At 43.3% G+C, this 72089-nt stretch overlaps 1 protein-coding gene across 1 annotated transcript; it reads right to left on the bottom strand.

Moving 5' to 3' along the window:
* Nucleotides 1-21796: 21796 nt before the first annotated feature.
* Nucleotides 21797-59024, bottom strand: col18a1a (collagen type XVIII alpha 1 chain a). Its single transcript, XM_068572747.1, has 41 exons — nt 58685-59024; nt 49068-49609; nt 46854-46937; nt 45374-45442; nt 41518-41590; nt 39261-39385; nt 38064-38090; nt 37507-37704; nt 37369-37395; nt 36347-36409; nt 35344-35421; nt 35191-35241; nt 34941-35072; nt 34763-34825; nt 34193-34237; nt 33476-33607; nt 33159-33230; nt 32901-32927; nt 31830-31928; nt 31338-31373; nt 30991-31080; nt 30865-30897; nt 30399-30434; nt 29448-29507; nt 29264-29341; nt 29068-29103; nt 28875-28928; nt 28644-28709; nt 27977-28042; nt 27682-27712; nt 27270-27323; nt 27118-27152; nt 26894-27025; nt 26633-26792; nt 26464-26528; nt 26106-26234; nt 25621-25653; nt 25217-25534; nt 24391-24588; nt 24033-24145; nt 21797-23282 (listed from the first exon to the last, which is right to left on the bottom strand). Exons 1-41 carry the CDS (start codon nt 59022-59024, stop codon nt 23069-23071), a joined length of 4284 nt encoding a protein of 1427 aa, XP_068428848.1. The 3' UTR covers nt 21797-23068.
* Nucleotides 59025-72089: the final 13065 nt, after the last annotated feature.

The following is a 72089-nucleotide window of genomic DNA, read 5'->3' as shown; positions in this document are numbered from 1 at the left end:
ACATAATCGGGAAGTCAGCGTCTGGTTGTGGGCGACTGATGCCCTTTGCACGCAGGCCGTGTGCGCTGCCTGTTGCTGTGCATGACTCAGCTCCTACGAGCAAATCAGCCAAATCATTAAGGAATTGATCAGGATGTGTCGGGAGCGTAGATGAAGTGGAACGTCCCCTTTGCGTGCCACAGATCAACGGACAGCACCACGCCACCGGTCTCCGGCCTGCCCAACCGTGACCCGGCCTTTTTGATTTATTTAAAAGGTCAGGACATCGCCCTCAACTGTGATTGATTCTTCTCTTCGAGTTGTTGCGGAGAAGATGTGCCGCGCCGTGACCTTGGTCCTGGCGAAGGGTTGGAAGAACTGAAGGTTCCTGTTGCCCCCGTGAAACGCAGCTTCAGAAACGCGTCCTCTGAGAGTAATTGACGGAAAAAAAGCTTATCAAAGAGGTACAATTGTATGTAATTGGGCCTGAAATGGGCGTTGTCGCGTCAAATAACACAGCAGGCAGCAGCAAAGCGCGGCTTGGCAAACTTCTTTTTATACATTTCTTGGGTCGGGAGAAGTGTTCATGTGTTTTAGGAAGGAGTACTAAGTCAAATATATTAAAGTGTCATGAGATAACAGCAGTCTGGTTGGCTCCAAGTTGCTGTTTATTTGGCTGCAGCTCGCTGAGTTCAGAGCAGCTTTGCGTCGTCAATGTATGCCCCGCCCCCCAAGCGCCCCGCCATAATAAAACAATGTCATGTCCTGCACCTCCGTCAGAAAAAACTATGAGGTGACGTCTTGTTCGTTGATAGCGAGATGCAGCTATGGCCTTTTCTAAAATACGTGAAAGGGGGCCTGCTGAAAAGATGGCGTATGCTGAAACTGTTGAACAGTTAGTCTTTTGTACTATAATAAGATATATATTTGCAGATGCTTCTAGCTGAGAGATGTGCAGATGAGACTTGAGTCCAAGTCAAACCATAAAGAGGAAGGAGATAAATACGAGAGCAAACTGAGGCCCGTCAGGACAATTTTATGGGCCATTACGTTGCGGTTTCTGATAAATTACATTTCACACTGGTTATTCAAATCAGTTCATCCTTTGTGACGTCCGTGTGCGCGTGAGCGTTGCGACACAGAGCTCTGAATACAAATGGCGCATTCCTCAAAAAACGATTGTTTGATTTGTGTTCTTCTCTTTTGACGCCGATCTCATCCGTTTCATCCACTCAGGTCAGAGAACATCACCCCCATGTTCCTGCAATATAATTATTTTTTTTAAATTTGCATACAGACTGACGAGGTCAGGTGATCCTTTCATCTTGGAATAATAATAATAATAATAATAATGTTTTAAAAGTGTCCAAACTGCTCACAGCTAACTGGGCGTCGCAAGCTAAACACACAAGTTTTGACAAGTTCAATAAATACAATTTTATTCCACCATTGCCATCAATCACGGACTCCAAAGTCAATTTCATGAACATTTCTTGTTTCTACACCATTGTCTACATTTAAGTTTACGTTTAAGTATGTTTTATACGCATTTTTATTCCATCTGTATATTTAATATTCTTCTCATTGTTAATTTAAATATTGTTTTATTACCGTTCTACTGTTTATTTATATTGAGTTTTCTATCTTGATTTACTTGTGAGCAATGCTGCTGTAATCCTGAAATTTCCCCACTGAGGGACTAATAAAGGATTATTATACTTTATCTCTTATCTTGCTAAAAGATGTTGCTCTTCTAACTGTTGGACATCACATATGTCAGAGTTTATTTCGAGCCTTCAATTAAGACCGAGGCACAAATTAGTGGACATTTTTGAAAAGACATCATCAACGTTTTTGCTGATTGTATCACTATAATTATTGTTAATCTGATTGTTAAGCATTGCCAGATGATAGCATTAATGTAATGGAGACATATTGATCCGGCCGACATCTCCTGACGGAAAAAGGCAATTTGCTCTCCCAATTATTCAAATCTCAGTTTCATATATTTCTGAATGTGGAGTGTAAATATCCAGTATAATGTGCCTTGTCCAACACATCCCAATTCTTTATCCACAGTCAGCCAAATGAGTTCCATGCATCACGAGACATAACCCCCTTATGTGCATGGCTATATCGCACAGCTGTTTTTTCCCCTTACTAGGACATTTTTTTCCCGCGGAGAAAAAGTGCCAGCTTTAATAAATCTGATAAATTACCATTTGCAAACTGTTGACCAGTCATTTTTATTCTGACAGACTGTATTACCTGATTTTCTCCTTTTTTTATCGAGACGTTCCACAAATGGAGCTTGATTGCTCCCCCAGGTGGCGAGTTACCAATTTAATGATGTTGAACTAACTCCGCTTTATTCTTTTATTAAGTGAATTTTCCCACATGAAGGCAGCCGGCTGCTCCGTTCACTGTCTTTCCCTCTCAATCCGACTGTCACGAGCATGTAAAGAGGTGCGCGCGAAGGGAGCTATTCAATTTGAACGGTCCCATTCATTCCACTGCAGATTCAAAACAGCTGACATGTTAACACACTGAACAGTCATTTGTTCACCTGTGTGGCTCATAAGCCTCTCAAAACAAACCTTATCGTGATACTTCATTCCATCCAATGCCACAGACACAATGAACACATCCCCCTCCAAAGGAACGTTCAGGGCCAATCACAGGCGTTGGAAAGTAGAAAAGCTTAGATAACAATCTTGGTCTTAGTACCGAACATAAACAATGATTTGGGGATTGTGACCAAGATATGTGTTGAACATTTTATAATATGATCCATAGATTTATTACTAGAAGCTACATGATGCCGTCAGACCGCAGTGGAGCCACTAGTAAAATAAAACATTACTCCACAGCACTACTAGTGTACTTCACTGCGCAGATACCAGATGTATGTATATATATATATATATATATATATATATATATATATATATATATATATATATATATATATATATATTATCACCGCAAAAAATGTGAAGTCCTCTTGGTAACCCACAAATAAAGGCATGAACTCCCAGCAGTGGCGGGTCATGGATTTTAGACTTAGGCCTTCAATGAGTGCCGTATAGTCCACATCACTGGGGGGAAAAGTGTCCCTGGAGTTACTGCCACTGACTGACACACTCAATACAAATAACTAAAATGTGTACTGTATTTGTGAAAAACAATTCCACTATAAAATAGCTATAACTGTGTGGTTCTGTTTAGGTCACCAGAGAAGGCTGAGGAGGCCCTGACGGCCCGCCAACGCCGCCTCCCAGATAGTCTGGCATCCCCCCCTGTGGCGTCCCCATCCTGCAGTTGAGAACCCCCTTTGCTAAATGGTAGATAGAAGATAATAAAAGACTGTTTGATCCAACCATGTTAATGAGGTCAGCGGCTAAGAAGACCTTTGAACAGCGCTGGTGCTCTGATGTACATGCAAATGAACAGAGCTACACATCAAAGGTACAAAAAAAAAATTCCAATCCCCAAAACCTTCATGCTGTTCACCAATGAACCGATATTAAGAGGTTAATGTGCAGATTTACAAATAGTGTCGTTCCCGAGGGTTTCTGGAGACGTCGGCGCGTGAATGTCCATGTGATCGCGTGCACGGGAACGCTGGTGTAAGTCAGTGTTGGGAAATGAACGTGTGTCATGTGTGATACAGGCTTATTAATGTGTGTGTTTGTTTCCTCTGTGTCTATGCATGTGTGTGTCCCAGGGGAAGCCTAATATCCTGTATCGCTAAGCAGCATTTGACATCCTCACACCTTCATCATCGAGACTTTTCTTAACATGGAGACGACGCTGAAACTCTTTGATGTTTCAGAGTCTTTAACCACTTAATCCCTAAGAGAGAGAGGGGGGGATTTAGAACCTCCTACGTTTGAATGTAGTGTTTGTGTAGCTTTTTAGTCTCTGAACATTGTACACACACACATAAATGTGTCTAAACTTGTACATGAGTGCTTTTGGAGCTTGCCATCTATGCATGTGGGACTTCTCCCGTGGATATTTTAAAGGATTCTCTGAGAATTCAACCAAAGAGCAGAGATACATCCAACCCTTTCAGTAAAAGCAGTGAAATCCACCCGAAACAATTGTCGTTCCAAGGTTTGCACATGACAACAGCAATGTGCTCGAGGGATTGCGGTTGGGGTGCATGTAGCAGAATGTACACTATCATTAAAAGGGGTGGAGGCGGGTAATCATGATGTCATACTGCTCTCTCCCGCTTGCAGAGCGCCGAAAGCAAATTAGCCGATGGATCCAGTTCCATCTAATCCGGTGCGTGGAGATCACACCACGCTGGTTGAATAATCTGCCTCCTCTTCGGATTCTCCTGCAGGGACAACCAACGATGGCTCCAAAAAAAAAATGAAGAGGATGTTCTTGAAGTTACTGCGATCCACTTGATGTCGATAGCAATCCGTCTGCCCTCCAAACGCACCGACGTGTGCGGCTTTGCCAGTTGCTCCTGGTGTAAAGCAGAACTAGTGGTGATTTCGATGGAGGTTGGCGGAAACGGAAACTGTTTTTACGGAGATAAGCCACACCCACTTTCTAGTAACATTCACGACGCTTTGGTGTGAACGCAGCTTTATTATGCTAGGCCCGTCTGTCAAACTTTAATACTCATTGTGGACCCTGAGACAAAAAGTTTGCCCACCCCTGTAGATGAATGGATGGATGGATGGATTTATAGATAGATGGATAGATGAATGAACTACTTTAATTATCCCCCAAGGGGAAATTGGTTCGTCACAACAGCGAGACACAAAAATAACAGGAATAAAATATGCTCAATATATAAAACAGCAGACTGTATTTATTTGGGAAATTCAAGCCTCCAAACGGAGGGCAACGCTCGGTTTCAGCTGTCTGAATTCTTTTTGCCATTGTTTAGCGCTCATCTGAAACAGATGGCGTCTGAATTAAGCCTCCCAAATGTCATGTCACTAATGCCACCAGGTGATAATACACAACAGAGCGGAGATAAGAGGACGAGGTGGCGTCACGCAAGCAAAAAAAAAGACGACAAAAAAAAAAGAGCAAAGACTACAAGGCGGGAGAGCCAACGCTGCACACCGAGTCTGGAACAATATCTGAGCAGTTGCACTGACACAGATTCAGCATTCCATTAAATAAATAATAGAGGAAGAAGGGAGGGTTAAGAGCATTCCCTCCTTCCTATTATGGAAAGAAAAGAGAGACAGAAAGGGAGAAAGGAGCACACGACCGGGCGCTGCTGAAAGGAGACGTCCTCTTGACACTTACTTTAATAGGAGTCAACGCACACTTTCAGCATTATTTTTGGTGCATCCGGTCCAAATGTTACTTCTAATAGAACATGATGGAATTGTTAAATATGTCCCCTCGGGGGGTCTTGGAAATTTCTAGTGATTAATGAATTAGGTTGTACATATGGTAGGTGGAAAAGCACAGCAAGGGCTAATGGGATTTTAAGCTCTTCTTTTTTTTTCTTCTTCTTAAAACCTGCCCCCATTTCATTATGGCAGACACACACACACACACACACACACACACGCGTCAAACCCACTACCTAAGATGCTGAGCGCACGCCAGCGGCAGCAACCCGGGGAAGTGTTTTCTCAAGCTCGCCTCCTTTTTTTTTCTTCTTCTACATCTGCTTAAGCACACTCGGCTGAGTTCTCGCTGACTTAGCATCCTCCTCGGCGCATGCTGTAAAGTATAAAAGTATAAAAAGAAGGGGGAAAAAGAAAGAAAGCGTTCAGGAAAAGTGTGTCAGGGAAACAGAACTGCTATGCCGTAGTTTCTCCTCCGAGATGGGAGGATGGAATTAGAAAAAGAGAGACAGATGAAGGGGATCGAACATGGAGAAATATAAAAAAAACACAAGCTTTGCGGTTTACAGCAGGAGAGAGAGAGAGAGAGAGGGAGGGAGAGGGAGGGAGAGGGAGGGAGAGAGAGAGAGAGAGAGAGAGAGAGAGAGAGAGAGAGAGAGAGAGAGAGAGAGAGAGAGAGAGAGAGAGAGAGAGAGGTTTGGCTCTATTTACTTTTGCTTTTTTTCATTTTTTTTTGTGGATGTGTAATATTTATTATGGTGGCCATCTTGTATAATATACATTGTTTGTATTGCTGGTATATTGGTGAAACATGTCACCAGAACAGCTGAGAGATCTGGCCAAAATCTCAATATAACTCAATATACAACTCATATTTTCTCACTCTATACAAGTATTGGACATGTAGTGTGATAGCATCCAAAAAAATACACCAATAAAGTGATTATTATCCGTGTTACCTGGAGGTGTGCACAGCTTCTCCATAGATTATTATCTGCATGAACTCACTGTTGCTTGTCGTGGAACAGAAATAGTATTCCTCCAAAACATTGTGTTTTCTGTGTATATCAAGTGACGCCAAGCGACAGAAGTGAGCTCTTTTGTTTTGGGACCGAGCGCTTCCTGTTTTGACCGTTAGCTCCCGCTTCGCGTTCGCATGCGAGGATCCGAGCAGGGCGCGCGTCCGCGAGGCTGTTGAAGTGGCATTTCATGCTCTGCTCCCTTTGTGCGTGTCCACTTCAAGAGCTGAATCGCAGGATGAGCGTCTGCTGTGTCTGTTGATGCCCCGGCCCCCAGCCGGGGGGCCAATCTGTCGGCCAGGTGCTGCTCGGTTGTAGTAGCCGCGGCCTTGCCAGCGACTTGAGAGCACAAGCGCAAAAAGGTGTGTGTGTGTGTGTGGGGGGCAGCTTTACACGGGCAGGAACGACCAGAAAAGGGACAGCGATGCGGAAACTGTAACGCCAATAAAGTGTCCGACACTTTAAGCGTTAGCTCGCCATGTCAAGAAAAAGGGCACGCGATACTGCGACCTCTCCGCGAGGACATCGCAGTGTAGCGGATAGCCGCTAATGCATCACAGCCCACCGGAGGGACTTCCCCTGTGGTCTATGTTGCAGGACATGACGCGGCCTGGCTACCGCTAGCCAGCTCCATGCAAGACGTATCGAGAGCGAGGACCCTACGCCGGGTGGATTAAGTCTAAATAAAGCCTCGGCGGTGTATGAATCACTGTGTCACTGATCCCCTCCGCTTCCCAGACAACAGGTTTGCTTTTCTGCAAGCTGTCACTGGCTTTCCACTCTTTTCAAACGAAGAATAAAAGAGAGGGAGAAATGGAGACTGCGCGCGAGAGAGAGAGAGCGGGGAGTTGACGTTCATCACTCGAGTGCCGTGGCTTAGCCTAAGAGGCTTGAATAATCAGTATGTTAAGCTGTCAGGGTGTGCGCTCGCACCTACCACGCGCTTACAAACTCCTGGGCGCTTTTTTAATCAAGCAAAAACGCTGAGAGGCAGCGGCGAGTGCCAAGAGCCCGGGCTAAGAGATGAGCTTTAGAATATCTGTTACACTTTCTTCTGACATCACCAGACGTGCATTTTCACTGTAATCTGCAGATGCGTCTGGGTGTTCTTCTTCTTCTTCTTCTTTAAAGAGGACAGTGAATTTTCTCCAAGTTTGTCTGTGCTGTGAATCATCATATTCAGTGTAACGAGCTCATAGTATGTCCTACAAAGATTCCACAGTGATTTTCAGCACCTAAACTGCGTCTGAAGTTCCACTTTATCCAAACAGTCATTGACACGGCGCTCCCTTGGGTGCTGATTAAGTTGGTAATGAATAAATAATCAAACTGTGGATTGAAGCCTTAAGTAGGCCCTTATTAAGACGCTGGGGAGATCCTGTTTCATCGGTATGTAATTTGTATATTAAAAATCAACAGAAATCCGGGTGTGCACGAATACCATGTCGTATGTAATCCCTGCATTTTGAACATATCTTTGTTTTGCATTTGTATTCATCTTGGGTTACTGACTGTCTTCTACATTTAATAATTGTGCGAGCTGAGACTTATTCATTCATTACATAAACACACACACACACACACACACACACACACACACACACACACACACAGACATGATGCCATGTGATCATTGTGATCATTGTGATCATTTTTGGTTCATCGTGTTTAATGGTTCATTTATTTTACTCATCATTATTCTCATCCATTCATCCTTTATTCACTTCATTCATTTGGTTCCTCGTTTATTTTTTTCATTTGTCTGTTGAGCAGTTGAGTGTTTCATTGATAAATTAATAAATCTTGACATTAAATGGATAATTATCAATAGTTCAAGTGCCTGAAGCTGAGGTCCATCCCTCCCCTTTAACGTTCACACCAATGCATAAGCTTATGATTCATAACTTAAGGGTTATTCCTTATATATCTTGATATGAATCAAGATGTTTTGTTAAATATGCTTTGAGCAATAACGTCACGTCACCACACACTGAAGATCCAGTAAAACAGTGTCAGCTGGATTCCTTTAAAATCAATGAAAACTACATTGCAAAAAACGGTTTTGCCTTGAGAGAGTTTGTCCGTTCACTTTGAAAAGCAAAGCCGCAGAAACATTTCAAACTGGCGGCAGAATAATGCACGGCACGTGTTGAACATGTGACCCATATGATCCGAGGTCGAGGATAATATTCCACACCGGCCCTTCTTTCCATCGTGCGGATCCAATGTCAAACGACTGGCACGTCATTTCTTTCCTCCTCCTCTTGTTCATCTCACTTGGTTTCCTCCTCTCAGCTCAACACAGCACGCTGCTTTCACAGAACTGATGGACAACATCGCACCTTTCCCGTCGTTTTAACCAATGACAGAAAGCTCTGTGCAAAGTGCTCTCTCGTAGAAAACACAACGCAGGCCCAAAACCTGGACCAACGTCTTGACGTTCTGATCTAACGCTGCAGCGTCTTCAAACAAAACACCATCTATTTGGAAATTGATCCAATAAACAGACTCTTAATGAACGCCAGAGGCCTAAATGAGCGCGTGCGAGCCCTAACGTAATAAAGAATTAACAACACCAGGGTAATTCTGTCACAAGCGTCCTCCACGGGTCCATGCGCGGCCCTTTGATCACTGCAGCTCAAAGCCAACAATAATATGTTCTCGTCACTCCGTCGCTCGAGCTGGTTCTCCAAACCCGCTGCATTAGCGAGTATAAAAATAGCGGCGACGCAGGGGGCAGAGGGGCTGCCTATTTATGACCACACTCCACCACCCAGAGAGAGCAGCAGGGGGAAAGGCTCAAGCCCTGTCCCCCCCCCACCCTCCACCCCCCGCTCCACCTTTTTATCCCCCTTCCCAGCCTCCAAGCCGCTTCCATTTTTCCATCTCCTTCACTCTTTATCTTCTCTGATTGATCTCGCGACCCTTCACCGGCTTAAATTACATCTTTACATCAAAAAGGCCCCTTCAGGTTTCACCGGTCATAATTCTCTCTCTCTCTCTCTCTCTCGATAGCTTCCACTTCTAAAAAAAAAAGGTGCCGTGTTTAATTTCGGCCTCTGGCACTGCATCACGTCGTCGACTCCCCCACCCCCTCGAGTCCAGTTATGAATTATGACACGCGATAGATTGTTTTTTAAGTTTACGGCCAGGCTCGGTGACAGAAAACTGTGAGCCGATCACGTGAGCGAGAAGGGAAAACAAGTCGCTGGCAGCAGCGCCGTCCGTTGGATTATTTGTGTGATTAGTTTTCATTTCTGTGCATCACTGGACACACACACACAAATGCACACAAAAAAATTAAACCTTATCGAATGTTGAGATATCTGTTATGCAAATTCATTAAGACAATGCCTCATTTGCATATCCCAACATAACATTTTCAGAAAAACTCTAATACACAAATAATTGTCTCCCTGAAAAATAATCAACTGCCTAAAGTTTCATGTTGAAATCTATCTTCTTATTTTCTTTACACCTGCGGTGTCTCTATCATAACTAATAAGCTGCTGATGGTGAGTGTTGAGGACGGCCGGCCTTTTTATTGCAATATTAATTGAATAGCTGTGGTGAGTCGGGAGCGTCTGTGTAATTAATCAGACTTTTAAGAATATAGTCAAATTATTGAGCGGGACCTAAACTAAAAAAATTCTCCTTGGGGATTAATAAAGTATTTTTCATTTTCATTCAACATGCCCGCGGCGTCATAAACGTAGACGCTGAGCAATGTGTCTAAAAGATCCAGTTATCCAGACGGGTATGGACCCATTGATTCTTTTTTGATAAATGTTTAGAGCAGAGAGATTCTGGCTCTAAGTGTTTAGCTGTGTGATGTCGCTGCTCATGAATGACGTGAGGAGTAAAATGAATGCAGCGGTGCAAAGCAGCTCGTCACCTTTCACAAAATATGATTGAATTAAAGAATTCTGAAACGCATAAGAAAAGGTTCAATGGCTGATATGAGATGTTAGTATACAGAATTTAATCTAGGAAGAAATGAGTCAGTCTCTTCTGTTTCTGTGTGATGCAAATGGACGATTAATGATCTTAAAGTAATTAAAACATCAAGATAATCAACACTTGATATTTAACTGATGCAACTCTGTATATGACGTCCTTTATTTACCATGATATGAACAACAGGGTTTCATTCAGTTAGTTTTTAAACATGTTGGCCTTCAAGTTGTGGATCTTTGATGACGTCTTGGTCGCAATGGCGCTTTATTTGGACTCATTTTGCAGCATCACAATCTCTGGTCATGTGTAGCGTGTCCACGATTCAGGTGACAAAGTTGTACACTAAGTATTACAACATTTCTCTTCACCAAATTCTAAATCTAATACAGCATGACATCTCAATTAAAACCATTAAGAAGTAGGATCCAGTGCAGTTTTTCCAATATTTTGAACGACAAAACCCGCAAACGCGCTAATTCCTTTTGTCTGCGTCCGTTGGCCGCTCTGTCGCTCCGCGGCAGCGACCAAGCGACGGCGGCCAGTCGACGTCCGCGGCCTTTTTTCACACCGAGCCATTTCCCGACCCAGGAAAACTCCCGGCTACGCTCTGTGCCCTGAGCCAGGCCAGCGGGAGATCCGGAAAAAGCTCGAATGGGCCAAGGCACAAAGGGCCAGCTGCTTGCAGAGCGTCGGCCTTGCATGGAAGGAAGCCGGGCTCACTGAATATACATGGGATCCATCTTTCTCCAGTGTGGTTCTTCCAAATGGCAAATTGGCAGCGGCAGGAGGAACACACAGGAAGTAAAGATGTCCGTCGAGCATATATATATGTATTAATGTATAATTATTGAGGAGTCATTGCATGATTACAAGTCAGCCGTCCTCGGCTCCGTCCCCGTCGTTTCCTCAATGACATCATTTGAGAAACAGAAGCCTGTCGGCTCACATTTCACATGCTGCCACTTCAGCGGCTTCACGTGCTCGCTTCCTTCGCTCAGCTCCATTCCCACCGAAACCTTGACGACACCTTCGCGCCCCTGACTGACATCTGCGGCGTGACGTGACGCGCAGGTGTTAAAACCGGTCTGACGTGGCGAGCCCACACACACACACACACACACACACACACACACACACACACGCGTTGTGTTTCTGCGTCAACTTGCACGCAGCTCAGATTAAAAGCTGGAAAGCGGCGGCTTACGGAGCGCATGTGCACGAGCAGGAGTGTGCAAACACACACCACCGAGGCTCATAAATATGTCATACAAGGAGTTTTATGTATGCATTCTTAGGAGAGAGCTCACGCCCAGAGGGAGATGACGTGCAGTAAGTGTATTAAATATGGCCGCTGGGTGGAAAAGAAATACAAAACACACATTTCATATTGTCCAGAAAAAGGCATTTCCTTTTCTTTTATCTTTAGCTCTCTCACTTTTCTTGTCCTTGAATTTCTTGTTGATGTCGATTTGTTATTTTCAGAGGTTGATTAAAGTTGGTGACATTAAGCTGGCACAGGCCTAAATGATTCATCTTTTTTAAGCGTAAGTAAAAAAAAAAGAGGCTTTTTTTTTCTCTTCGCTACGACCAAGAAATAATTTCCCTCCGAGTCTAAACATCATCTGTTCATTCACCAAAATACATAATTCACAAAATACAGCCGAGGGCTTGACGATAAAGTCGATCTGTCAGGTTTGCTCTCGTCAGCGACGCACACTTTTCACCTTAAATTTGTGTTTTCGTTCATTAGGCAACACGACGTTGCATCCGACGGAGGTTCAGAGGCCTCTCATCAACGCTCTGGTTGTGATGATACATGGAAATCAGAGTCTAATACTTTGCTTTAGCATCTGGCCCAGAGCCAGCTGAGCATCTGAGGCTCAGCGCAGAAAAACACCTCGCATGTTTCTTCTTGAAGTAGAGACACCCAATTTACACGTGCTGATGAACCGAGAGCGCATGAATATGTAAAACCATCACGAGAACGCTCCTCGCTGACATAATTACGGTCAAAACCAACATGAATATGTGAAATAGAAGTGAAATCCAGAGTTAGACTTTAAATAGTCAGATTACTGTTCTTTTTAATCCCGTTGTTCCTCAGCAAACTATCACAATAAAAGCCTCCCGCTCTGCCTCGATTAGACAACTGCTTCTCCCCCAGGATGCTTTGCAGATGCTCTTTTTGTGTAGATTAGAAAGTTATCACAGAAAGAAATGTCACTCCGTCTGATAGAAGGCTGGTTTTGTTTTTAGAGTTGAAAGTCACATAATGGAAATTGTTCAACAAATTAAAATGTCTTCTCGAAGGCAGGAAACCTGAACCGGGAATGGATTTATAATAATGTGGTGCTTGTAAATTGAAGTATATGTTTGTATCCACGTTTTCCTCACATAACCACCTTCTCTCTAAACCCTCTAAAGAAAGAAAACACCGGGAGAAGCATTTCCTCCGTTGTTGACATTGTTGTAAGGTCCAATTTTAAGATATGATAGAGTGGCTTTAAAAACTCCAGGCTGACAGTATTGATGTCTCAAGCACTTTAGCAGTATCTCTGTCTCCCTCACACACACACACACACACACACACACACACACACACACACACACACACACCAACCACTTCCCCTTCCTGATAAAGTACAGGATGTGCGGATGGAGAACTAAGCAGTTTTGTGTGTGTGTGTGTGTGTGTGTGTGTGTGTGTGCGTGCGTGCGTGAGTGTGTGTGTCTCCTCTGCCGTTGCCAGGAATGCTTTATGGGCCATGTTAATATTGGAGTTCTCTTTGATTCAATCAGGCGAGTCAATGCCGTTTAAAGTCATTACACTTTGTGCAATGTCACGCGCTCTGGAGCCGCTGGACGGTCCTGTGGCCGAGCGACAGCACGTGCACGCTGGCGCGTCAGCCACCTATAAATAGCCATCACCAACTAACAAACACTTTTCTTTTTTCAAAAAATTAATTAGAGATGCATATTCCGTAACGGAAGGAAGACAAACACGCAGCGTGTTGTCCTTGTGTCGACTTGTGCTCTGGGCCGACTTCGAAATATCTTTTCTTTTTAAAAGGCTTGACTCACTTTTTCCACCGAATTTGCACACGCTCAAAGCCGGAGGGTATGAGATGGCAAAAGACAAGAGGGGAGAAGATGAAGAGATTGTGTGGTAGAGAGAGAGAGAGAGAGAGAGAGAGAGAGAGAGAGGAAGAGAGGGAGGCGGGGGAGATGCTGATATCAGGATATCAGAGGATGGAGAAAAGAATACAGTGACCTCACTGATATTATCTCCTGTGTCACTTTTCCGAGAGGGACCGAGGCGCCGCGGGGACAACTTGAAATATGCATGCAGGAGAAGATGGAGAGAACGGACTCGGCCCGCGTGCGAAGAAAACAAAAACAAGAGCAGAAGGAGAGGCGGGAAGTACTTTAAAAAAAAAAAGAAATAAAAAAAAAGAAAGCCTCGGCACCGGCTGAAAGAAGCAGAGTCTTACCTGCTCAGAGGTTTTCTGGTTGGTGGGACGGAAGAGATGAGGAGAGTCAAAAAAGGGTCCCGGGGGGGAGGGGGGGTGGTGGTCAGAGTGGTAAGGGGAAAAGAGAGGGGGGGGGAGGGAGGAAGGGGGTCTTGGTCCGGCTGAAAGCAGGGCTGTAAGGGTGGTCCAGGAAGAGGAAGGGAGGAAGGATGGAGTGACAGGGAGCAGGGAGACGGGGAGGCTAAAGGGGGGAGAAGAAAACGCTGCCTGCCTCTCCCTCCCTAACTCTCTCTCTCTCTCTCTTTATCTCTTTTCTCCCTCCACACACACACATGCACACACACACACACACACGCACGCGCGCTCGGAGGCAGACACCAAAACCCAGAGTCACTCAGATAATAGGCAGAGAAGGAGTCTTTACATTTACACGCGCTGCCACAGGGAGGGAGGATGGGGGGCGAGCTCCACGCCCACTCTCCTCCAGGCAGCCAATGGGAGGCGGCACAGCGGTGTCCAGGCAGCCAATGAGAGCGGAGGCAGCCGGTGCCTTGCCCCAGCCAATAAGTGCAATAGCTCATATCCAGTTGGAATAATTACAGTGTGGAAGGAAGGAAGGAAGGAAGGAAGGAGTCGTGGAAAGCTTCCTCTTTTCTTTTTTTTTTCTTGTGAAGGACAGACGGAGCGCTGCGGTCCAGCCAGGGGAGTGTGATTTAGGGCTGCAACAGACATTAGAGTGATTAGATTCTAGGGCCACTTAATCCTGCACAATATCACGGTCCTCTCTCTGCAGACCTGCAGAAACCTCTTCTGTTGCCACACAGAGGGGGGGAAAAAATGTGTCTTCAGTCAGCCAGAGTTTGAGAATTACCCATGCATGTTGGAAACCAGCCTCACATGCACAAAGGCAGGAAGGAGCGCTCGATGACACGCATGGCGTGTCTTCACGCGCTCCCACACCCACATAATCAATTCCCTTCTGCCACGTACAGTACATTTACACTCGGGCACTCACCAGCGGCGCCCGTCGACGACAACACCGAGCCGGGAGGAAGGAGTGTGAGGTTTCATCTGACGCTGTCGCCCGTATGTTCACCGAGGAGCATACTTCACTTCCACCAGTCTTATTTTATTCCCCCTTCCCCTCTCAAAATCGATGGCTCTGGCAAGCACCCAGCTTGATAAATGATCAATGGTGAACTGTCAGGTGGAGGAATGAAAGGCACATCACCAATCCGCTCCTCGTGCCGCGCTCGGGGAGTGAAGGAACCGGCAGCCGTACTGTTACACCGAGAGCAAAAGGAAGCAAACACATCTCGGAGACGGTAGTTTTTGTAAAGGATGGAGGGGATTGCCATTCACAGCCGAAACGTCAGCTGTGAAGGGATGTAAATAAACCTATTTACAGTATATATATATATATATATATATATATATATATATATATATATAGTTTGGTCCTTTTGGACATGAGGTCAGCAGTCTACAACACACAGAGACGAACAGGTTGAAGCCTGTGGGCACTGAGAGGCGTTTGGGTTTCCCCTAGCGTCCATATGTTTGAGATGTTTTGAGAGGAAACCCCGAGCAAGACACACACATAAATACAAATGTGTGGCAGCAGTCAGACAGCAGGGTTTCCAGGAAACACTCGTAGTTATTACCAGAGTAGGTAAAAAAGAAATGTCTGCCACCAACCTCTCCGTCAGCGTAAGATCCCTTGTCAACTCTAATCTGGATCGGCTCGACTGTGTCTGCCAACGCTGATGTCTAAACCCCTTTTTCTCAGTTTCAGACATGGAAATATGTCTCCATCAATTCAAGTTGGTCCCAGCTCTGTTGAGACGTGACAGCAGCAGAAATAACCACGATACACACAATATAAATGTGACCTGGCGGAGGGAGAGAGGCAACAACGGAGCAGCAGCAGAACTCCTGTTTGGTCATTAGCTGTACATGGGAAGCATTTTGCTGGGTCTTGTTCTCGGTAATAATTTATTTGATTACGGTACTCTTGAAGCAGAGCAAGACGTCTTCCTCCTGCCTCATTTCCACTGAGTGGTACCAGCGCGACTCAACCCGACTCATCTGGCTTGGAGCCGGTCTTTTTTTTTTCATGCTTTTTGGCTGATGTCTCCAAAAGTTGTGGATGAAACCTGGTATACCTTCTCGGCTCGATACAAAAAAAAAGGAGACATGACGCGGCAAACCACCGATTGGTCAGAGCTAATCGTCACCAGCTCGTAATACACGACATCTTGCACAAACCCGGCAGTTTTAAAAAGCCAAGCTACCGGCAATCACTCCACTCCATTGCCGCCATCTTGAAAAAATATTGGATGACGGTCCCCTAGACTGTCTGTCTGTCTCCTTCAGGTAACAGGAGGGAGGAGATCACCCTAATGAGAAGCACCTGCAGGAGGGGGAAGGTCATCCTAATGGGAAGCACCTGGGTTTGCGGGGGTTAAAGCTCGCGCTCACTACCGCTGAGCATGGACTGGGGGAGGCTGGTCTATGTCTGTCGATGGTTTTTTTGGGCTGTTTTGGGTCTTCTCTAGTCACCTTAATTGTTGAATAAATCCTCTTTTGTTTGCAACGCTGCATCTCCCGTTCATTTTGTCACGGGTGCACGAGTCATCGTGACGAAGTGAAGAAGTGAGACGGAGAAAACAAAAATACAAAATGAGCTCTTATAAGTGTTATTCTCCCTCGAGGTAAAACAGGTGTGTGTGTGTGTGTGTGTGTGTGTGTGTGTGTGTGGGTTGCATATTATCACATTACTCCCCTTTGAAAGATCTTTGATTTTTTTTTTAAGGCCCCTTGCAAATCTATGAGGCTGTCAATACCTGAGTGCATTAGGACATTATGACATTATGACATAGTCAGAGTTGCACAGCAGAAGTGTGTTTAGAGGAGAGTAAAATCCAGAAGTTCTGTAAAATTGATATGAGCAGACATGGATGCATGAGAAAAAAACATCCCATTACTGGACTTTAATCCCATCTAAGATTAAACACGCATACATGTCATGGATATTTGTATTTTGTGGGATTTTCCCCCTCTCCTGCGTTGGGATCACAACAATGCAATGCTTGTAAATTACCAGGCGGATGCGCGCAGCACTTTGCATGAGGGGATGTCTCCGGACAGAGCAATCAGCGAGAGCTACCTACAGCGGGGTCGATCTATATCGTAGCGGGACGAAAAAAAAGGGTCACGGATTCCAAAAGGCAACGCTGCCATTTACAGCCGCATACTTTCCACAGAGCGGGGCTGACGCGAGCCCCCCCGTCTGCGCGCGGGTGGGAGAGGAAGAGACATAAAAAATTCATTAGAAGATGGAAGGAGATGTCACATCGAATATGTAACCAGCTGCACTGACGACCGCGGGCAGCGAGCCGTGTGTGTGTGTGTGTGTGTGTGTGTGTGTGTGTGTGTGTGTGTGTGTGTGTGTGTGTGTGTACGTGTGTACGGAGCTGTGAACCGCCGCTGTACCGGAGACCAGACCAGGGGGGATTCTGGGTTACTACACCCTCATGGAGGTCTCTTTGAGAAGAGGTAGCAAAAAAAAAAAGAACAAAGCATGATGAATATAACATAATTGTGGTTATTTGGTAGTTCAGATACAGATATGTTCAAGGAGTCTTTGTTTTGGTTCAGATTTTCGACAAAGGACATTCATTTTTCCACATATCTGCTTAGTGCTAATTTCCAACCCAGATTAATACATCAAATATGGATGAAAACAAATCCAATAATTGATTTGCATCAGTTACAGGAAAACAATCAGTGATAAAAACATCTGATCTTTTCACCTCTGAGTGAGTCAGTCGCCTTCACATGACTTTGAAAATACACCTTTTTTTTTCAATTGAGAAGTTCTTGGAGCAACCTGGGCCGTACAGAGGAGGAGGGGTTCAGGTGTGACGAAGTGGTCAATGGCAATGCCAGGAATATCCACTCCGATAGCATACGCCTCATCAATTATTTAAGGACAGGAGGGGGAAAAAATAGACTTAAATGCCATGAGATTCACAGGGGGATTTAAAGACTGTGAGATTGTTACTCATTATCTATCTAAATGTCAGTGAAATGTGAAAGCCTTGCGGTGGGCCTCGAGTACTTCAGACGCTACACAAATGTTGCTTCAGGCCTCCTTATTACCCTTTTAATTTGACGGAGGACATGTTGGTCTAGTTGGAGGCAGAATGCATTAAAATGGTAATATGGGAAGACATTTACTCATCATTTACGGCAAGTAGTCTTTTTTTTCATCCCCCTGTCTATATGCTTGCTGTGAGTTCACTACCATGAGCTCTCCCTCCCCTCAGATACAACACGGCATAAGGTCACGAAACAAAGTGGCTCTGCAGCCCCGGCGTTGAGATATTGTTAGATCTGGGTTAATGTGACAGCGAGTCACCCGCGACGAATAAACACAGACCAGAGATCTGGCAACTGGGGCTTTTCGCTTCCGCCCCGAGTGTAATTAAGTGCCCCCCCCAATATCTGGTTGTCGCCTTGTTGTATCATTACCGTCGCTGGATCATTTCACTGTGCTTAGTTATTACTTGGCACCCACTAAATATAGCTTTCCTCAGGCAGACAGTGTGATAGCACCTCGCGGGAAAAAGCCAGCTGCGGGTTATTACATCCCAACCACCCCCCACCCACTCTCGCCCCGCTCTGTCAAGAAGACTTAAATGGATAATACGCCTCTCAGTCAGTTGTGTGTTTTTTTTTATTTTTCATCCCCCCCTCAAGATTTACTCAACCACGGAGATTGACGAATCGGACAGGAGTTATGATGCCCCCCCCAAAGTCAATTAATATAAGTCTTGCAGCTCTCGCTCAGGAGGCAGATTTGATGAAATTGAGTGGGAAGTGACCGTGTTTACTGATTATCTTTTTTGAGGAACGCTCGCTTTTTATTTCTGGGTGGGCTCGTGGATGAAGTCGGCCATGCCGCATTCGCAAATGACCTGCCACTAAAGATGATGCCTTCAGGCTCCCATCTTATAACAACTTGGAAAAAAACAAAATCCGGCGAGAGTTTATTGAAATGGGAAAGTTTAATGAAACTGACCCGAGGAAGTTTTGACAATGTTTAGTGATCTTTGTGCTAAAGTACATTGAAGTAACAGGTCTGTTAAGAAGCTGCAGGAAACGACACGATGGAGCCACATGAACGGCCTCTTGGCTTCTGTATGAGTTACAACATGCTGTAAACAATTAATATTAATCTTCCACTGGAAGAGGTGTCCCTTTTTTAAAATGCATCGATCAGGTGGCTCAGTGGTGAGGGTCAAAAGCATCCTACGTGACTGTATTTTCTCTGCTTATATGATATGAAAAAAATATAACTATACCATGACTATGTTGTACACATTGTAACCCAATGTAGTAAACTATAAATAATGATTTATTAGGAGAAACTAATTAAATCTATGTGAAATCAAACATTCAGCACCCATATTACTAGAATGAGTTGATATTTGGTGTCACACCAAAACAACTATTGGATATATTGTAATTACATTTGGTTCAGATAATTATGTCTCCCACAAGATGAATCATAATGACTTTGGCAATACTTAGATTTTTCGTCTCATCTTCGACCTTTTTTTTGGTGCAATCCCTTAAAAATGATCCCACTGACATCAGGCTCAGATTTGTTGAGTGTTGATTAGCGATTGTCAGCGTGATAACACGCTCACCTAATTAGGAAAATGATGACAATTTTTTTTTCTTTACAAAATATATCTACTGTGTGTGTTTGTGTTTGTTTGAGGACTTATTCAGCAGAATGTTTAAAAGCAATTGTACATGTTTATTTGTACATCTGCTTCCTGATACATTTAAAGTTGACTTCAACATTTAATAACTCAGAATGATGTTTTACATTCTTTCTTTTTTTTAATTTTCACAACAACTTTTTTTGAGTTTGCAACCCCAAACTACAGTTCTCTTATTTTGGCATTTAATATTTCAGTGTCTACCCAACTCTATTTGTATCATTTGGGTGTGTTTGAAATAAGAAACCATGCTGTGCAAATGCTATATCACATATTAATTATTCTCAAAGTGGACATACACAATGTGGACACATTTATAGATGCCATGTGCTACAATGCAAAATATTTAATTAATGCAGAAATAATTGTTCTGTGTCAGCACTTTCTGCCCTCTTTATGACGCGCCACTACGTTTTACATTTTATATTTTACAAAAATCCTCCATATCCAGGTGCATCTCTGAGATATGATGATGGTCGATACTCCAGACGCAGAACAACATGGACGTCACCGCAGCACCGACGGTTCTGTCCAGCGCGGATGTGGAAGGTTCAGAAACTCACTAATTAACACATAATAGCTTGTTTGTTTGCCAGCCGGTGGCCGAGCAACCGGCAGGCAGGAAGTGAAGAATTGTCCCCCCCTCCCCCCCCCCCCCCACAGCAATTGCGAATGGTTTGCATTCAACATAATACTGAATATCTCGTAAACCCCAAGGGATATTTTAATATTTGAAAATTGAAAAGGCTATAATATACAGAAAACCCTTGTGAACATAGATGATAAGTTCATATATGTGGTAGTGGTATATTAGTTTATGATGGTACACAGAAAAGGAAAAAAAAGAGCTAAAAGTAGTTTTTTTTCGTATTGTCACTATATGAATAAATGCTGAATGGAATATATAACACAGCTCTATATGTGCGAAGTTTGGCTTTGATTGAGTAAAGTATTTTTAATTATTTTAGAGCGATCGTGTCAACGCGGCCAACACTCCCTCCCTGGTCTGTGAACGGCCCTCGCTCCGCTCTCGCCGTGTGAGGAAGCTAAAGAGTCCATGAAAGGCCGTGACGAATCATATTTCAGCCATCAGTAAGTCAATTTTCTTTTTTTTTGCTGGACATAAATGGCAATGTTGTGCATGTCTTGGTGACGGTTGTTTCTCAGCTGATTATGGCGTTATTGGTGGATTCGGTAGGCGCTCAGAAACTGTATGGTCCTTCAATCATGCTTATGGTTTATGGTAATATTTATTTTTGGAATAGTGTCAAAACATGAGAAATTGGCCAGGATGTACCGTTTTTGGGGCGATGGAGTTCAGATGAAAAATTAGTTCATGACGGTGATTTTATGTTTAATTTTCAAGTATAAATTAAAGTGAGATTCCACGTAACTGTTTTGTGGAAATAGGATAATTTGTATGACTTTAAGGTCATACTAGGATTTCTTTATAACTCAATGTACAATATTCTGCTATTTTGAGGGATATTTTTATGACAAACTACAATATGACTTTTTATGAAATTGTGTGGCATACTACGCAATTTTAATGATACTATACTAGTATAGGGTATTTTCATGATTACACAGAGGGATAAATACTATCACCTGAATGTAATAACCTCTTTCTGGTGGGCATATCATTTTTAAGTAACTTCTAAATTAGGCCAACTCTGAATAATTCAAATTAATCTTCCTAATCAAATATTATCTGGAAAACGCCTCCTAACTTTAAAGAAGAGATTTAAGGGGATTTCATGAGCTATCGCCAATGACTGGTGACCCAATTCAGTTCCCTTTCTAAATCCACTTACTTGTAGACCTAAAGCAGATGTATTCCTGAGTGCCTGGTCTTCTTTTTTCATGTCAATCTTGACATGTTCTGCTGTAATCGTGTCCTAATTAGTTGACAATGCAACATACGTGTTGACTGAACACATTGTCAATGGCATCAGTGTACAGTTTAACAGTTACCATTATTATGGATCCTGTTATCATTTCAGTAGTTATGACATCATGGTTAAAATTGAATGTAGTTCCATTTGTAGATTAACAGTTATGATGTATGACCAAGGTGAGTCGAGTGCCTCGCTTTACCACTGATTTGTGGTGGGAGTCAATGCCACCGGCAACAGCTCATCGACTAGGACATAAAACTGCTGGTCGGGGGGCCGCCGAGGGACACCTAATGGAGGCCACGGGGGCCGTCAGAGCCACGAGATGGGGCCATTTGTTTCAGCGAAAAGGAAAGTCACTCAACACACTGTCCCGCTGTATGAACAGGACGTCACATTGTTGTTGTAGTTGAAAAAAAGACTTTTTTTTTATTCAGTGCCCGGGAGAAAAACAGTACAGCACACGTAGTTATAAAAATGAATATCCACAGGTTCAGATAGTCAAGATATCAGAAGCATCAAGGCCAGGTTAGTCTTTGAAATTCATATGAGGGTACTGCAAGAGTGTCTCTCTCCTTTAACGTGATGTTTTATCCTTAAAACCCGCGACAGCAATCCCTCCAACAAAGATTAGCAGCAAACTAATCATTTCCAGCTTACTCACTGATAGGTTTTCATGAAGTGTTAAAAGGAAAACTAATCATTTTAGATTCATAAGGCGCAATGGTTTTTTTTTTTTAGCTAGGATGAATCTTGTCCTATGGTTGTGGGATTATTTATTATTACAGTGGTGTCTGTGTCCAACAAGGTCATTTAAATGGAGGAAAAGTAAAAGCATCTGCTGTAACATTTACATATTTGTAGAGTAATACTTTCCAAAGGAGCGGTTTACTACATGAGCTTATTGTGTAACGCAGTCCTGGGTGTGTATGAAGGCACAGTTTATGATCAGGAGCGAATGAAAAGAATGAAATCTTTAACTTTGTAGAATATATAAATGAGGGTATGAAGCTTTTTTTTTCCCAATTCTTTCTTTTCCTAACATAACTTCATTTAAAAATAAATATCTATTATCTTCTTTAAAATAGTCTTTAAACGTTTGCTGTTCCCCGTCATTACCCACGATTTTAGAAAATGAAATTGGAAAAAAAAAAGTGGAAATGATCAATACTTAATATAAAAATAAAAAATAACAGGATGGATATAGCATTTTTTTTATCAACAGTTCAAAAAGGTAAAACAATAACGTCAAAAAAAAAAAAGAAATCGCAAACGACAAACATGTAATATACAGAATACACGCACAAAAAAAGGATACAATTTGAGAACACATTTTAGCTTCTCCGCTCTCGTTCCGCACCTTGGAGAAAATATGTGTCAATGCCCCCGAGAGAAAAGGACCAACACCGCTCTGTTCGACACATCTCTTTGGCGTTTATGGAGGGGAGGAGCAGACGATGCAAAGGGCTTCCTGCCAGGAAAGAGCCACGGGGCCAGTTCATTGGACGCCACGCGGTCGCTGGGCGTGTTCTCGGGAAATTTTTTTTTTTTTTAACCGGGGGCCCAGAACAAAAAAAAAAAAACAAAAACAAAAAATAGGGAGAGAGGATGGACGGGATTTTATTTTTTGGAGTGTGTTGTGAAGGCGTTCTCGATGCAGAGGACGATGTAGGAGCCGGAGCAGCTGCTGGAGGTTTGCTGCAGGAGGCGGCCGCTCTGTAGTGACGATGCCAGACCGCTCACGGCGCGGTCGCCCGCCCGCCATGTTTCACAGTAGTGGTCTGTTTGCCGGTGGCCTTTGTTGCTCGATCCGTGCCAGACCATTTTCTCTGGCCTGCAGGAGAGCAAAAAGAAGCACGTGTTAGAAAAAAACCCAACTGTCTATATATATGTATGTATGTACACCACCGTTCAAAAGTTTGAGGTCCCTTAGAAATATCCTTATTTTTCAGAGAAAAGCACTGATTATTTCAATGAAGATAACATTAAATGAATCAGAAATACACTCTATACATTGTTAATGTGGTAAAAGACTATTCTAGGTGGAAACGTCTGGTTCTTAATGAAATATCTACATAGTGTATAGAGGCCCATTTCCAGCAGCTATCATTGTTCTGATGGTACATTGTGTTTGATCATCGCCTTAGAAGACTAATGGATGGGTAGAAAACCCTTGAAAACCCTTGTGCAGTGATGTCACACAGCTGAAAACAGTCCTGCTGGTGAGAGAAGCTATAAAACTGTTCTTCCTTTGAGCTGGTTGAGGATCTGGAGCATCACATTTGTGGGTTCATTAAACTCTCAAAATGTCCAGAAAAAGAGAACTTTGATGTGAAACTCTCCAGTCTGTTCTTGTTCTTAGAAATGAAGAAGATTCAATGTGAGAACTTGCGAAGAAACTGAAAATTTGTCTGGGTGACCCCAAACCTTTGAACGGTAGTTTATATGGATAGAAATCCCCAAAAATGTAACGGGTTAGGAAGCAGATGCTGCTACTACTACGACACAAGCCGCTACATGAAAGTGCATAGGATGCCGTATTAAATGGAAGATAACTGAACGAATGCAATGAACAGAGACTCACCATGCGCTGTCCCTGACGATGTCTCTACCATCGAAGGAGTAGATTGGTACGTTCTCCCTCATTTTGCTCACATCACCAAAGAGAGACTCCCAACTACTGAACAACTCTTGGTGCTGCAAGGAGGAGAATGCAATATCTTATGTTTCATTTCATTAAGCAGAGAAAATACATAGAAATAAACATAGTAGTAGACCACAACAATTAATGCAGACTCTTCTGCAGAAAGCTTTAAATATAAGGTTTCAGAGTGTTACGCTTAGCAGCCTCAAACTCTGAAGATATCTGAGACGGTCGGCCTCTGCAGTACAAAGAGAAACCCGTGAGCAATGCTGCCGCTTCCCCGTCACCAGTCGCTCACCTTGAGGTTCACGATGGGAGTGCTGTCCCGGTCCGACCTGCGGACGATGGTGTAGAGGTCCTGAAGCTTGGAGGACAGGAACGCTCTGAAGGTTCCCTTCAGGCCCACGGCGCGGGCCTGCTGGAAGCACAGGAAGTCTGCCCCGCGGATTCCCCGCATGTTACCGGATTGAGGGGCGTTCAAGGCGATGAGATGGAGCTAATGAGGAAGACAAAGGGTTCTGTTCAGATCATGTGTCCTGTATGACCTGCTCTCGGTTTGGGATTTGAAATTAAAAAAGATGTACGGAGTGAAATGGTTGTGAGCAGATCAAAATATATGAGTTGAAAGTATCAGCCGATAAAGGTGCATTGCAGATGTGTATAAATTGTCTGCTGATAAGTAATATATTATTGCAAAACAGAAAGGTCCACAATATATTTTTTCAAATAGGAATTTTAGAAGAAGCATCGTCTCCATCACTTTGTGAGCACTGACAAGTTCATTTTCAAATATTATATCCTACATTTACATCCTACAAGTATTAACATTCAACATTATTTCGACCCGAAAAGAGTCCTCACCCGAAAATAGGACAAAAGAAGCTCCCATTGGCTGTGACGGGTGAGATAAACTAAGCTTCTTATACAAAAGGTCAATAATGACAACGAAAGAGGGAACCGATAATAAAAATCCCCAAAGTCAGTGTGTTCCCTTTCTCTTTTAACCTCCACGTTGAATATACAAACACACCACATGTTCATACTTATCAGTTGAGTGCGCCGCAAGTTGACACCCTCCATCGCTAACTAGCATCGTTGACATTCGTGAGTTGGACTCTACTCACTCCGGGTGCTGAGGGCTCCACGTGGCTGACGGGCTGCGCTGCAGGCGGGCTGGGTCGCCGCGGCGTCACCGGGTATCTGTTCTCGGTCTGTTGCGTGGCGAGTCTCCCGTCCGTCTGGCCCGTGTGTCTCGGGTCTGGGAATCTGGGGTCGTACACCGGGGGGTACCTGGGCTCGACGGGCGGGCGTGGCGGAGGCTCGATGGGTCGTACGGCAGAACCGCCCTGCGAGTAATGGCCGGCTCCGTTGCTGTGGGACTGGTCCTGGGACTGGGGGTACTGGATCACGGGAGGAGGCTGGACCTCTGCCACCTCGTTCTCCTTTAAAATGAAAACGAGAGAGATTTAAAAGGAAGGGAAGGAAAAAAGGCCAAATGTGGATTCTGTTTTTCTACTGTGGAACGTACCAGATCTCTGAAGAACGGACTGTAGTCTCCAAGCTGAGGGAGAGGAGCAGGAATATCTGTTTAGTGAGTACTGACACCTCAAAATGAATGAATGAAGGGCCTGATCTGAAGTTAATGACATTATAATGCAGGCAGGGTATATTTTCTCTGTTTTAACTCAGAATCAAATGCCTATTTTACACATACACCTTTTCACACCTACAATAAAATGTTGAAATATTAATTAAAATAATTATAAATAAAATAAAAATTAAACAAAACTATATCTCTATATCGTGTGTCAACCAAAAATACCATTCTTTATGTAAAAATATGACATTTTGGGTAAAAGAAACAGAAACAACAGGGACATGGCACTGGCCGAGTTAACTTCTTTTAATTTTTCTTGCCCCCTAGTGGCCAAGACGTGACCGCAGCATTTTTTAAACGCTACAGCTTAAATGTCTCTCGAAGCAGCGCATTTCCTTCGGTGCAAAGTACCGTACCATGACTTGCCGCAATCCACCGCGCACTCTCAAGTAGAGGTCGGCTTTGTCAATGATGTAGATGAGGCTGCCCTCTGCCTGGCGTCTCGCAGTAGCTATCATTGTGTCATATGACCGTAAAACAGTAACCTGTGGAAAACAAAGAGAAATGGCATTTAGCTTTCGTTGAACATGAATGAAATAACTAAAAGATGGCTACACATTTGCTCCTTAAAAGCAACATTATGATCATCCCTGAATATTCTATTAATTGGCAACAACTGCTCCAATATGAAGACTCATCATTACAAGAAACTTAACTTATTATCAATGCCACATAATGGATTGGATGGTATTAAAGTCCAGTGATTGTACTTACCCCAGAAGAGTGACCAGGACTTCCAGGGGCGCCAGGAGGACCAGGAGGTCCAGGAACATTGAGGGCTTCAAATGCAAACAAAAAGCTTGGTTATGATTTGGCTTATGAAGAAATCTGGTTGAGTTTATCTCCAGTAGCCGACTGGCCTCAGCTGGAAGAAGTCGCTTACAGTGATTGGGCCGATATGCTCCAGGAAGTGAGGGAGATCCTGGTGGTCCTGGAGGTCCAGGTTGTCCCGGAGGACCTGGACGCCCATCGTAACCGATCCCTGGTGTCCCTGGTGGTCCCTGGGGTCCAGGAGGACCCGAAACAGGTTCTCCCTTTGGACCCTAACAAGAAAAATGAAATGGTCATCGTCGAGGTCATGACAAACAGTCATGTGTACTAATTAATACCTGTAAATATACAAGGACAGAGTCCCAGAACTCACGTCCAGGCCTGGTTTTCCAGGAGGCCCCGGTTGGCCTTGTACTCCTCCAAAACGTGGGTCATAATATCCGCTACTGGGCTCTCCCTTTTCCCCCTTCATGCCCAGTTCTCCCCGCTCTCCCTTCAGTTCATTCTGTTGGAGACAGTTTAGCAATGTGAAGTAGATGGAGTACATCCAGCAGACTGAGGAAACGGATCGATGGGCGTAGCGGCGAGCTAGCTTACCTTGAATGTGTAAATGTCGAAATTAGAAGTGGTTCCTGGGAAAATAAACGTGTTAACTAGGTACTAATAATCCCCTTCAACACTCCTACAGAGCAATGGATATGTATGTCATAATGGTACAGTATGTATATTTTATGCAAACTAGCATTTACCTGGGATTCCTGGAATTCCTCGGTCCCCACTCTCTCCTTTTTCCCCTTTAGTTGCTACGACAAAATCATAATATATTATTCAACATTGGTGAATTTGACACATTATCTCACTGGTGTATCTGATATGCAAAACTGTGCCACTGATAATGACGTCTTCTGTGTTTTATCCATTCATTCTTCAAATCTAGTCAGATTTGACAGGCTAATCTCTTGACAATAGAGTGCATATCCCCTCCGAGCCGAGGCGGCTTCATCAAACTTAAATTAAGATGGAACTGTTTATCTCTGCCGACACTTAAAAGGCCGTATGAAATCTCGCTTCCTTGACACTGGCCCTTTTTACTCCTTCCTTCCTGATCCCTTTCTATCTTACAGTATTATATAACGGTGCGGTGTGTGAGAGAGGTCATACCTGGGTAATTCCTTGAAGTTTCATCATAGCGCTAAGAACAGGGGGGGGGGGGAAAGACTCAATTAAGAAATTCCAGGCAACAATAGAGGAAAAGATTCATCTCAGATTTATGCTAAATTATGCAATTAGCGACTGACTCAGTAGTTCCACCAGACAACAAAGCAAACGGAACAAAAGCACCAGCTAATGACTAGATATAGATCATATGATATGGTTAAGCTGTCAGCCAATTACATGAGAGACATTAACGTTGTGCTAAGTAGTACATGTACAAAGTTTATTTCATGGTACTTACGTTGAAGCGATCTAAGGGAATGGATGGTCCGGGAGGTCCAGGAGGTCCTGGTTGTCCAGGGACTCCCTGATGAAAACAACGTTATTCTCTCTTTCTTACAGTTTGGTGATCTATTACTGACATACTGCTAAGAGCTTCGACAGTATTTTCATATTTCTGACAACTCCTGTGACACGATGTAAACGATGTGATCTGTGCTCAATGTCAGCAAACACTGACACGCCAGAGAAATGTGCAGCTTTGATTAGGATGACCAAAGCTCACTGATGAGAAGATGTGTATGTACATGTTATATTTATACACCGGAAAAGTCGGGTTACTTGCCGCTCCTACCTTCGGTGGGTGTAGCAAGCTAGCGCTGCTGCTACTGTCCGCGTCCCTGCTGCCCGAGTCAGGCGACTAGCCGAGGCTGGTCTCGCTACCTTCGATGGTTATCGGGGAGCTAGCAGAGAGCTAGAAGGGAGCTAGCGGAGAGATAGCAGCAGTGCTAGCTGGCTACAGCGGGGACACTTACCGAAGGCAGTAGGGGTTTGTAACCTGACTTTTACGCTAATCATTTACAGATCTACAACAGATCATTGGTTTCATGGTCAGTTTGATTTTCCAACGTGGCGCTTCGCCGTCAGAAACGGTTCATCAAAGGTAATGACGTAATAACAACACTTACCGGGTAGCCATAGCCGACTCCTGGCTCTCCTCTCTCACCCTTGTAACCATTCACACCAGGGCGACCCTGAGGGGACAAAGTCATTTATTTATTTATTTGCACTTGGAAAAAAGGAAACTAAAAAAAAGGTATGACTATAGCAATTTGCAAAAGCTCAATACAATCAATATGTGGTACTTGGTACAAAGACACAACAGTAGAGCATCATCCAACCTAGGAAGGGCTACTCACAGGTCTTCCGGGCATTCCCATTTCACCCTTTATTCCAGCAGGCCCATACTGGCCCTGTACAATAAATCATGAAATGAACGACATTGTGAGCTGACAGGAGAATGAAGTGGAGGAAAAAAATACAGTTTGGGTTTAAAACTGTTCAGTTATTCATCAATGTAGATATATAAGATAGAGATGCTCAAACACTTACAGTGGGTCCAACAGGTCCAGGTGTTCCTCGGTCTCCCTACATGCACGGAAGAGGAAACAGATTTATTGTATCGCCGACACCATGCAAAACATTTAGAAAAGTAGCAACATGTCATATACTTGAGAGGAGAGGTGCGTATCTCTTAATGAAAGACGCAAAACAGACATATTATACAGTCAAAAGCAATGCGCCTCACCTTTGGACCGGTCAGCCCTTCCAGATGCAGAAGGTTTCCATCAGGTCCGATGGCCAGGCCCGGCTCACCTTTCTCGCCCTGAACGCGGAACAGCACAGACGAGACAACGCAGACTCAACTGCAGCAGTGTTTCAAAGTCCGTTCAGCGATTCCTTTCGGTGAAGTGCAATAACCAAGACTATACCTTGTTCCCGTAGCCCGGCAGGCCAGGGTCTCCCCTGTCACCCTTTGGTCCAATAGGACCCTGCAGGATAAAGAAAGATACGGTTCATCATCTTCCTTTTGGCAGCATAACAGTGTTTTCACGGATCAATTCAAGCCATTTCATTAGTCTCCAGCTATACAGTTCATCCTGTATTGCTGAGCTGACCACTGTTTACACCTTCAGTCCAGAATTAAGTGGATGAGACGCTGTGGGCTTCTGTGAGTAGATGCAGCGCCGACATGCTAACTGCTAACTGGAGTGCAGAGAAGCATTTGATGCTAGCTTCCTTTTGTGGAAGCCAAAATTGTCCAGTGGCAATAAATGAAGTTAAAACTGATTATTAAAAGTACGGTCTATTATTCAGCACCCTGAATTGTGAACCTGTAGTTAAATTAAATCATCCATTCCAACAATGAATTGATCCTATAAGTCGGTATTACCCAAGTAGCCAAAACCTGATAGCTTGATACATGTTACTCCTCTTTGATGTAGCGCTTCATTGTCGTTCAAAATCTATTTAAATTTTAAACCGAGCACCGCCCACTTCACACCAGTGAGAATAGCTTTTATAGAAAATAACTAAAACATTGGCAGAACATAGTGCATCCATGTACTTCATTTATAGCATGGAGCTGATTGGGGAAATAGGCTTTCACTGCCTTTAATTTATTTTTTCTTAGGAAGAAAAAAATCTACATAATTGTGACATGTTTCTGTAAGATTTGTATCTTTAATAGGAGTAGAGGTCTTGAGGTTAAATGCCCCAGACAGAAAACATGGGAATTGTTTACAATAAATGAACAATAGATTAAAAAAACACAAGCGACAAAGACAACACCATTAATGTGAAATGTATTTAAGTAAAAACACTTAGCATTTATGGTTATAATAAGGGAAGGGACATTAATTATGAAAGCCGGGGAGACTTACAGGGAATCCAGCTTGGCCAGGTAAACCATCTCCTCCCTGTACAGGAAATCATATTCATATACATTCATTAGTCTGGTGTTCCCTGTTCTGCTAACTGACAATTATGCACCAATTTATGGTTTTAAACTTTATAATAACTGCACAGAACTTATTTTTGCCCTGATTGGTCCTTTAAATTAGTGAAGATTTGTGTACAGCTGCCTAAAATATAATATATTCAAATGGAAAGAGATGTTTTGCGGTCATAGTGTGTTAGTTAGCAGTTTTCTTTTTCTTTTTCACAACTGATGACTATGTATGTACAGTACAATGTACTGTATGTGTATAATGTACTGTATGTATCAAACCAGAAGTACATTTGAAATGCTGCGAGATCTAACAAATCCCTTTTAAAATGTTTGTCTTTTAAAAAAACTATGCGTGTGCAGTCCCACAAACATAACAAAAATAAAATAAAAATACAAACCTGAGGCCCATCATTGCCAACAAAACCATTCACCTGTAGTGACACAAACACATAATGAAGTTAAGATGAATGCCATCACGGATTAAAACTTTAGGATGACAGTAGAGTGTGCTTGTTGTTGCTCACATTGTCAGATGTCTGGTAGATGATTTGTCCAGGTGGTCCGGGCGGCCCGGGTGGTCCTTGGATAGCGGTTCCATCTCGACCGGGTTCACCCTAAAACACACACACACACACACACACACCGCAAAAACATGAGTAACTGTCCCACCTGGTAAGAAATCCTCAACAGGAAATAAATCAAATATTAACAAAAGGAAACACTGGTTTCCTTTTTGTTATATATCTGTACAAAAATAAAGTCTAACAGATCAAAATAACTACAGGGAAACATTCCATCTCACGTAAGTGTATGTGTGTTGCAGTGAACAGATATTTTAGGATAAAACATTTCAAATAAAGGTGCAATTCACCCTTTCTCCTTTGTCGCCGCTGTCCCCCTTCGGTCCCTGTAAAGTGGAACAGGAATGAGACAAAAGATACGTCAACAAAAAGGTGAAAGGTCAAAATCTCTGCTTCACAAAGATCCACCAACAGACGAGAGGAACAAGCTTCTCATTCATAGAAAACTGAAGACATTAAATGCACTGCTTCATTCATATCACATAATAGAATACCTGATAAACCTGCTAAATAAGCTTATAAAGTAATTTGGGTTTCCATTCATATGTAGAATTCACAATGCGCCCGCCATGACACAGTCGGCAAAAAACAAATACATTTTTTAAAAATCCTTGAAACTCAAGCGTACTCGTTTTGACAGTTTGCCCCGTTCGTAGTGTAACACAGTAAACAAAATGCTCTGTTATATCACACGGAAACACAATTTAACACTGTGAACTTTCAAAAACAGTGACCTCTGGTATCCATAACATATTCTCATTTGTCATCTCGATGTATTTTACCTGAGGTCCGGGGAAGCCATCCAACCCCGGACGTCCGTCTCTTCCTGTGAGACCGTCACTGCCCTTCTGACCCGGCATGCCAGGCAACCCCGCTTTGCCCTGCAGAGAACAATCCAGATACACATCTCACTTCAAGGAAACACAGAAACAGAGTCACTGCCACATCACTGCTTATCATGTGAAGAGTTTGCTTGTATGTCTGAACCCACTTAAAATCATTCTACTTCATGGGATAGTTACTTTTTTTAAACATTAAAGTCTCTGTTCCTTCCATCTATGAATTCATTTAATACTAGCGTGGCCAAACGACTGCCTGTTTTTTAATTAACTAATATAGCTTGAGGATATTTTGAATAAGTTGTACAGTTTGTCCATGGCACATACTCCTGTAAACACTCGATGTGCACCAGGCTAAATGTTTTGACATGTTCACTTTCAGAGTATATAAGCAGTTCATTACATTTAAGTCAGCCACATGTGGGCAAACCAGTTAATAGTTGTCATTCTAGTAGCAGTGCTGCGTAGTTATTTTGATAGAAAGTTATTACAGTGTCTTGCATTTATGAATTTTTCTCTTCCTGGCCCACGATGAAAAAAGTTTGTCCTCTCCTGATTCATTGTATTTCTTTTTTTGTTGTTATCAGTTCTGTTTGTGTGCTTGTATTGTTTCTGTTCCTCTGCTTCTTTTCCTTTAGACGGGGCAAGGACCTTCTTTCGCCCTCAGAAATCAATTTACCGCTCGGTGCATCGTATTTTTCTCAACCTCAAAGGTTTAGAAAACACGCGTGTGAAATGACAACAGAGGAAAGCAGCGAGGATAAGATCAAAACTAGATGTTAAATAAAGCTGTTTAAGATGCTTGAGGCTGTGCAGAGGCTAAACTCAACCACCTTGAGAGACCGTGGTTCAGTCCCAGATACCTGTACCTCACGCTTGTTTGGTACAAATGTACTTAAAACTAGAGCCTTTCTTGATCCAATAGTCTGCTTTGAAAGTAGAAAAAACATTTGTGTTGATGGGGCCAAGAGGATGAGCTCATCACAGATTCGAAAGATGACTTTGGTTACTTACCGGAAGTCCAGGCAAGCCAGAAGAACCCTGGAAGCACACACATTTGGTTATTTCCTCAAGCATTTGCAATGGCACACTATGGCACAAGGACACACTTAATAGTAATCTTGATTATGAATCGGTCACTAAATTACCAACAATTCTCTGGCTTATAATATGGGGGCTTATATGGGGACATTGTCCATATTGTAAAGAATGTGAGATATGGTATAACGTCTTCCACAAATCCTAAAGTATTTTTTTAATTGCAGTACTGACCTGTCTTCCCTCAGGTCCTCGGACGCCAGGCAGTGCATTGCTGAACCCTCCACCAGAGCCCTCCATGTCATCCTGCAACAGATTTTATGACAGTTAGCCAAACTAAAAGCTTAGTTTTTTTCAATAAAGTTAGGTTTTTTTTTAACTGAATGCTTTCACCTCAAATGATTTACATAGTAATGTATGACAAACTGTGTCTGCAGTTCATTTGATGGAGAACTGTCCCAGACAACATGACATTGTGCTACCCTTTTTGTGCATATTTTACATTGATACTTAGGCAACTCTAACCAAAAGGTATCATCGCAAAAACGTACAAATCCAACACGATAGCTTGGTCCCGGAGGCCCCGGAAGACCTGGTGGCCCAACTGGTCCGATCGGTCCAGGCAAACCAGCCAGTCCAGTCTCTCCGGAGGTTCCCGGTAAACCAGGGTCTCCTCGAGACCCCTGTAGGGTGAAGCGACAGAATAAATAAATACAAATTTAAATGAAAGCAAATACTACGATTGCATCGTCATTAAAGTGCATCTTGCCAAGAAAACCTCTATTACCGTTCATGCAGCATTTTTTTGGATGAGTAAGTGTGGTTTAACTGCACAACCATGCTCAAATTCAGACGTTACTTAATATTAAACCAAAGCATAGCCGGCACTCAGATTAAACTCGAAGTCACGTCTACCTGACAATATTTGACAAACATTTGCATATTTCTAGAAGACACAAATCCCCTTTGATAGCTGACGTGCTGGAGCCCAGTTACCTGCGGATGGGAAGGCTTAGGGAAGTAGGAGGAGGGTAAATAGTGGGGCAGCAGAAAAGTAGGAGCATGGCTGGAGAAACGAAAGGGATGAGGCAGCGTACTGGCATCTCAAAAGCACCGCCTCCAATTCATGTACTTTGTTTTCTGGACTATACTGGTTACAACAACAGATGGCAACTTGCATTCAGTTGTATTTTTGAGTCTAGATTTAACTGTAACGTGTCTCAGCTACTTTAAGGCATCATCTGGAAGAAGACAACGAAATGCCGCACCTTCTCTCCGACTGCTCCTGGAAGACCCAGATCGCCTGAATCCCCCTGGTGGAGGAAAAAGAAAAGAACAAGACGTGTTCATGAAACGTTTTGAACTACAATGATACAGTGGCCGTTGTGCATGTCCCTTTTACAACATTTGTGTCGGGATTGTGTTGAACTTGCCTCCGCTTTGGAAGCTGTGAAAGGCAGCAAGCGACCGGCTTCCACTCGGACCGGCGGACGCTAGTTAGCCTAGCTTAGCATTAACTCCAACTAGACTTATTTTTTTTACAACTGCTGAGTCATGAGCGGATACCACTCACTCGGATGATAGAAGGGCTTAGCTAGCGGTAGCTGTCAGTCTCTTATGGGTGCAATCGTGGTGAGATGCTAACAACAAGACTTGCTAAAAGTACAGTATTATTACATATTATTATCTATATTAGTGCCCGCCCACACACAAGCAAAACAAGATTTTGAATGACAGATTCATGTTTGCTACTGACCCCACTATTGAGAAGCTTCTGAGGATGCTAAACAAAGATAAATTTAGTTTGAGTTTAGCAAAGGAACAATTGGTCTCATTACCTTTTCTCCATTGGGACCCAGAGCTCCTGGGCGTCCATCAGCACCCGGCAAACCAGGCAAGCCCTAGAGGGATTCGGTTGAGGCATTCAGTTGTTGTCGATTGGGTTAGAGTCTACAGGCATTTTAATCACGATTTGTTTGGCGAGTGATGCTGAGAGGCAAACACATGGGCACCTACAGGTTGACCGGGCGCCCCGTCCTTTCCCGGTGGTCCGAATGCCCCAGAACCTGATGCCGCTCCGGCAGTAGAGGGACTAGTGGGGCCAGGTGGACCGGGGGCACCAGGGGGACCTGGTAGGCCAGGCAATCCCTAAAACAACAAAATAGATTGTCGGATATACGGATTGCTGGTTACAGTCTTACAGCAACAAAGATGAATCGTTTGTTTCTGTTTAGAAGGAGGAGTCAAAAATCAAAGTTCTTCTCACCCGAATGGATTCAGGATCAGGAAACCCAGAGCCTTCCATGTCCACAAAAGTCTGAAAAACATGGACTGGATTCAACAAATGAGTCGCAAAGGCCGGAAATGTGCTGAAACAAGTTGAGCCTAAACATGACGCAGCGTGTGAGGGTTAACTCACGGGTCTGAGTCCGGTTCCTGGGAGTCCTGGAGGTCCAGGGAGTCCCCTGGGGCCAGGTTGACCCTCTCCACGGTCGCCCTGTACGCACAAGACTCCTTATTGCAACAAGGGTCACACACATTTTGACCAATGGATTTCTATGACTTTAAATCAAATTTCTTTTACCAAACATTTTAAGAAATCTGGGTGAGAAAATGTAGTATTTAAACTAACAATGAGAATTCAAAGTCATGCAGCAGTACTGTATCTACAATAATGTGTGGTACATTATTGTAGATACAGTACTGTATCTACAATAATGTATCTACAATAATGTATAGTACATTATTGTAGATACAGTAATGTATCTACAATAATGTGTGGTACATTATTGTAGATACAGTACTGTATCTACAATAATGTATCTACAATAATGTATAGTACATTATTGTAGATACAGTAATGTATCTACAATAATGTGTGGTACATTATTGTAGATACAGTACTGTATCTACAATAATGTATCTACAATAATGTATAGTACATTATTGTAGATACAGTAATGTATCTACAATAATGTATGGTACATTATTGTAGATACAGTACTGTATCTACAATAATGTACAGTTCAAGAGTTTGCCTAAACACCCTTGAACAGTTCATTATTGACGATACAGTACTGCTTCTTGTCCCTTATTGCTTAAGTATACCTTACATGACACAAATGAATGAGAGACAATAGTTTGATTAAAAGAATAAACATTTATAGATATTCTCAGCGTACGCCTGCTCATATTTTGAGTGTTTCTCTTTTAAATGCATATTAATTATTCAAAACTCGGCGTAAATGAACGACATGAACACATGACTATAACACATTTACATGACTTTTACGACACTTTTGGGATTTAATTATTTTCAAGGACTTTTTCAGGTTTTCCATGACCGTAAAAACCCTGTTATAATCATTTATGTTAATAAACATATTGTCACGTTATTTTGTTAATGTAAGTGGGCATCTAACCTTTTCTCCTTTCGTTCCAGGGTCACCTGGGGTTCCTGGGAAGCCAGGTGGTCCATCAGGACCCTGTGGGGAGGAAACAATGATGTCAGCGCCCTCGTGGTGTTAATACAAGGAACATCAGAGTGTAAAGGAGTAGCCGTCAGTCAAAGCATGCGTTCCTCCGGAGAACGAGAGCCTGAAGCATGAAAGTATTTAAGAGGAAGACCCAACGATGTGGTTCTCTGTAAAAATGTACAAATTGGAAATGGATTATGAACACTTTAAAGCGAAAGCATCCCTCGAGCGCTTTGTGAAGACGGCAGCGTCCTGTTTACGCTCGGTCTCTACGAAAGCATGACACGATCAGATTACTGCGAACAGAAGCAGCGTCCGTGTGTTGATAATCACCTAAAATAGATTTTCTGCTGAACGAAACACGGCGTGACTTTGTTATTCTGCCATTTTATATTCTGTGTGTGCTGTAACGGTCACGTATGAGGGAGGAAACGGCTTTAACTAACGTCACAGACTGTTTATTCAAATGATTTACTTTGTTGTGTAACCGTTTTAAGTTTTAAGGCTTAAGTTTTAAAAATGTCAAGAATATTTCTCATCAGTATCAAATAAAACGGGGTTTATTAGTTTGTTTGTTTTCAAGAGAAGACAATTTTGATATTTATTTTGGGTAAATTTAGTGTTATAATGATCAGGTAATAAAAAAAAAAACACTATAAAAAAATAATCCATAAATTAGTTGGTAGCTTAGTTGACTAATACAAAAATAATGCTAGTTGATTAATTAATAAATGAAACAGTTGTTTAGTGCGGCCCTAATCAAAAAGTCCATTTAAATCAAATTTGTGTAAAGCAATTATATATTATTAACATGTCACAGAGAAATCATCTACCATGATCTGCATTCACAGAAACCACCAATCAAAGTATTTAGAATGAATATCGGCCAATAACAATCAGGGGTTGATTGACAGCTCAACAATCCATCATCACGTGACCTCCTGACCGCTGACGACAGTTCAACTTACGTTTTTTCCATCTTCACCAGGATCCCCCTGCAAATAAAGACATACACGTCCTATGAGACACGTTTCAACGTTTCATACTCGTTAACACAATTAAACGGGTCTTATTTGACATTTTGGAGTGAACTGCAGTCTACTAACTGGCTCTCCGTCGGCTCCCGGTGGCCCCTGGGGGCCGGCGGCGCCCGGCGGGCCTCGGGGTCCGGGGCCTCTTGTAGAAACTGAGCCGTCGCTGCTGACCGAGTACTCGGTGGCGACGCCCGGCGGGCCGGGGGGACCGGCCGCTCCGGGTGAGCCGGGTTCTCCCTTCTTCCCTTGGTAGCCAAAGCCTGCGCTGCCCTGCAGATGAAGATGAGGAAGAAGACGAAGATCAAGAAGAAGCTCACAAAAGCGTACAACTTAAGAATGAAGAAGGAACACGGACACCAGTTCCTGATAGAATAACACTAAAAGATAAGATAAGATGAGATAATCCTTCCTTAATCCCTCAGTGGAATAAATAATGTGTATAAAAGTACTTAAAGGTACTGAATATTGCACGTATTACACCAGGTGATGAATTAAAATTAAAATACATGTAGCAAACGTAAAGTAAACTAAAATAGAGTAATAATGCATATTATCCTGGTTCTGTTTGTACAACACAGCTGTAAGACTCAAATCAAAGGATGAGATGATGTGTAACTTAACTAACTTACCTTTACTCCCGTTTCACCTGGTTCCCCCTGAAAAGGAAAAGAAGAAGCAGAGACGAGTCAGAGGCAGCAGGCTTTTCATCGCCGCCACGTTCCACTTAAAACTCTTTAAATGTTTCCACAGACACGAAAATGACAGAACCAGTCAGATGCAGAACACATCTTTTGTTGCTGTACTTTCTATTTTGTTCCTTACGGTCTTTTTATCTTTGTGTCAGATTGAATCTGTGCGTTTTGTTTTGTGTCTATTTGTTAAAGTGCATTATGTTTATGTAAAAGTGCATTATGTTTATGTAAAAGTGCATTATGTTTATGTAAAAGTGCATTATGTTTACGTTGCTCTCAGACAGTACTGACCTCACTTCAGAGGACTTTTTGTTTTACAATTATTGTAGAATCAATGACATTCAGCTCACATAACACACAAATAACTACACATGAACATACATCTTGTCCTCAGAAAACAAAGAAATGTAAACTACAGCATGTGATGAAATGAACAATGGCTTAACATGACATTGCATGGAGGCCCTTAAGGTTTATTTTACGTCCTGTTTCTCTCATCATGTCACTGCAAACTGGATCAGCGTGCATAACAATCTAAAAGGAAGATTTAGATCCAACATTTCACTTCCAGTTATAGTTGATTCATTTGCTTTAAATGTCACTTTAAATGGCTTTTTATTTTCAACAAAGCTGCTCTCTTGTCTTTCTTGGTGCCTCTGCTTTTTAATTTAGTTTTTTTTGCAAATGACGTCTATCTCGGTGTAGTTTTCAGCTGGAATAAAAGTTGAATGAATGAATTTGCGTGTGACATAAGGACGTGTGGCTCCCTCTAGTGTTCCTTTGGGGCATTGTCTGCATACAACAGAATTTACAAAAAAAGACACTTATAAATACAAACAAAGCTAAACTAAAGACAAAGTAACAGGGTGACCTCTATTTACAAAAACAACACATAAAACAGGCACACAATTATCCAAAACCAGAGTAAACATTGTTCCTCTTGGCATTTGGGGCTCCTTGCTCTGGTCCAGCTCGCTCACTGGCCCACTGCGACCTTCACAAGGTCAAACTCCGGCGTCATCACTGCGTCCCGCCCACTTCCCCGCGTGACAGCGACGACTCGTCTCGTACAAGTATTTTGCATCCGAAGTCAAAGTAGATTCCATTTAAAAAAATTTAAAAAAGCGTCCAAACCTTCTCTCCGCGGGCTCCGCCCCGCGAGCCGGAGCCGGCGTCTCCCTTTGGCCCGATTGGACCCCGGTCTCCTTTCAGCCCCGCCTCCCCCCGGTCGCCCTTTTCTCCTCTTCCCCCGGATGGACCTGTGAGCATAAGAGACAGAAGAGTCATTAATGCCCTCGTGAAAAGAACTTTCAAAAAATGATAAATGATCGTATTCCCACGACCAAAACAACACAAAGAGGAAATAAAATGACTTCCTGCTTGTTGGAGCAAGAATCCCAGCGAGCGCTGTGTGTGTGTGACTGTGTGTGTGTGTGTGTGTGTGTGGAGGGGATTTAAAGGCCACGGCGAGGTTTTCTGAGGCGGTACCACCCTCACAGTGCTGCGTGCGCTCGCATCCACATGTGCATCCTCTGGTGCGTGAGCTCCGTTGGGCCTCGACTCTTCTGACGGCGTGACTTTAAGGTCGCTTCCCGAGCCGTGCGGAAAGTCGCACACGTCTGAAGCCGCCGACATGCAGAGCAACGTAATGTGTTCCAGTTCAGGGATTAGAGTTTAGCGATGGAAAAACCGGCTCCCTCTGAAGGGATACACACGGCCGCTGACAACACTAATAACCTCGTACCATAGCACTAGTAGTTATTTTTACGAAATAAAAAGCTTGACCAAAATTGTTTTCTTATGCTGTTTTAATTCTCTTGCTCTCTGAAAGATAACAGCCCTATTTTTCATCCCCATAGCTTATAAATGAATGTGTCCAAAGCATAGCATATAAATAGATGCATGCATTCTCACACGCTTCTATTAAAGTCCACATGAGGTCCTGCAAGAGGAGAACAGATGAGGTCGGCAGCAGAGCATCTGACCAGAGAATATATATATATATATATATATATATATATATATATATATATATATATATATATATATATATATATATATATATATAAAAATATATATATATTTATATATATAAATATATATATATAAATATATATATATATATTTATTTATATATATAAATATATATATATAAATATATATATATATATATTTATATATATAAATATATATATATAAATATATATATATATATATATATTTATATATATATATTTATATATATATATATATATATATATATATATATATATATATATATATATATATATACATATACATACATACATACATACATACAATATGTATACTTTACATTGCAGATAACGCAACCATCAGAAAATAAAACAATTAGATCACTGTCATGCATTCCAAAACCACCAGATGGCGCAAAACACACAATATGCCCCACTGGAATACCATGTGCAGTATGAAATACTATAAACGGATTATAGAGCAGACAATAATCTGTCAACCTTGTCGACTTCACCCCTGGTTGCTTAAAAAAACACAAGCTGCTCTTTGCTGCTCTTTGCTCCAACGTGATGTAATTCACACAGAAAGCAGCATCTTCGCCTGACAATCATCAAGCGCTCGTCACAAATGAGAGCCTTCCAACCTCTGTTGCATTTCTCCTCACGTCCACTAGATGGAGACACGCGTCAGAGTGCGTCCCTCTGCAGCCAGCTGTGACCCGCTCAGTTATGCACATTAAAGCAATATGAATTCTGCAACACCATGCGCCATCACAACCCCCCCAACCGGGAAACCAAGTCACGTGTCACTATGTGGAAGTACAACACATGTTTGCTATCTTGTATATCTTGTATATCTCTGCTATAAATGTATGAAAGGCATAAAGAAAGTACACTAAACTTTGATTTCTGTCCAGTATATACACAGTACTGAGGTGGAAACGTCCGGTTCTTAATGAAATATCTACAGAGGTGTATAGAGGCCCATTTCCAGCAGCTATCAGTGTTCTGATGGTACATTGTGTTTAAGAGACTAATGGATGAGTAGAAAACCCTTGAAAACCCTTGTGCAGTGATGTCACACAGCTGAAAACAGTCCTGCTGGTGAGAGAAGCTATAAAACTGTTCTTCCTTTGAGCTGGTTGAGGATCTGGAGCGTCACATTTGTGGGTTCATTAAACTCTCAAAATGGCCAGAAAAAGAGAACTTCCATGTGAAACTCTCCCGTCTGTTCTTGTTCTTAGAAATGAAGAATATTCCATGCGGGAAATTGCGAAGGAACAGAAAATGTGTCTGGGTGACCCCAAACTTTTGAACGGTAGTGTACATATGACACATAAACAATATTCCCTCTTGTGTAAAATGCGTTAAATAAAATTGCGTGCACATGAACTCACCCGTTTCTCTTGAGACGTCGTCTTTGCTGCTCAGCGGTGGCTGCTGAATGGGCCGGGAAGCTGGAGGAGGAGTCTGCAGGTGAACAATCATGCAACAGAGTTAGATACAGCTATAAAAATACATTTTATAAAGGGCAACGTATTATATTTACTGGAAGCGGCACTAAAATCCTCTCTAGACTTTATGGCTATGTGCAACAGCTATGTACCTGCATGGGAAACAAAAGTAGACATTGTGTTCCCATTGAATCCCAACTGATGTTTATAGTTTGTGCAGCTAAAGCTCTAACCAGCGAGGCCGTTTCCCGGCTCTGCACGAAGCCTTTTAAACGGGGTAAACATGATTGAGTCAACATGTGCACGACAAATCCAAGCACGGAGCGAAAAACCTTTTCATCCGTCCTTTGGCACAATGTCATTGTTTTTTGGGGGGTAATTGCAGTTTACGTGTTTATCGCTGTCGGACATCTCGAAGCCTGGTTGTTGTAAAAACTCTTCTGCACGGGAACAATATGTCGACTCATCACGCTGGTCCAGCGCCGCTGGAGAATGACGTCATCACCCAGAGTCACAGTGACACCCGGGAAACAGCGGTGGAGCTCGCTTACGGCAACCTTTATAAGCATTCGTCTGTGTTATTGTGTGTGTGTGTTTAGGGGTTATTGAGAAGTGGGAGAAAAACACCAGACACACATAGGGATACTAAAAACTCGCTTAAAACACATTGCTGCAACTCCTGTGCCCATTTTTAATCAACTTGCTGAGCTAAACAAAAACAAAAAAGTACAAGGGAAGGTAAGGTGTGATCACATTTTTGCCCGACTTTATGGTCCTTGACCTTTGCTCTGCCTTCATATGATTGCGTTAAATAAGATGCATTGTTTTGCCACAAGAGCTCAAGTTATTCAGAAATGATACATCCATGTTTTTGTGTCTTGGTGGACATGAAGGACAGGTCCATCTGCAGCCTCCCAGCAGTCCTCCTCCATCACTAACCACACAGCAGGACTGAGAGGACAGAAGTTATTGAAGGTCGGAGGAGGTGGGGGGGGGGGTGACAAACTGCCTTTGGGTAAAAGACCCACACACACACAGCCAGTAGCTCATTCTTCACCGGTGACACGCCTCGAATTGTCACCTGTGGAATTCAAGAGAGGAGTGGGATGAGGAATGTGCAGAGGGGGCAACTGAAGGGGGCAACGTGAAGCCGCTGTTGATAATTAACCAGTTTCCTTTTCTGAGGAATTCTCCCCACGGTGTTGCACGCCGCTGGCTATGCTAAGAATTTGTACCGGGCCGCTAGTGACGGCTCTAAGTTGATATATGTATTAATGTGATAAAGAATACCCCGCTTGTTCACTCCTTTACTTATCCATCATAGCTGGGGTTGAAGGGTGGGAGGCTCCGATCTTGAGAACATCGTGTTGATGGATTTGAACCACATGACCCCCTGAATGTAAGAGCAGGTATGCAGCTCCCTCGACTACGAAGGTATTCCACCTCTGGAACAGTGTATGCTTCTTTCTTTTCTTCTTTTCTTCTCTCCGTTCATGTCCTATGAAGTATTGCAGAGAGAACTCACTGGATCTTTTTAGTTTTTGGGGCTCTCAGGGTGAAATAATTTTTTTTTTTTTGCCTCTCGTGTGTTTGACTCCTATTGGCTTTTGCATTGTGAAATTGAATCTGGTTTTGGTGAAAAGAAAGTAAAAGAAACAAACAAGTATTTTCCTTTTTCCTCATACATTGCTGCCTTTGATTAAGACTTAAATGCAGATTATGCCTGTCAGCCAATCACAGAGCTACTATAAATTAAGAGGCGAAGGCTCCTTCAACACTCCGTCTAACTATTGCAAAATCAGCGTAGCTGCCAGATATCACAGCAACAATCAGTTTCCGAGTTAGCTCAAACCAAACCTGGTCAAGATGTCTGTTCTAATGCGTTTCACTAATTACTCAAGAGAGCGACATTCAGTAGAGCAGGTTTCAATAGTCAAGGGTCACCGAGTCAAGCCTCCTCAGCCTTCAAGTCTCAAGTCCGGTCGAGTCTTCAGGCCCTCAGGGTCTCAGGTAGGTTTGAGTCTTACGGCAGACGAGTCGCCAGCCTGCATCTCTGAGAAGAGTATAACCCTTCATACGATGGATGTGTTCAAACTGCTCATCCGAACTCCGCGGTCCTTTCAACCTGAAAGCGACGACTTGCGTCACGTGCGGCTGGAAGAAAAGCTCTTGAAACGTTTCCTCTTTTGGGTTTCACGCTCGAAGGAAACACCGGCGGTGACACGGCTTCGGGTGACTGACTAGCTCCCGCTATCTATCACGCCGAATTCCAGGATGACAAAATGGAAAGTTTCACTCGTACGACTCTCCCCGTCTGAGCCCTCGTCTCTGCCCGGACTTGCCTTAATTGCAGCGGGCGGACAGTGTAGCTTCTGTCAACAGACATCGGACGGGAAAAAAAAAAAAAAACCTCGGCAGGTAGGCATTTAGATGCCAGCTGCTACACGTGACATCACATTGCATACTGCAGGATAAAAGCCTACTGAACAGATGGAAAAGCCCCTTGTAAAAAGTTGCTTGTACACAAGCGGTCACGTTGAAGAGACTTCCGACTCCTGGCCCTGCCCGTCTCCTGCTCTGACTTTCTTTCCACCTCAGTCAGTTGCTGCTGATAGAGAAACCAGTCAGAATAACAAAAGCCTTGAGGCAGGGGGAGTACGAGGGGGTGTGGGGGCTCTGACTTGGATCCGATCGAGTCCAAATTGACATCTGGTTTTTCTAACTCTCCACTGTAATTGGGAGTGGGAGTGCGCGCACGCAACAGAGGTGCGGGGCTGCTGATGGAGGCTGTGCTGCATTGCAGCCTACGTCTTTTGAAGGGTGGGGAGGCTGTGGGTGGGTGTCTGCAGAATCTCATTGTGTGTGTGTGTGTGAGGGAGAGACAGAGAGCAGAAGACAGAAAGACATAGTGGCAAACGGAGAGATGGGGGAGAGCGCCGTAAGATACAAGAAAAACGATGGAGGGGAATAATAACGAGAGAGCGAAAGGGAAAAGGTGAAGTGCATGCTGGGGAGGAGACGAGCATCTGTCAGTCCTACAATGTCTGATATGGTAGGCCTTTGCCCAGGTGATGAGTCTACAGATACAGGAAACACACGCCTCACCTGACACCAGGTAAAATCACTGCATACCGTTCATGCTGGAAAAAAATGTGCTAAACATTCAAAGCCGGACATCCTTCTTGCTGACCCCACTTTCTGTTTTAGAGGAACGTTATTAACTCTGGAATTCTAGGTTTTAACTCCCCAAAGTCATGTCCCTCTCTCGTCTGACAAGAGGAAACTCTCCATTTTAAAAAGCCTTTTGTCCCCAGATCTATAAGACAGAAGCGGCTCAATTTCCAGACGTCAACTCAGCAGTTTTTAAATCTCTCTCGTGAGGGATGAGCGTTCACCAACGCATGGCGAGAAACTCGAGACATCAGTGGTAAATATCCAACACTGGGATGATGACTCGGTTCGCAGAAGCAAAAGGAATAATCTTTGTCGGCCAGGTTCGCGTGTCTGGCTGTTTTGAAACCTCTTCAGGGACTACAGTATTCTTAGTTCTTCTTCTCAATGCCTCATACCTCCATGTATAGTTTTACACAACTTCCCAGTGAGAACATGGTAGACCAAACCCATAATGTGTTAATATCATGTACCAAGAAGAATGAGAGCAGCGAAATAGCTGCAAGGAACAGTACTGTTAATAATGAGCGCTTGAATGATGGAGGAAAAGAAACGTCAGCAGGTAAAAATGATCAAACCTTTGTTGCAATTTAAAGAGCAAAATAATAAATACAAGGTTGTTCCATACCGTTCTATGTTTCTCCCCGGTTGCCTGTGAGTGTCTGGTTTCTTCATAGCCGCTTCCTTCCCCTGAAGGCTGGGGAGACCAATCAGATAGTTTCAGTTGTGTCTCCAAGATGTTTTACACACAGTGCACGGACAATTAAAAACCTGCCACAGCTGGAAAAGTTATTTTAAATGCCAGTTCATGAACTCTGCGTAAAGGGTGGTCATATTCAAAAGGAATGTAGCTGTTTAGTCATCATGGTTTTATTGAATATGCGTACAGTATGTTTTTCATTTTACTGATTTACTGCCCTCGGATTCAGAGCTTCTTGCTAACGCTGAAACCTTAAAAGTGTCCCTAGAGCAGCTGTGTGAGGTTAGCATTTTAGATAAAAGACACTTCCTGAAGTCGCAAACCTGTCATTTTCACTCGGAATGTGATTCTCCCGTCTAATCCAAAACAACATCTAAAAGGACTTGACGACAACAAGCGAGCGGTACAAGCTTGAACGTTGTTCTGTCGGTGAGGTCGAGGTTCTGGTGGTCTCTCAGCGAGCGCAGCAGCTGCGCAGGCAACGTTTCACCGAATAACAATGAATGCTGCTGGTGGGCTGCAGCGAGGCACCTGTGTTTGTGTGTGGGTGGTCGGGGTCAGCGCTGAAAAGGCCGCTACCTGTTACGGATTCACTAATGCTAATAATTTAGTACTTAAACGGATGTGCACAGGCTTCCCCCCTGATGCAATGGCCAAGCCGCCAGAAGGATTCTTAGTAATAGTCTATTTGAAACCACGGGTCCCTGATTTCTTCTTCTTTTTCTTGCTAGCAGGCGACCAACAATTCTGTCAGATGCTAGCAGATTTCATCAGCTGCAGCTAGTTAACCAATTAGCTTAATGTTAGCTCCATGACTGGGTTAAAAGCATTTCCAGCTGACTCTTTTTAAGATGCTAATCATATACAGGGGGGTTTAACGATATACACGATGGCTGGAGATCTATGCTAACATTAGCATGACAGCATCCAGGACCGGCTTCCCCACAGTGAAGAACCAGGCCACAGAGGCTGTGCTAGACGTGAAACAGGTCTTTCTTTTCTGGCCCGTAACCCGTAGATGACATTATCACACAAGAGACTGTCGATTTGGAAGCCTTGAATTTGGCATTTTGGCCATCGCCATCTTGGTTTTGGACTGTAGCCATTTTGGTTTTTGGCCGTCGCCATCTTGTTTTGTTTATTAAGTGACAGAAGAAGGTGGAGCACAAATAATTTTCATAAACTAAGGGTTAAAGATTCAACACGGATGAAACCCAGTATTAAATTAACATCATACTGTATTAAAAAAGACTTGAAACTAGCGATTGAGACACACAAACTACTTTTTTAAATGTTTACTGAGATGAAAAATCAAGTGAAAAGTAGGGTAAATCACACACTTCTACACAATCTGTCTCAGTTTCATCTCATGTCAGGTATCTTCAACATATGATTAGATGTAATTTACCATATCAGAGTCGTCTTCATCGTCTTCACAGAGCCTCTTAGCAGCACGGGGGTCTCCAACCAACCTCAGCTCACCAATCACCCCCTGTCACAAGAACAAAAAGAATTAGATCCGCACTTGTTCTCAGACACACACACACACACACACACCATATGTCTTACTTTCAACGTACAAATATGCTTATCTTATCTTCTATATTTCAAGGAATTCCCCATTTCCGCGAAATCAGAGGGTCTATTGATGTCTCCACTCTTAGCGTCGGCCTGTGAAGTGCCACTATCTTTGCCCCCACACACACACATAATCTGATACATGTTCCCACACAGGATAGTTGCGCAGATAGCATGAATGCTATCTGACGGCCTATCAAAGGGCCATTAGGTCTGAATGAACAGGCGGCTTCTCTGCTGTCGAGTTATTTGAAGTCGACTCCTCGGGACAGATTTATGTCCTGAGAAAAAAAGTCAAATGGATTTTTTCGAGAGAACTTTGAAGATAAACAGCAAAGGCTCTATGACATTGAAACTATGTCCCCACACAGTCTTTTTTTTGTAACTTGCACAATGTTTAGTCGACGTGTCATGGTCTTTTCCTAAGAAATTGCAGGACTAAACTGTCATCATCAGTGATGGATAATACAGAAATGGGACATCCACTAAACAAATCCAGTTTCAGAATGGAATTTTCCATTTTATAAATACATAAAGTAAATATTTAGAGGCCAAATAATCCCTCCAAGTCTTGATTTGATTGGAGAATTTAAATTCGCAAGACCTTTCCATGCTCGGGTCAACACATGGCATGAGACCAATATGTCCTGAAAGAAGGGTTAAATTCCTTTTTCTTTTTTCAAATTAGCAGTTGGTAATACATCTTTCTGACAAAATCTCAGACTACAAGGAAATACCTGACTTGTGAAATGAAATAATAAGAAATGCTTGAACCATGTGAAGCAGATTTACAACATAGTTTACAGTTAATCAAGCAGCTGCAATAAAACATGAATTAAGCAAATGTTACAGGTGGGGGAACACTAAAAACCTTATCTCTAGGGCTAGCAGCCGAAATTTGACATATTTTGTAGTTTAAATATCTGTCAATGTCTTTATAATGTGCAAATATAATACTTGTTTTTAAAATATACTCTTAAGCAGTGGATGGAATGGAAAGAACATCCCCGAATATGCCCCTTTTATTTGGCTCGACTGTAAAAGGGCCTGTGCCCCCATGGCTTCAGTCTTATTAACACAACAGGGAGTTCACATGGGTCCATATAAGCAGCCAGACTTCATACTTGTTCACGCCAAACACTGAAAACGGCAAAGAAAAGCATCATCGCCGTGTTGAAGGGGAACTCAGAGAGAAGAAAGGTCGTGTCAGGATGCCGATAAAAGTCAGTGAAAAAGCTTCCATCTTTTAAGTGTCACATTTCTTAAAGAAAAATAAAACATGTTTTGCATGAATTATTAAAAGATATCTCCACACCCTCAAGGGACCTGGATTGCATTCACAGGTGTAACTTCAAAGGCACTTTTATATCTGGGATTATGATTGTTAAACTGTTACTAGAGTCCGAATAGTAAACTCCCTCCAGATTGTAAGTGAATAATGAACCATAAAACAATCAGCTAATAGCTCTCAAGTATATAAATAACTTAAGCAAGAGTGTCTGGAAAAAATAATTGCGTGTCAACGCCTGCAGCAGTTGCATGTTTGGTCCGAGCAGGTAGCCGTAGGTGTACGACTTTAACCCTTTAACAGCCAAGGTCAACAGTTGTTGCGGTCAACTGCGGGGATTTACAGCGGTCAAATGACTGAAGTTAATTACAGCCCGACTGTGAGGTCATCCAATTATTTGCCGTCTACGCTCGAGAAGATGGAGAAGCGGCTCAGACGCTTAATGTTGCGGTTGAGAGCTGTCCAATTTGAGCAAATCAAATCATACGAGTTATTCAGGCCGAGATGTTCCACGTGACCGACGGTGGAAAGTCCAAACACGATGCTACGCACTTCACGCCGCGGGAGTCTCGTCTCTTCACGGTTGGACTCGGTTCTAGACAGAAGTGTGTGGGCTGTACAATAATTAGTCTGACTAACTGACAGGAGCAGAACAATAAAGACTGTCTTCTCGTGCGTACAGTATATCTATTCAACGTCATGTCGCCCTTATTATCTTTTCTGATTTCTTGGGCTTCAATATTGTCTTGTACACACCAGAAACTTGTCAGGATCGGCTCCTCCCGCTTGCCCGACGAAGACCCCGGCGCCGGTCTGCAGCTCCATCTCGTCCGGCGACCTCTCGAGTCGCATCACCTGAGGCTCCGTCCCACAGTTGAGGTAGAACTTCACCGTGTCGTCACTCACGGCGATGGAAAAACGAGTCCAGGTGTCCGTCATGGCGGGCACGGGGAACCTGGCCGCCTCGTACGAGGTCTGCGAGTCCGGCTCCGTGTAGTACAGGATGATGTTCTGGTTGCCGGCCTGCACCGGCGACAGTTTGACGCCCACGTACATGATCTTCTGCGCGGCGTCCGTGACGGAGAAGACGACGCCGCCGCGTTCGCTGGTGGGCTTCAAGTTGAAGTCGAGGGCGAAGTCCCGGTAGAACGGGCTCGGCAGGTGCGCGCGGGCCAGCTGGCCCGTGTTGGAGTCGGGGCCGAAGACATAGCTGGGCCTGTCGTCGGGCCCGTAGACCCGGGTGATGGTATTTGGGGGAGGATCCCCAATCAGCTGTTGCAGGGAGACCCCAGTGTCTTCTGGAGGGGGAGAAAAAAAGGATGTGAGGCCACAACACGCATGGAACAATGCTGGAGGTTAGAAGAGAGGGCTGCATGGCAGGGTACACAATGTTAGAGGCTCTATTAGGCAGCTGGGGGTTGACTCAAAGTGAATGTGAAGAGATGCATGATGGATGCAGGAACAACTGCTATTACTTGCATAGGTCCGAAGTCTTTGTTGCACGAGGAAAAAAAAAAGAAAACAGCATAATCAATCTTTATTGTCCCGCTCTATTGTATTTAACTGAAAACTGTATAAGCCTTATTATTTAATGCAGTGATAGAGTATGAAACAGAGGTGTCTATAGAGCGCTATAGCTCCTACATGTGAAAACTCTGTGGCAGAAAATTGCATCAGCAGAGCAAAATTATAACAAGCAAATCTTGCGAATTTAAAAAAAAAAAGTAGAAACATTTCATAATATCAATACATCTAGTATGTGTAGAATAGGCAAAATATTGATGTAGATGTCATGCATACATTCCTGACAATACAAAACAAATAAGAAATCTTCCGACACTTGTGTGACATCTGCTGAATGTCGCCGCTCTGGGACACCCAGCGACCAACAGCTGGGCCTCCGGCATAGCTTTGCTCACTCTTCCATCTCCCCGGGTGACTCCGGCGAGGTCGCTGCATAATGATTGGACCCGTTTAGGACATTTTTTAAAAAAGGAGACAGAGAGCGATGGGTTCACATCACGGTGCCGATGTTTTACCAGCATCAAACTCCAGACGTCACCTTTTTTTAAAGGCTTTGATCAAAAAAATAACGTTTCCTCGCGTGAAAAGAGAAATCACTGTTTTGGGAGAAGACGACGTTGTTTCTGGTGCTTTGAAGAAATGCTTTGGTTCACCACCTGGTGACTCATGTGCCTGCTTCGTCGCCCGGTTCAAAGCATCCCCCACTGGAGATCAGTGGGGTCTGCAGTCGGCTTTGTTTGAGCTCAAACACATGAGATGTTTAGCTGAACCCGAGACGTGCTTTCTGCTGAACGTCCATAAACACAGGGGTTTTTCTGCACGCCGTCTGAGAACTGAAGATGCTTTCATTTGCATCTGAGCAAACAGAGAACCCAGTCACACTGGAGCAGGGAAGCAATAAAAATACTTTCCAGTAGTAAATATGAAGTTCCTCTCTGCACCGATCAGATGGACGTTTGTGGAGAAGATGCACATTTGAATATGTGACCAGAAAACATCGATAAATATATAAATATGTGCTGCATTAGTGGACGAAATAAACGCAACTCTTACTTTTCAAAACAAAATAATGGTGGAAAATCTAATAACATATATCCAATGTAGAAAGCTAAAAAACTAATAAAAATAGAACATCTGTCGACTGAATATTTACTTATGTTACATGCTGTGACTTCATGTCATGATCATACTTGGACATTGTAGCAATGTTGTAGCAATGCATAGTGTATAAGGATACAACGAGCAATACTATTATCATATTTTATCATTTTTATCATAGCAATACCGTTATATCTTTTATATGTTGTGCCTTATTTTTTATGAATTTATCTTTTATCTTAAGTTTATTATAATTCTATGTTAGGAGGACCGAGCAAAATAAGCTTTTTATTGTCTCGAATAACTGTTATCTGTGCATATGACAGTAAAAACATCTTGAATTATATAAGACACTAAAAAAATTGTATATATAACTTGATAAAAATTCTAATTTTTAAATGCTGATACAAGCAAGACCTGATCGGAGAAAAAGACATTTTCTATCTAAATTAGAAAGCGTTCATCATGAAATGTCGGCCGCAGACGGACATGAAGATGAGTGTCCGCTTCAGAGCTGCTCCAGGAGACTGGGAGTCCTCGACTGCAGTTAACAGCTCACTCATTTATGAGTGATGAAGTCAGAGGGAGAAACCTGGAGGGTCTCTAGCAGTGAGCCTGTGCTCACACGCCTGAACCCGGCGCCCTCTTACGCGCACCACCTTTGCCAGAGTCTGGTTGAAAAACGCTAAACTTTGTAGTAATCCAGCGGTGGAATCCATTACGTGGGAAAGCACGCCACTTCAAAATGCTGATGGGTGCTGAAGCTGACGCGTGAGGAAATCTTTTAAAGCAGAAACGCTCCATAACCGAGCACGTCCTTTGTACCGAGGTATGCCGCCGCCGGCTGCGACTCACTTTGCTTCAACAACTTGAAAGTTCATCAAAGAAAACGCGCAATTTGTGAACCGCACATTAGCGGATGGTCGTGACGATCCATTAGATTTGTATGCAGATCAAACTTCAAGGTCTGGAATGTGAGGTCTCTCAAAGAGGGTCTGGTTGTCTACCCCCGCTCACGCAGAGATGGTCATACATGCTTCAAACGTCTGATTTTCTTACGCATTCGCCGAATGAGCAGCTGACATCCTCACACGTGCACACGGCTTCCCAAACCCCTCAATACCAAAAACACATAATAGTCGCCACTCAGGTCGGATCAGATGTACACTCTTCTGAATTATTTAAAAAAAAATAAGACATTTTTCTGAACCAGACGATCAAAAAATGTCCAATCTTGGACTCCTGGTATAGTTGTGCCAGAAAATAACTTAAAAAATAGCTTGGACGAGTAAATAAAGACAGTTTGGTCACTGGATCTAAAGTAGTATAAAAGGTTTGACCTGCAAAAGAATGCTTTGGCTAAAGTCTGTTCAATGAGCCTGCATTGTCAGCAAAGGGCCAGTCAATCCTTCTCAGAGATCAAAAATTACTGGGGGAAAAACATTAGCATTTTAAGTGCAATCTCAATTCAGGTTCCCCAAACGGCTTTTGTTAACCGATGACAGTTTCAAGACCAACCGGGAAGAGAAAAGGTCTGCTGGTGAATGGAGCGGTTCTGGGGTTTATGGCGCTAGTTTGTCTTGTCGAGCCGGCGGCTTACTGACGAGGAACGCGGCTCTTTTTTTAAATTTTTTTTTTACATTTCACAACATTCCTGACCGGGGTACCAGAGTGTGTGATACCCTGTTGATAAAGCTGTATATACAGCGTGAGGCTGTGTATACAGCTTTGGGAAGTACAGGATCCCGGGTAATCCATGGGAAAACATTTGAACATCTGGACAGTCCCAGAAAACTTTGGCGGTTTCCCCGACGACGCTCCATCACCATTTAAAACATCCCTTGAGGCCTGCTGACAAGGGCAGTGATCTCTCCACTCCCTCTGCAACAAAAAAAAAAAGCTCGTCAGTTGTCCGACCTGAGTGTCTGTCAGAGTTCAACTCTGGAGACGTGAAAATTACCATCCCACGATTGTTCAAAAAAGAAGCATAAACTATGTCTGTCAGACAGCTGATTTAAAAGTGAAGTCAATTAAATTTGGCACACATTATGCTGGTTGTGTTTGCTTTCTGCTTAATTGATTCCTGTTTGATCCTCGTTCCAATGTACGTCTGCTCACACGGCTAAAGGAAGCCATTTGCAATGCTTATAAAATTAGATCAACGTCAAGTACTTGGTTGAATCCATTTTATCTGTATACACTAAGGTTTGGTTTTTAATGAAATATCTACAGAGATGTATCGAGGCCCATTTCCAGCAGCTATCAGTGTTCTGATGGTACATTGTGTTTGATCATCGCCTTAGAAGACTAATGGATGGGTATAAAACCCTTGAAAACCTTTGTGCAGTGATGTCACACAACTGAAAACAGTCCTGCTGGTGAGAGAAGCTATAAAACTGTTCTTCCTTTGAGCTGGTTGAGGATCTGGAGCATCACATTTGTGGGTTCATTAAACTCTCAAAATGGCCAGAAAAAGAAAACTTTCAAATGAAACTCTCCAGTCTGTTCTTGTTCTTAGAAATGAAGAATATTCTATGAGAGAACTTAAAAAGAAAATGTGTCTGGGTGACCCCAAACTTTTGAACTGTAGTGTAAATAAGCATGATTGATTTTTCCCAACATGGGTGCACAATCAGCTCTGCAGCACCTTCATAAATGTATCTCCTGCAAGGAGATACAGTACCATGATTACTACTCACAAACTACATAAACAATAACAACATATATAGTGGCTTAACTACTCTTCAACCGCTTTATAACCAACACCAGGTTCCACGACAAGGAAGATGAACATCACTAAATTGAAGAAGAGGAAAGAAGAAAAGAACACAGGATGTTTTGAATATGAACATCCTGGATCACTGGTCCTTTCTTTCTGCAGAGGACATGATGTGAGCCCCGGGGCAGACTGTGCGGTATCATTAACCTGATGATGCAGAATGCTCAGAAAAAGATGTCAAACCAAAAAACCCACATCACAGTCCAGGAAGAACATGTTGTGTCGGCTTGCCGCAAAGATTCAGCTGTGATTCTCAAACCACAGAGAGGAAGATGGGCCCCACCGCAAGCTGTGCACTTCCCTCTTAAGGGCAGGGAGTAATATGATACTGTTCAACTGCTCTACCTGTAAGTGAGGAACACTTACAGTCAATGTGCAGGGAGTAAACGAACTCCTTGCCACCTGCCGCTAAGCGTCATAAATATGTCTTTTTGGGAATGGGGCTCATTAGATAATGCTAAAACGGCAGCACTTCCCTTAAGAAACGGCTAAAAACATTTTTAAGAGTGTCAGAATGGAGACATCCCTGAGCTTCAGTACTGATTTTTGCAACACTGCCTTATCCGTTGTCGTTTTGTACCAGGGCAGCAGAAACTGGAGTGGGGAAGAGTTGGGGGGGGGGGGGGGTCAATGAGTTTCCGGCATCAAATGAAGTCGGTCTACACTGTGCCCATAATTGGACCCCTCCCGAGAGCCGACTCAAAACGAATCCCTGGCAAGCAGCGAGCTGAAGATCTCCAGCCAGCTTTGGGCCGTCCCGTCACGGGACACACTGTCAATCTCGGCTCAACTGAACCTTTGGACTACAAATCAGTGTCAAGCCGCTAAAACATTGACTAAATGTGCACATAAAGACACAGTGTACATCTTCAAAAGGAAATTGCCCTTTTCATGTTTTTGGACCAGGGACAGGAATCACTTCAATTAAAAAAAAAATGAATAAGCCTCAACTGTCACAGGAGTAATGGTGCTGCTCATACAGGATATAGTAAATTGCGGTCGACCTCTCGACCCTGATATGAATGACCGCTCATCTTTCAAGCAGGAGACTGGTAACCATGGAAAACATCATTAAAAGAGGCTATTGTGCCCCAACAATCCTGTCTTGCCCCCCATGGTAAAAGGACCACATCTGACATATTTCGTACAATGTTGCCATGCACACACTGATATCTCTGCGATCTTCCCACAGTGATCCCACACACACATCTGGAGGCTGTATTTTTTTGTGTATAAGCTGTTCCCTTATGTTTCTTGCCACATGCCTAGGGGCCCTTAACTTTAATTCCATGCAAAATACCGACTCGGAATGACGTGTATATCATAAGGCATTCTTCCGTGACAGGTCATAGTTAAATGATGCATAGGAGTGGGGTGGTATTAAGTATGATGTGAGTGCCCTCCTCCCATACATCAAGCACACAGAGCAGCAGATAGTGGAAAGCGTGTGCAGCTTCCCAGACTCTGCACAGGATGGCTCTGATCAGTGAATCTGAAAAGGTCAAAGGACTTGTGCGAGGGAGGATGCAGTGGAAAACAGTACCAGGTTAAAAGTAATTGGGCCAATACACTGGGAAATACATTTACAGAGCTTTGTAACATATTGTCTTGGCGATGTATGTGTAACATTAAATCAGCCAAAGCCCACCAACCTGTTAACTGGGTTCAAACATTTACTCGCACGGCCCTTAGAGTAAAACGTTGGCGTTCAGCCCGTGAGGCATTTTGTTAAACCAGGTGAAGTTAGATAGCTAGACAACATCTAATTGATCAGTTGATGAGGTATCTTCAGTATATGGGAGCAAAGATTCCTCTCAATAGCAAAGTAACTTTTCAGCCTCACTTAATTAATAACCAGCAAGCACTGTTTTTAAGATTGCTGCATTTAAATGATCCCAGATGATCCAATAATGGTTTAGAGTAACAGAAAGCACTCAGTCATACCTTGAGGGTACTCTTAACAGGTGATATGCAAACAGGCTCGTCTTTGTGGTGAACCAGCTTCTGGAGAGCCTATAAAAGCTGTCCTTGGGTTGTAAAGATGGCGACGAGATCGTACCTTTTCATTTGCCTCAGGTTGCAAATAGCTAAGTCGGAGCCGCTGTTTGTAAAAGGCCAGTACGTACATCTTGACCTTTTTTGTTTCTTCTTTTATCAGACACAAAATAAAGAGCAGTTAAAAACTTCGCACTGAACACTCGTATCAAGCAATTGAAGTGCAAAGCTATGCAGCGAGAGTCAGGAACGCTTAAACTACACATATGTGGCATTTACAAAAAACACAACACATATACACCTTATCCTTGCTTCAACACGAGCCGATAATGTGGAAAAGCCGGGCACACCAACACGTAGAAAGTTCAAACAACACAAACAAATCCAAATCTATTCGAGCCGAGATGCATCACTTAGTTCTGGAACCAGGGATATCTTGTCCACTTATGTCTGTCAACGAAGCAAGCTGTCAAACAGATAGCGACGCTGTAAAAAGACAAAGTCTTGAACTCCCAGTGATATGAAGTGGATGTGGAGGACACGGCTGTAAAGCCAGGAAAAGGAATTAGTCTTTAAAAATGTTCTGGATTTAAGGCTCGCTTAGAGAAACAGATATTCTCTTATTCAACTGATTGAATTTTTAGCCTAATCTACTAGTTTGCTATAATTCGTAGAACCTTACTGATCTTTATTTGACCTCCCAGCTCTTACACTGCCGTTTAAAAAATACATTTCAAACGACAAATTCGCTGTTGTGGTATTTATCATATTTAATAAATTCAATTCAGTTGTTAAAATGTTTTAACAACTTTCCACAGTTGTAAAAGGTTGACGTCCCACTGAAAGCCATTGATGTAGGCATGACTGCTTACCATGCAAGACTGCTTACCATGCACCACAACCTAATCTGTCTATTTCTGGACAGACAAACGCAGATCAAGCTGCCTGCAAGTTACTTGCTGTCAAAAAAAGACATGCAATTCTACATGCCACAATTATCTACAGTGATTCATGCACAAGTTGTCTACAGAAGACATGCCTCCCTTTATGCAATCCTCAGCTGTATTAAGGATGAACGAATGGGCATATGGCTGAAAAAAAAAGCTATTTGATTAGTACTAAGAATAATTATGAATAGAAACAAAACGCAATTCTTTTTCCATCGTGTTTTCTGAAATTAGTACAATCTGTATTTAGTAACTATCGTTAAAATTAAATTTGAAGATTCTTTGAATTCACATTTCATTTTATTGACATGCATAGATTACAGAAATATACAACTTACCTACAAAAGCATGTAAACTCCCTCTGAGCAAAATGGTAATGACCCATAAACCCACTGTACTCTGTGTGTGTGTGTGTGTCTGTGTGTGTTATAATGACCTTCAAGTCACATGCGGTCCAAAGGACAAGGAAAACACAGACATGCAACAATGTAAGGAGGTCTGGCTCCATGCTTGTTAGACTTTAGCCAGAATTTTTACCTTTCAACATCAGGACAAACAAACTGGAGGCATACTTATTGTTTTGCTATGCATGGGAATCAAGATATTGTTAATGTCTTTGACATTTTTTGGGGTGGGTATCGGTTATTGGGAATTGGGAGGAAACACCAGACATACTGGGGAGTATGGATACTGAAAACTGGTTCAAAATGAATCTCAAAAAACTAGGATTCATTTGAACCAGTGGTTACCTTTCTGGTTACTAACTGACAAGCACCGATACCCATCATCCTCCTCGTCTGGCAGAGTGTGGCACTCCACGGGGAGGCGTCCCTCATCCAGGAGTGACCAGCAACTGTCGCGCAAGACTTCGCAGAAACTCCGGCAAGGCAACATCGTCAGCGGGACCCCAGAGCTGCACTTTGGTACCAAGAGCAGGCAGAAAAACCACTCCAAACTATGGTGGCAAGGTGACTTCAACAGCCACGCCCATTCGTTTAGGAGCGCCTGGACTTCCTCCACGCTGCTCTGGTTGAGGTAATTGGGCACAACAAACCTTTCCCCAACCATGGAGGAGCAGAAAGGGAGAGCAGTATCCAGCAGCAAACATTCAGGGGATTTTCGGCTAAGCGCTGCTTTAGCTACTTCTGTGTGGCTTTCTGCTGGTGCCCACCCACTAACAGTCGTCTGTCTAATTACAGTTGCTTGGCTGGGCTCTTGCTTGTTTACTGATGATTGGGTAGCATCTAAGTTTTGGTCCATTTTGCCGTTTACTTTCTGGCTAGTTTCTGATGCTGGACTGGGGACTTGAAATTGGGCAGCGACGGGTATTGAGGTAGTATCTGGTTTCCTGCTAGTTGTCTGTGATTGGGTAAAAAAAAATATTGAGGTAGTAATTGGTGTTTTGGTTGTAGAAGGTGCCTGGCTAGCAAATGAATCGTGTCTAGTCTGTAACACTTGGTTAGATAAAGTTTGCTGGTTTGCTGTTAAGTCACCAGCTGGTGACAGACTAACGTCCACTAGTTGGTTGTCCTTAGGTTCCTGGGTAATCTCTACAGAGTTGTTGCCTACAATTGGGGTTAGTAAATATCCTTGGGTAGATATTTCTAGAGAATGATTTGTCAGATTAAAGTCATTAGCGTTCCAACTAGAACTACTGTGAAGTTTGCTATTTACTTTTGTATTGATGCCAGAAAAATCTATCTCATCTGTGCTGTGATTAGTCACCCAGGCACGATTTTGCAATTTCATCTCAGTTGTTTGCGACGCTGCACTGCCTTCACTATCTAACCCCATATGATCAGTGGGCTTTACTACTTCTTGATGGTTTTCCTCAGAAAACACCTGCCTTTCAAAGTTTGCGGTTGCAGATTCAGATTCAGATATGAATCCAGAGCCAGACCAAACACCTGACCCACTGCCTGAAGCCAAATCAGACTCAAGCCCAGATCCAAGTCCTGAAGCGTCTTCTGCAAACCGCAAACGATCAGATCCTCCAGAGCCCCTACCCTTAAGAGAAGATGTGCCATTACCAGGTTTGCGTATGCGAGATGAAATCCCCGCTGTTTCCTTTTCTGATTCACGCTCATGCTCCGGTTGCGTTGTAGGCATTAGAGTGGCCAGTCGAGGTCCTTCAGTGGTCGCATCCCAAGCCTGCACAATGTTCTGGACCCCGTGTCCCTCGTCAATGATCTCCGCTCCGACACTTGCAAGATTGTCTGACGGTGGCTCTCCGCTACCTGCTGGAGTGCCAGACCCCTCGTGGTCCACTGTTGGGGGGAAAGTTGTAGTGCCAGTCCAGTCCCAGAACCAGGCATCAGAGTGGACCACCCACAGGGTCAACAAAAACAAAACTGTGAACTGGGTCCTCATTTTAGGCATCATATCAAGTCTTGACCACGTCCACCAACTTGATCAGGCTCCCAGACTGAACTGTGTCATGTCCACACTGCCACTACACTCCTCACACACACACACTTTTCAGCTCTGTCTCCACACACACTCCACTCGGCAGAGAGCAAAAGTGAAGAGGAGTGTCCCATTGAAAAGAATAAAAGGGGGAGAGCAGGAGGAGGTGCCCTCCGTATTGGCTGCCCTGGCAATATTTCCTCTCCCAACTCCTCCTTCTGCTTTTGTCACAGCAGTGAAAAGCGATCTCTCCTGCTGACTGATACCTTAGAATTACGGCAGCTTTGCCTTTCAGTGTACAATACTGATGCTTTCAGTGTTTTACAGAGAAGGGCAATTTGTTCCCCTTGACTCGTTCTCTTTGTTAAAACATGATAATGGGGGAAACTACAGATCTAGCTTAAAAAAACAACAACTGCAAACTGTGAAACTATACAGTGAGAGCAAAATGTGTGCTGGTGAGATTTGATGATTTCAACAAAAAATATTCGACTGCAATTTTGTGTTGAAGGTTTGAAATGTGCTGAACTCCCAGCTATGGATTAAACGAGTCCCCTTCCATTGTAATTATGCATTGTGCATCAAAGTTGTTGTTGTGACATGTTTAAATGGAATCTAACAACAATGTCATTACAGCAATTTTCCTGTAATTCATGGGATTACGATAAAATATATCTAAACACAATTAAAAACCAGGAAATGTAAATTCCATCCGGTGGAAGTTCCTACAACCTCACATAGCATCACTTTGTCATCTTCTTCCACTCTTCCCTGTCTACATTGCCCCTGCTCTCCATGGTGCCATTTATTGTCCAATACAAGCAAGACCCCCGTTGTCAGTGCTCTGTGGTTACACGTTAATCCGGGCCTTATGTTCTTGTCCAGACTGGTTTCTCACACACCGCCTGTGTGATCAGTTGACAGAGACCCTCAACATCTGCTAATGGGAGATCAGTGATAAAAAAGGAGCAGGCGACTTGTGCAAGTGTCTCTCTAATAGTACCGGGATTTAAAATAAAAAGGCAGGCATTGTTTTGCACGTATACACAGTTGCTGATGGAAAGGAAGCTGGGTCATATGTGCACAGCACGCAAACTGTGCACAAAGGTTGCGGACGCTTTAGTTGAGAAGCGTAAATGTCTCGACTCAAGCTTGACAACTTTATCCTGTAGCTCTCCGTCGTGGCCTGGGGTCACCGATGATCCATCTGACCCCTGTCTGCAATATTGGGTTTGTTTAGTCTAACAAAGGGGGAGGGTGAACACCAGAGAAGAGGGGGAATATTGACAACTTGCAAAAGAGAACAGAACACAGTTTACCTCACTTATGGATCACAAGGCCATCACAAGCTATTTTGCACTTTTTGCCCTGGTGACAATTTCAATGAAAGAAAAATATTGTTTGTAGTCATATGAAGAGCAGCTTCCTTTTGGGCAAACATGACTAAGGGACTTATGTTATTGAAGATAAAAAAATAAGTCCGACAGACGCCAACTATCATGTGTTCCTTAAAAGGGACCACAAATAAATGTTCCTTAATGTATAAATACTACTTCATCAATGGAAGATCTATGCTTTCCATGCTCGTTTCATGCTAGGAGGTTAGCAGGAACATTAAATGTAGATTAGTTGACCCCCAAAGGCAAAAAGGTGTTGCCACTCAAACCAAGCAATTGTTCACTCTAAAACTGTCAAAAATAGACATTTTAATTATAGCAGTTGCTTGGAAAAAAAAAAAGAAAGAAGAGGGACGACTTGTTTTTTTAGGGGTGACTTTTACGCATTTCGGGGGCCATCAGGAAATGTTTCAAGAAACACTAAAAGTGGACCGCAGATATATTCTCTCATCCACTTGCAAATTGCTCTGCGGTCGGACTAACTCAGTGATCAAAGTCATCTTTAGTCGGCCTGTAAAGCAAAACAAACACAACGGATCTGGTCGGGTCTTGGTTAATAAACCCCAGAGTAATAAACTCGGTGATGGGTAATGAGTAGCCTCAAACATCAGCTCTACCCTCTCACGGAGCATTGTCTTATAAGTCAGAAGGAACAAAAACACAAGTACTGTCACTTTTCTTGGGCGAGAATTTCCACAAGACTCAAACCAGATCAATGTAACTTTCATATGACGGCGATGGCGGCGCGATCAGCTCTTTTATCAGCTCTTTTTGTTTGACACCGAAAAAGATTTTAAAAAAAAGATGGTACGGAGTTTGCAAATGTTCATGCACATTGTACATATGGGAAACTTGCCAAGAGGCTTGGGTGGCCGAGCTTACAGCCCCGTCACCTTCAAACCTGACAAGGAAAAAAGAGGTCAAATTGCACTTAATGGAGGTAGTACTTTAGCGCTTTGGAAGTGACAGTTTTTTTCAGTACAGGTAATCTACAGATATCACAACATACCTTGAAGTTTGTCAAAAGTCTCTTCTTTCAACATCCCTTTAATGTGCAGAGCGCAGGCAGTATCCGGTCTTCAAGAGCGGCATTGGTAATTGGAACAGGTCATTAGAGTAAGAATGTTTGAAAAGTTTGCACTGTGTTATACGTCGTAGGTAAGAGACTGAACAAAGGAATGTTTTAAGCTGAGGACATCTTTTTTTTTCTGTGGAATTAAAACTCAAAGAGGTTTTAATGTGGGTTATTTCGCTAAAAAGGAAGAGAAAAAAGTTTTGTTGGTGGGATTAATGATTAGAATTGTGTTGTTAATTCATAGAAAAGAACAGCTGGGCAAATGTTCTCAATTAAATGAAGTGTCAGGACTACGTACGTCCCTTTAAGTTCACATTCTGGTCACTGCAGCCTGCTGACAGGGGACCATAATCCCAGCAGGGATCCATCGTAACGTAAAGGGTCAGTTCACGCAAATCACAGAAAAGAACGCCTCGGTGCATTTAGCACCGGTAATGGAATTCACTTCCTTTTGTGTTTGTGTTGTGGCAGCATTTCTTCTCCCATGACTACTGTATATTTATCCTCCTTCAAGTAAAAGAAAAGCCTAACGTAGATAACGCAAAGTGGTATTCCTTGTAAAAGCGTGTGATGTCTGCGGCCTGTGAAATCCTGAGATGCTTGAGCAAGGGGGGGATGAAGTGAAATTCCAGGCCTCCCCAGTGTCCGTCCTCACAAAACACAGACAAAAAAAGCGTGAAACCCAAGAGCAGGAACGAGTCCGAGAGCATCAATGGGAGGATGAATGATCGGCTAATTACAACACCAACAAAACCAGATGAACTTAATCCACGAGGGGCCAAAGGCGTCCAATTATCTGTCGCGGTTATTTCACTGCCAAACTTGTCGGTCATATCTTACGTTTCGTACACACAGGGTCGATATTATCGCAGCTAAATATAGCTATTTTGAATAATCACAAAAAAAAGGGGGGCGTTTGTCCGCTGGAAAGAGCCTGAAACTAAACGAGACAAAGGTCGACAATAAAAACATTTTTTTTCCGAACATGAGGGCGCCTGTTCTTCATAGCCCTCGGAGCAGCTTAAAAGGGCCTTTTGGGACGCCCTCCCTTCACCTTCACTGGTGTTATTTCAGCGAGTGGGGGTCGGCGACCTCTCGCTGTGAGTCATAGTGTAGTCGGCGTTATACAAGCATTAGGCCCCGAGGCACTCGGCTCTGAGAGTTTAAAATGACACAAGAGGAATCAGGACGTCCGCACAGACATGCACGGACCAGTCGGCCCCCATGTGGTTGAAACACATGCGCGTGCACGTGCACACACACACACACACACACACACACACACAAACAAACTTGGACTGCAGTCGCACAGCATGTCACAGCTGAGCAGCAGTATAAACAGTGAGACACAGACACAAACTATCGTGAACATATGGCTCTGTTACACACACACACACACACACACACACACACACACACACACACACACACACACACACACACCCCTCCCCTGTCACAGCTGAGCAGCAGTGTAAACATATCTCAATTTCAGTCGACCGCAGAAATAGGAAATTTCTGCAATGGCGTCATCATCTAGATGATCTTCTACAGTTGCATCCATTGTCTCTACACACGTGCATTTATTCTCCTGCTAGCAACAACAACAACAACAAAAAAAGACAACTTCTCTCATCTGACCCAGTATCCCGGAGCAACAGGTTGCAGCCGAGAGGGGAGTCGCCGTACAGTGAAGACGCTTTTCAGACAGATTTAAAGCCCGTTGGGAATCTTGAACAGCGAGTGCATTCACTTGTCTTATCCCCTCTTTAAAAAAAAGGCACAATCAGCAACTTGTGGGCCATCTAGTCTCATGGGAAGTGGTGTAACGTATGGATAGTCCACCCTGAGAACGCAGGACGGACTGCATTTGTGCAACTGAAAGACCTCAATTTAAACGGCGTCTCCTCTCACATCTCTAAGATCTCCAAAACCAGTGAATGTGTGTCACTGACTGTGTGAGCGAGCCAGAGAATGAGAGGCAGGAGGGGGGCGGGGGGGGGAAGGGAGGCTTGGATAACAAGAGTGGAGGTCAGAAGGTCACAGCTATCAGATTAGGAGGGAAAGGGGTCCCGTTTCCCACAAATAGAGACTTATCGCCGTCCAGGAGCGGCTCCAGGAGCAGCCTGTCCATTCAGACGCGACGGCTATTGTAAACCCAAAGTGTTTGAGTTTCTTGAATTCATCGTCAGTTGGAAGAGAGATTGGCGAGAGACTTCAGGAGAGTGCGTTTAACACTCTTATTTATTTTTCCTGACCCCTGTTCAGCACTCTGTGACCCTTGTCTGTGAAAAGTGCTATACACATAAACAAATAATCATAAAGCTTTAAAGGAGTGAGTGGGTTTGAAAAGCAAAAGCCGATCACACGCAAAGTGAGCACCGAGCTGTCAAGTTAAGTCAATTTCATTTACATAGTCTGGTAATATCACACATTTGCTTCAGGGGCCTTTAAGATCAGCGTACAGCAAAGAAACCCTCTGTCCTTTTCGGAAAAACTCCCCCCAGCTCCTCAAAAAAAGAAGAAAAAAAAACTAAGCCGAGCTGCATCTTTCGAGCGTCTCCAGCGAGCGATCCAGTATCCTGTAGAAAGAGACGGCAGACAGCCCCGCGGGGTTCCTCTCAGTCCTGCTCAGGCAAGCAGAAGGAAAAAAAAAACTTGGCTGTCACTCCGAATAAGACAAATTCCATAACGGCAGAATAAATACCCTGAAGGGGCCGAACAACAGTTACAGTATAGAGGTACTGTATGTGGGCGAGACGGGATGTTTTAAATGTGATTGTCTCAGTAATCGGCATCACTTATCCAGCAGATCAAAGCCAGACGCTGATGTGATCTGCAGCACTACGTTCTCCACTTAGTCTGAAACATCTCGGATTTCCCTGTAGACCGATGACGGATCGGTTCCTTTGTTGATCTTTTGTCTTTAGATTTAGTCAAAAAAACTGTGTGTTTTGAGAGCAATCTGCCTCTGCAAAGACACATTGATTACATCAATTTAAGGAAATCAACATAAACTACAGTAACTTGTCATATTAACGCTGTCAAACATGTTTTTCTAACAATATTAAAGCGGTTACCGAGACATTTCAGTGTCATTCAGCTTCACTATCTATAACAGTAAAGGAGTTATCTTCACGATAACATGGAACGTGACATGGACTTTTACAGCAGGAGGAAATTACCTGAGGATAGGAACCAAAATGCATTGCCGTCACCCTTATATATATATATATATATATTAAAAAAAAGCCCCGCTCTATAAGGCCTACTTTCTACTCCCTGCAGTGACTCCACTAATTAGCTCACTGCAAAGCCGGAGCATCCGGAAATGTCTTAACTGTAATTGCCCCGCGATGCCTGGGAGGTGTCGTCTCCGGCTAATGACAGAGGCTCCGTATTGATTCTCTCGGCCTCAAACTAAACGTCAAAGAGGAGACAAGCGGAAGCTGCGGAGAACATTTCTCTAATAGATGTTTACATGAGAACGTGTGTCGGCTCAGAGAGGAAACTTTTTTCTTCTTTTTTTTAACACTTTGACATTCTTGCGTCTGCTTTAAAGAAGCGGTTTGAGAGTTTACATGCAAACCAGCGTATTACTGCCATTCATTAAAAAAAAAAGTTTGTTAGGGGGTTTTTGGAGTTGGAAAGGAAGCATGTTACCACTGCAGTGCAGAGCCCTCGGGTTACGCAATCCTCTAACCACAGACACACACTGAGCAGAGGACAACAGCTGCATCGCAAATAACAAGTTGCAGGTTCGGAAAATCTGATTGTGCCGGCATTTAGTATCACTTGATGTCATGTGGCCCGGGGGTGTAGCTGTGGGGAAATAGCTCCCTCTACTGTCCACAACGTGAGCCACAGCGAGTTGCAGTGAGGTCTGCTACGAGCTGATTGATGCCACGCTACATGCAACCACAGACAAAGATAAGTTAACATTGCTTTGTTTCATTCACATAGAAAGAATACAATTAGAAAGACTTCCTAAAAAAAACAATCCCTGGAAATATTTACTGTACAGGATGGAGACGAGTCTTCCTGCTATAAACGATTGAGCGGATTGGTCTGAATGTCCTCAGCGGCTCTTTATCTTGTATTTTCATCCCGTGGAGCGGCCCAGGACCAACAGCTCACTCTCATGTATACGTGCATTGTGTCATGAAGACAAAGACGTTGACAAAAAAAAAGTCTCAATGATCGGTGAAATCAGCGTTCGGGAACCTTTGACGCGCTGTTTCCACACATCGTCACTGACGCAGATTGCACCAAATGATGTCAACAACAAAAAGCAAACCTCACTCGACAGGTGGTGGTGCAGCACCCGCCCCCCCTCCCCCCTCGCCTCCTTCTCCACCCCGAACAAAAACACACCTGCGGAAAATCAAACACACCGTCCATGAGGCGCACGGCACCTCAGGGCAGATGAGGCACATGGTCAATCTGCTGCTGCTGCTGCTGCTGCACAAAAAAAGGAGATTGCTTGCTCGTGCACGATTGTGGGCGGTGGGACGGTAAGAGTGACTGATGACTGTATTGCACACTTTAAAAAGGTGACGCTCACTGAAGAGGACAATTCAATAGCAGCGTGTTTTCTCTCCATCAGCGACAGCAGCGTGGTGGCGGCTCCCTCTCCACGCAGCTGCTCTGCTGATGTCACGCCATCAAAAGACAGAACCGCCTTCCCAGTCATCGGTGACGGTGAGTGACGGCACCGCTCAACCTCGAAGGTTACGGACCGCGAGAGGCGCCGGATTCTTTGGCGTTTAATAGCGCGCAAGAGACGACTTGCGAGGAGACGTATGGACGGATTAAAGAATCACCTCCGCTGCCAAAAGAAGTAGGCAAACCTCTCAGTCACTCGGGCGCGCGGCTCACAACTTTCGTTCCGGTGCCAGAAAAAGACAAAAGGTCTGCGTAAGCTCCTCGCGCTTCAAAGACGCGAGTAAGAAGTCGTGTTGTTCCTCGTTTGCATCGGCAGAGGGAGACCCGACCATTAGGGTTCATGATGGGGTTCATGGTGGAGTTCAAAGGGGACGCCGGCCTCATTACAGTCCAAAGCACTTAGGCCACAGGACTGTCATCACACACACACACACACACACACACACACACACACACACACACACACACACACACACACACACACACACACACACACACACACACACACGATAGGTGGCGTGGACACACAGGATAACTCAGTCCATTCAGTTCATCATAGACAATCCTGCAGAGGAGAGAAGAGGACCTTCCTCCAACCAGTTTTCAAAAATACAAATTTCCCCCTATAAATCACTATTTTTTTTTTTAAAGTAATGCCCATTTAAAACTTTATTATTAATGCTTATATCCTTTTTTTCTGAACAGTTACACACTAAGTAGAATGATGTGTCTGACTCCAAACTTCCACTTCATTTACAACGCTGTACTTCTCCACTAAATCAATACACTTTACTCCAAAAAGAATTATTTTGGGGGATTTTTTGGGATAGTTCAGTCGGTTCCTTGCCGGCCTGAATAAAAGGACAAGTCAAAAGTTGATTGTGTACAACGGTGACACAAACAATAAGTGAATAAAGTAATTTCCCAACGTCTGTCTGTCCCGTACACAGCACAGGAACAAAAGGTAATGCTGAGAAAACCGGTACACATGACCATCAACCCATCAAAAATAGACAAAGAGCACAACTCAACGTGTGCTCATTCTTAACACACCGGGAATCTACATTGTTTCGGTTCATTTCTCCATCACGTGCATCTGATAGTGAATCTGTTTTCCTTTGTTAGAACATTGGCTCGGTGCAACTTTGGGTGAACTTGAGGTAAAGGGTCAATCCCGCTCTGACAAATCATTTACCTGCTCTCAAGAACTGAAAAGAAAGGAGCGGGACTCTCCCACACCTGGAATCCAGACACTCTGCTTTGAGGGAAGGGTTACAGGGTCACACAGTTGGAAATGTCACGTTCAGGTTAGCTACATATTTACTACCCAATATCCTCCGTCTGATGAAACAAACAGCGCTACTAAGCGTTTCATCTGTTCTTAAACATTGGGGTGCGACTTGAGGACGATTTCTTGGTGCGTGCAGTCATTTTCAACTGGGATTTTCTGCTCTGTGTGTAATAATTTCCTGGTCACCAGGTGGCTACAAGTCAGAGGATTGGGGCGTTTTCGGGGGTGAGTTTCACCCTCGAGACTAAGGGAGATCTGGATTGAGGGATGAAATGAGTCACGGATAAACTGGCACGAATATGTCCGTCAGGAAGGGTCGAGTGAGAGTAGTTCGACCACTTGGGTCCAGTTTAGTTCAATTGTAAGGACTTTAATGTCTCTTTAACAACCTTTAAACCCTCCATCAAATCCCCCGTGTGTGTGCAGACGCTACATTAATGCGGGCTACGCTCGGGCGGCTCAGATCCGGCCTGTTGGGAAACACCAACCAACCAACAGGCCGCAAGAGAAATGAAAGAGAGAAATAGTTCTTTCACCGTTGGTAAACCACCAGTTGAGGGGAGTCTGGAGGTTGGAGAGGTTAGTGAAGGAATTGCACAAACCAGCTGTTTCTCTGCGACTGCCGAGCAGGACAGCGCACGGCAAGTCTGAACTATTCCTCCTTCTGACACCGACACACATGAAAGAGGCCAACGGGGCACATTTGGGGCCAAATGTTAAGCTTTTTTTTCTTCTTCTTTTTCTCACCTCATAAAAAATGTTAGTATCCAACCAAGGCCATGTTTAAGACGGAGCACAAACGCTGGAAACGGCGGATGTGTCGCCATGCAGCATCACTTCTAAACCGCCGGCTGAAGATCAGAAGGTACAACAAAAAAGAAAATATTCCGGTTGTGCATCGCCAGCTCATCGCCAATCAAAGGGAATTCCCGACGGCCGCGACCCGACCGGCTGCACGGTGTTGTGTTTGGGGGCCGGCCGGTGATGACAACGCCGTCATTCTCACTTCCCGCAAAGATGAAACAAACGTGGAGATGGGAAGTCCGGTATTAGGAGTGTTGACTTTGGGGATTAGGATCCATAACCGGATGGGGACAAATGATCCAGATACTTCTTTGAGCGGCATCTGTAAGTGACTGCAGGGAAACAGGAAGCGGCGCCGACGTCCTTCAAACAATCCTTTGACCTTTTTGTGTTTTTTTCTTAAAAAATGGAACGGATTGAGTCGATCTGTTACTCCGACTTGTCTTAGCTAATATATACAGCGCACTTTATTTATCCCCTGGGAAGTCTTCCGTGCACATATTAATGTTTGTTATTTTTAGTATCATCCTTTCCCAGATGAGAACCGGCACAACAAGTGCGGGTTATGGGAATTGCTGTGAATATCGTGTTCTCTCAGGGGAATGGAATCAACTTAACTCTGCTTATATTATGGATATATTAAGGATAATACTGTTGGGTAATAATCTGAGAAGGCGTAGAGACTCAAAATATGTATTTAACTCGAAAAAATTATAAATAAATAGTCCCGTAGACATATTGCTCTGTCTACCTTCCATCTTTTGCCTGAGTTTGCCGCCTGTAACCGGCGTCGCAGCTGGAAACGAGATCTTTAAATGGCGGAAAGGGCTGTTGAAAGTGCCAGATCCTTAAAAAGAAAAGCGAGATCTACGACTGAAACACCTCCATGTTCAAATAGCAGGCCCCTGTGTGAAGAGGAGAAAAACTGTGTGTTTGAGCTCGTTTCGTCACAATTAACACGATAACCGAAGAAATAAATCTCCTTATTGTCGCCAACATTACGTGGGATTTGAAAAATGGGTAATTGTGCTGTTTACCCACAATATTTGAGATCATTCCTGTCACACAGACACTGAAGGTCTTTGGCTGGCGGGGAACGGTGACCTCTTTAATGTTTCTCACCCATGTTTAAAGCTCGGCAGACAGACGGGGAGACTTGGCTTCAGTACAAACCGACTGTCATCGCTTTGCCAGGAACGGATTGAGGCCGCGATGCGCCGAGGCATGAAATGGGGAGGAGGAGGAGGAAGAGGAAGAAGGGGAGGGAGGGAGGAGGGGGTGTTAATTCATAATTTGCGGCTATTTATGTTTTATCTCACAGTTATTTTGTCTTATTACTACCTTATGTATAACCAGGGTTCATACACATGTTGACCAGTGGATTTTTATGACTTTTCTATGACTTTAAACCAAATTTCCGTGACCGAATATGTTGTGAAATCTCGTTGTAAAGTGAGAAAATGTAGTATTTAAACTGCCAATGAGAATTCCAAAGCATACAATAGTTTAAATTAAAAGAATAAACATTTATATAGATGCCTGATATTGAGCCTCTTTCTTTTAAAAGCATTATTAAATATTCCAATATGTGTTATATTCATTGACACATGAATATAACATATTTACAGGACTTTTACTACATTTTCGGGGTTTTATTTTTTCAAGAAACTTTTCCAGGCCTGGAAATAACAATTTTAAAATGCCATGACTTTTCCAGGTATTCCATGACTGTAAGAAGCTACGTATAACACACACACAGACACACACACACACACACACACACACACACACACACCTGCCGCTGCCCAGAGTGTGGTCTGTAAAGCTCGTAACAAAGTTTAATGTCACTATGTGTGTCACAGAACTATCAAAACACGGCGTTTTAGATTCGTTACAGATGACGCAGCGGCGTCTCAGACGGTGTTTATTTCCGCTCGCTGACTCACGAGTAAAACTCGAGTCATGGCATGAGTCAGGACGAGCTGAGGAGAATCGGAAATTTCTCCCACTTGCAAACAGATGGAGGGGAAATCCAGTTTCTTCTTTGTTTCTTTTTTACCAGTCAATAACACCGGGGGGGCGGGGGGGGGGGGGGGGCTGGCCTTTGCATGTGAGAAGGATAAACAAAACATTCATGCCGTGTTCACAAAGATGCCGGAAAGACAGAACAACTTTAGAGAGAAAGAAGATTTGGAAACGTGAAAGAATGATTTAATCCTGGAAATCTCATCACGTCTCATCGGTAGATTAGTCGTCCGGTTGTTGTGCTGCGTGGAAAACCACCCAGACGGTAATTTTAGTAAACAGAGATTAAGATTAAAAGCCATTAAGAGTCTGGTTTGACACTGTTAGGGTACAGGTTGTGTGTGTTCCTTAAGGAGGACCAGTTTGACGCTACAGGGACAAGAATTAAGCCTTGGACTCTTCAAATCATTGGGTAATTCCAGCAATGTCAACCAGGCCATTTTCCTCAGCCACTTAATCCCAAAATGAGTGAAGCAAACATCAAACGGTCCTGGGACCGTGGCCGTTAGGGGAGCATTCTTCTGCGTCCGTACCGATGAATGGGGGTCATTTCCAGAAACTTTACCCAGCCGACCAAGCATTAAGTGCCCTCAATTGGTCTAGTCGGAAAAAAATGTATTTTATATACACAAATGTTCAGTTTCTTTGCAAGTTCTCTCATGGAACATCCTTCATGTCGAAGAACAAGAACAAACTGGAGAGTTTCACATGAAAGTTCTCTTCTTCTGGCCATTTTGAGAGTTTAATGAACCCACAAATGTGATGCTCCAGATCCTCAACCAGCTCAAAGGAAGAACAGTTTTATAGCTTCTCTCACCAGCAGGACTGTTTTCAGCTGTGTGACATCACTACACAAGGGTTTTCAAGGGTTTTCTACTCATCCATTAGTCTTCTAAGGCGATGATCAAACACAATGTACCATCAGAACACTGATAGCTGCTGGAAATGGTCCTCTATACACTATGTAGATATTTCATTAAAAACCAGACGTTTCCACCTAGAATAGTCTTTTACCACATTAACAATGTATAGAGTGTATTTATGATTCACTCAATGTTATCTTCATTGAAAAAAACTGTGCTTTACTTTGATAAATAAGGACATTTCTAAATGACTCCAAACTTTTAGCTGGACAAGTGCGCGGCCGCTTCATCACCATATCTCTGAAATCATTAACTTTTTATGAGGCTTCACATACCTGCTCCTTTAACTCCCAAATAAGTGTGTTTGAGAGAAGACAGGGAAAGGAATGTGTCACCTATATTATAGGTTCTGTTGTGTGAGTATAGGGTGTTGAAGTAGAAAAGAAAATACATATTATTGGAAATAAATGATATATTGTAACGATAGTTATAAAAATACAAAAGACTATGACGTCATATCATCGGGGTCGACAAAAAACATTTAAAATGACTCAATTTATCAAATCAAATCATAAATAGGCTGATTTATGAATGTGTGCAAAACAACACAGGCACTCGCACACCTCTTCCAGTGACCTTTACCCGGCCGGGTGTAATGATTCATTTCAAGTTTAGTCGGTTTAAGCCATATTTCAGAAAAAAAAGAAAAGTAGATTGTGCTGCAGGCGAGGATGTTTGTTGTCGCTGGGAGAAAAACACACAAATGAAGGATTTTGAACATTTCTAGTCTCCGGAGGGTCGATGTTATTACTCAATCTTATGCATGTTTCATTTAATGTTTGTAGTTTTGTAAAATATAATATAGGTGGAGACTTCAAATAAGCTCAGTTGTCTTTTTGTCTCTTCCTGCGC

Source organism: Clinocottus analis, unplaced genomic scaffold (genome assembly GCF_023055335.1).
Source record: "Clinocottus analis isolate CAN_PGR_092001 unplaced genomic scaffold, fCliAna1.0.p SCAF_12, whole genome shotgun sequence".
Lineage (NCBI taxonomy): Eukaryota > Metazoa > Chordata > Actinopteri > Perciformes > Cottidae > Clinocottus > Clinocottus analis.
Note: the sequence above shows the minus strand (reverse complement) of the source record. Positions and strands in the feature narration are given on the sequence as shown.

What these genes read in the sequence shown, in the direction of transcription:
- col18a1a (XM_068572747.1), bottom strand. Translation starts at nt 59,024, where the DNA reads ATGAGGACCCAGTTCACAGTTTTGTTTTTGTTGACCCTGTGGGTGGTC. An exon ending in ATCTCGCATACGCAAACCTG is followed by an intron (nt 49,610 to 58,684) that starts GTAATGGCACAT and finishes CTCCCCCTCCAG; the next exon opens with AAGACACTGGGGTCTCCCTG. An exon ending in CAAGCTATCGTGTTGGATTT is followed by an intron (nt 33,231 to 33,475) that starts GTACGTTTTTGC and finishes AATCTGTTGCAG; the next exon opens with GATGACATGGAGGGCTCTGG.